Raw genomic sequence first — 65,837 nt, 5'->3', positions numbered from 1 at the left:
TGGAAACCAGGAAGGCTCCGAGACATCCACCCCAGTGAGCTGAATTCCTGGAGAACAACCACTGGAGCTTTAAAAGGCCCTTGGGATTGTTTGGAGTTAAAAAGGATGGATTGACATTTAAAAACATGTCTGGGGTGTTGCCATTGGGATAAAACCTGTTCCATTCCCCCCAGCACTGGAGGGGGAAGCAGGTCTGAACCCAGGAGGGAGGATGAAGTGGTGGAACTTCTGCCTGGTGCTCTAAAGATCCCTGGAAATCCACCCAGGCATCCCTTGTGTCCCCAGTGCAGCTCGGTGGGAATACTGGGCTGGGATGAGCACAAGGAATGGGATGAGCACAGGGCATGGGATGAGGAGCTGGGCAAACCCTCCCTGCCTTCAGCTGGAGCCAGAGCTGCTCTCTCTGTGTTGCTTTTCCCTGGCAGAGTCCTGGCACTTGGGATCATTCCCTTCCCTTTGCCGTGTGAGAGCCACAAGATTCCACAGAGGAGCCCGGACGGAGCCCTGGGAAGGGAGGGGGAAGCTGGACACGGGCTGTGGGATCAGGGTCTGAGGGAAACAAGCTCGTGTTTGGGATTTGTGCTCTGGAAAGGTGTAACAGGGAAAGTGAGAACAAAACATGACGAGTTTCCCCCTCTGTGAGACGTTCCTGGGATTTTAGGGAGAGGGATGAGCTCCCAGGGAAAGCTTGGAGCCCCTGTGCCCCTGACAGCAGCAAAGTTCAGAAGAGAATCAAAATGATACTCCAACCCCTGTGATTCCAGGGAGAAAAGCTTAAAACTCCCTCCTTCCTCTCTCCCTGGGACTGGAGGAGCTGGATACAACGGGAATGTCGGATCAGCCCAAAGCTCCCGGGCAGAGCTGAGGTGCCCGAGCAGTGCCAGGGAAAGCAGCAGCTGAAGAGCTCTCTCTGCTCCAGAGGGAGAGGGAAAATCCTGCCCAGCACATCTGCTGGGAATGGGAGAGAGGTGCCATTGAAGGAGGGATGTGAGAGCTGAACACTGAAACCTCTCGGGAAGGTCACGGCATTCCCATCCCAGAAAACTTCGGGGAGTGGATCAGCTCCGTCCCTTCAGGGTGATGGAAGCAGAGCTGAGGTTGTCTGGGAGAGGGAAGGGAATGGATGATCCCCTCAGGTCACTCCAGCCCTATTTTCCATGATTACAGAGATTTCCAACACTTGGAATTCTTTGCAATCAAAGCTGCCCTTGAGATGTTTTGTTCTGGTGTCTCAGAGTGGAGCAGAAGGATCCCTTCAGGGACACAGCTGAGCTCTTCCCAGCACATTCCCAAATTCCCGAAGCACCAGTTCCCCCAGCCAGGTGTGGTGTGGAGGAGAGCAGGGCTGGCTCAGAGGGGGGATGGAGCAGCCCCAGCTCTCCTGGGTAACTGGCAGGGAGATAAATCCCACAGCTGGGGGACACCAAAGTGTCCCTGTCCCACCTGGGATCCAGCTGAAGCTCGGGAATGACGTGGGAAGGCAGCAGAGCACAGACAGTGCCAGGAGGGTTGTGCTGCTGTGGCTGGGATGGGCTGAGGCTGGAGCAGAGCAGGGGTTGGATCATCCATTGGGAGAACCCCTGGTTATCCCGGGGGAAGCAGGAGGGGACACGGACACGTGGCCCCTTTCTGAGGGCAGCACTTGTCAGCCCTGCACGTCCCAGGGCTGGAGGGGCACAGGGAGGTTCAGCACCGAGACATCCATCCCTGGGAATCACACCCCCCCTGCCTTCGGAACCAAATTCCTCCTATCTTGGGGTTTTTTTGTCTGAAATCAGAAACTGGGGAGCTCCTGCTCGGGGTGGAGCTGCTGCCCCAGCACGAGCAGCTGCCCTGGCACAGCCACAGCTGCAAACCCCAGGTCAGCATTTAATGCTGCTGGGTATTTATTTCACCCTGTTGACTTTCCACCCGACAGAGGCACTTAATGAGAGGCAAACAAACGGGCTGCACTCTGGAGAAACCAGATACGGGGGTTGGCTGGGAGGGAAGGACCCAGAATACATATAATAAAGATACCAGGATAATCCATTTTATTGATTAGCAATTGTGCCAGGAGTGCAAATTGGTCACTTGTAGCTGTTCCAGGGCACCATTTATTGCAGGCACGACGTTCCTGCCTGGATGAAAAGCTTTTGCAGCCCCTGGCTCGTGTCTGGTGGCTGAAGGACTAAGCCACGGGTTAAGTAGTTGCTGTGAAAGTAGTAATTACTCCCTAATAGCTCTGGACTCTTAATCTACACTAATAACATCCCTCTGAGCCTTTATCTGGGTGCAATATTGGTGCAAGAGTTTTGCTGGAGAGGCTGGGGGCTGTGTCACTGTGGAGCAGGGAGAGCTGGGCTCTGCCAGTGCTGGGATCAGTCCCAGCTCTCCTGGGGCAGGAATACAGTGCTTGAAACCAGTCTCTGTCTGATATTCTGTCCCAAAAGAGATAAAACCCTCACTTTTTAGAAGGAAAGTGGAAAATGGGTAGAGTTTATGTGGAGACATGAACCTCATCCCGTTGGATTTCGGGACAAGATCCACCGGGGTTGTGTCTCCACAAAACCCTCTCCCACACCAAAGCCACCAACGTTTGTGTTGCCACCATTACTGCAATTCCACTGAGGAATTGCCTCTTGCTCAGCCCTGTCAGCAGGAACCCTTCTTCTTTCCCACCCAAATCCCTGATGCAGCTGAGCCAGCACAAACCTGGGAGGATCCACACATCCCTCCTCCTCCTCCTCCTCTGGGTGCGCGGGGTGAACGCTCCGAGCAGCTCCACAAAAACAAGGCTGGCAGACCCGAGGGGAAGGTTGTAACTTGGATAACCTCCTCCAAAAGTTTAGGCTGCCCCAGGAGCAGGGCTGGGGCTGGGGATGTGCTCTGGAGCCAGCACAGGCAGCCACGGGCACCGCTCGCTGCGGGAGCGACGGGAGCAGAGCTGGGATGGGGGGTCAGGCCGGAGCAAACCCGAGGAATTCTGCCCTGCTCCTTCACCAGCAGGACGGGATGGGATCCCACAGCAGCAGGAACACGCCTGGTGGCAATCCCAAACCGGGACTCACGTGCTAAAATGGGTCCAGCCCTCCCAGAGAGCTTCAGGGGGAGCGAGGCAGGTCTGACCCCGGGATGTCTCCTCAGCTCTGACCCCGGGATAACGTTTCCCTGGGCACGGAATCCCAGCAGAGCTGCTGGAAGTGGATTTCCCCCCCCGGCACAACCCACATCTGCAGAGCAGCTGCTCCCCTGGATCCAGCTGTGCAGGGGCAGGGTGAGGTGATGGCCCTGCTGACCCGTGTCCCCAACAGCTGCAGATCCCCTGGGAGGCTCCATCCCTAACTCCGGGCAGAAAAACCCCCCGGGGGCTCAGCTGCTCCCCCTCACCCACCACCCTCCACCCCATCACCCAGGGCTGCCTCACCATTTCCTACTGCTCTCCTCTCTGCCGCCCTCCATCCCAAGTTTTCCCCTCTTGGAGCTCACATTTTGGGGAGCAGATGTTGGATTTGGGGAGTTTCAGACCCCTGGGCTTGATGGTGACAAAACTAACAATGGTGGGACCCAATGATTTTAGCCAAGTCCTCCCTCCTGTAAGAAAAAGAAGGAGCAGGTTGGATTTCTCTTGGCAAAAGATGGAAATTAAGGGAGGTTTTACCAGGGAAGGAGTTACTACGTGGAATTAAGATTTAAAGCAGTACATTATGCTCCCAGTGCTGATTTTGTGATATAACTGGGTTGTGATACGTAATGGTTTAATTGCCATTAATGCAAACATATTTTAAAAGGTTATTTCCCTGCTCTGGAGGTCAATGGACCCAATGAAGCAGCTCTAAGTGGGTCGGAATTGCTCTGATTAGGGGCTGGATTTCCTGTTTACCCCCTGGAAGTGGGTTTGGTCCTGCACAGCTGAGGGTATATAAACACCCCAAAGGTTCTCCTCGGCACCTGGAATCCTCTGGGAGCTCCACGGAGGGAGAAAGGTAAGGAATTCCGTGTCTGCCTCTCTTTGGATGCGTTGGGCTGCAAAGGGAAATGGTTCTTTCGGAGGAGAAAATGGCAAATAACAGGTTGGGGTTTGTGCCTGAGCAGGGAAACAGGGAGGAAGAATCACTTTGGGGTCTCTTTGGGGGGCTCTCAGCTCTGGATAAATCAGGGATAACGCTTTTCCCACAGCAGGTGGTCTCAAACAGGGGACTGGAAGACCTGGGTGTTGTAAAGATCCCCCTCTTTTCTGGGGAGAAATGAAATCCTGGGATCAAACCAGGGCAGGGATCCCGGGGAACTGGCACCAGGCAGGGCAGGCAGAGCTCGGCTGCTCCAACTGGGTGTCCACAGGCAAAAGGCTCCTGGATTAACCCCAAATGGTTTTCCAACAGTTTATGGAAATCTTTGGGTAAATCCTGCAGGGAAGGAGTTCTGCCCTTCCCTAAAATCAGGGCTACCCCACGTTCCCTCTCCTGGTTCCATAAATAACTGCCCTGTTCTGGCACAACTTCAATATTTCAGGTCCATCGTTGCACCCACAGTTGTATCACCAAGATGTAAAAGGAAAAGAAAAATAAGAGGGGAAACATCAGTTATTTAATCATGAATTTTTTTCCCCTGCTCTTATAAAAATACCCCTCAGCTTTTTGTGTAACCGAATTCACTTCTGCTCTCGGTCAGTGTTTGTTACTCAGTAACTACTTGTCTTCTGTTTCTTTAGCTCTAAGAAATCAGGGGCTTTGCCAGTGTTTAGAGTGTTACACCTCGCTTTTGAGAGGAACTCGATGTATCTAAGATAATGTAACTCCTTTAGTGTTTTTCTCACTTAATAGGAAGGGCTGAAAACATTTGTAAAAATGTCCCGATTTTTCTAGAGATAAAAAAAAAAACCCAAACGCCGAAATTACAAAAACAACATCCAAACTTGCAAATTCTTGTTCTCTCCAAAACTGTAATTGGGCTGTTGGAAGAGAACAAATAATTACTCAGAGGAATAAAGTTCTGTCGTGTGTGAATGAATTACTGAGGGGTGGGAGAGGTGAGTTCTGCTCCGGACCCTTCCCGGTGTCGTTATCCCCGTTAACAGCAGCTCCTCCTTTCCATAAATAAATATAACAAAGGTGAGGTGAGGGACGACCAAAACATCCCTGAGCCAGGACCAAACCAAACCCGTTTTTGTGTGGGATTGGCAGTGCTGGAATAGCAATTAAAGGAGCTCAGGTGTCCAAGGGCTGTGGGACTGTGGACAGGAGGACAAGGAACAGCTTGAAACCAATAAATCTTGGAATCTGCTCCTGTCGCTGCCCGGGGGGGATTTTTCATAACTGATGCTCGGTCCCTACACGAGGCATTATCCACCCCAACAGAAAAGTCCCCCAGGGATTAGATCAGGCTCCCAGACCCCGTGGAAGGGGGGGGTGGGATGAGCAGGGTGGGAAGAGCGGGGTGGGACGAGCAAGGTGGGACGAGTGGGGTGGGATGAGCAGGGTGGGATGAGCAGGGTGGGACGAGCAGGGTGGGACGAGTGGGGTGGGAAGAGCAGGGTGGGAAGAGCAGGGTGGGACGAGCAGGGTGGGACGAGCAGGGCGTCGTTGCTGCCGAATTCCCTGATCCAAGGGACGTTCCCACTGACGGGCTCGAGGCTGAGCCGACCCCGGGAGCACAGTGAGGTACCCAGGGGGTCAGCCTGTAAACACGGGGCAGGACAAAGCCCTTCCCCCCGGGAATGTGCGACCCACCGGGAATTTGATGGGCACAATAAAAGTTTAGGGGACCGACGCTCAAAGGCACCGCGGCGGGAAGGAGCGGCCGCAGGGAAAGAGGGGTTGGGCTGGGAAGGGCAGGAGAGGGGTTGGGAGGCTGGAGGAGGCTGGAGAAGGCTGCTGGAAGCTCGAGGGCTGAGGGGGGACACGTTTACAAGCACAGGCACGTGCCCAGTCACCCCCCATCCCTGTCCCTGGTGTGTGTTCCAGGGGCTGGACACCGGGATTTCCCTCTGCTCTGGGACAGAGAAACCCGCCAGGAAAATGTCCTTCAAGTCCTTCAAGGTTCTCTCTCTGCTCGTCGCCTCCCTGGGCTTTGTTTTGATGGAAGAGAACGTCTCGGGGTGAGTAACACTCTCCAAGGGTTTTGGAAAGCTCCTGGTGTGTTTTGAGCCTTTTCCAGCTCCTCTGGAGGCAAATGGACTCTTTCCATTGGCACCTTGGTGAGTAGGTGAGAACACGAGTCCTGGATCTGGGATCAGAGACATCCCTGGTACAGAGATGAGCAAGAGATAAGGGGGAGATCAAACTAAAGCCCTGAGCCTTTGAGCCAGAGCCAGGAACTCCCATGTTTTCCCTACAAACTTCATGGCTGTGGGTTGGGAGGAACAAGCTGGAAGTCAACCAGGGAGAGAAAGGTTGTCTGAGAACAAGAACAAGATGTAATCACCTCCCATGAGTGGGGCCAGAGGGCACCCAGTTCTTGGAAGCTTCTGAAGTTGTGACCAGGTACATAAAGCAGGCAGACAACAAAGACTTTCCCTCCCTTTCCCTGACTGCTGATAGAAAATTTCCAACTATCACCCAAAAAGATCTAAAAAACCTCCTTGTTAGACCTAAAAAACTCCTTATTAGAGCAGCAGGAATTGCTGCAATCCCGGAGAACAGCTCCAAAACGGATCAGCCCTGAAACCCTTTACTAACTTGCTGGCCAGCAGCTCTGCCCGTGCTGCTCTCGAGGTCATCCCTGTCTCCTGCCACTCCCTCGGAGCCTCTCGAGGGTACGGGGGAACTTTCCCGCTGGAGGAGGGATCCCGAGCACAGCCGGTGCCTCAGCTCAGAGGGGAATGAATCGGGAAATCCACCCTGACTCCAGAGCAGCAGCAGCAAATGCCCAGAGCTCGTGTTCTCCTGAGCTGTCAAATCCGAGCTGGAATTGGATGAAAAATGGATGAGGGGCGTCCCAGCCCTTCCCCGGGGCGGGAACGGCCACCTGGACCGGGGGAGAGGGTAAAAGTGCCCCCCAAACCCTCGGGGATCGCGGGGAGCGTGTGACCCACCCCCGAGACCGCCCCGGGAGCCCTCCCGCTCGGAGCAGGACTCACTGTGTGCCCAGAGCAGAACTCACTGTGCCCAGAGCAGAACTCTGTGTGCCCAGAGCAGGACTCACTGTGTGCCCGGAGCAGAACTCACTGTGCCCAGAGCAGAACTCTGTGTGCCCAGAGCAGGACTCACTGTGTGCCCGGAGCAGAACTCACTGTGCCCAGAGCAGAACTCTGTGTGCCCAGAGCAGGACTCACTGTGGTCCCCGAGCAGGACTCACTGTGCCCAGAGCAGGACTCACTGTGTGCCCAGAGTGGGACTCACTGTGTGCCCAGAGTGGGACTCACTGTGTGCCCAGAGCAGGACTCGCTGTGCTCAGAGCAGGACTCACTGTGCCCCCTGAGCAGGACTCACTCACTGTGTGCCCAGAGCAGGACTCACTGTGCCCCCTGAGCAGGACTCACTGTGTGCCCAGAGCAGGACTCACTCACTGTGTGCCCAGAGTGGGACTCACTCACTGTGTGCCCGGAGTGGGACTCACTGTGTGCCCAGAGCAGGACTCACTCACTGTGTGCCCGGAGTGGGACTCACTGTGTGCCCAGAGCAGGATTCACTCACTGTGTGCCCGGAGTGGGACTCACTGTGTGGCCAGAGCAGGACTCACTCACTGTGTGCCCAGAGTGGGACTCACTCACTGTGTGCCCAGAGTGGGACTCACTGTGTGCCCAGAGTGGGACTCACTGTGCCCCCTGAGCAGGACTCACTGTGTGCCCAGAGCAGGACTCACTCACTCTGTGCCCAGAGTGGGACTCACTGTGCCCAGAGCAGGACTCACTCACTGTGTGCCCGGAGTGGGACTCACTGTGTGGCCAGAGCAGGATTCACTCACTGTGCCCCCGGTCTCTCCTCCCAGTGCCAGCCTGAGGGTTCCCGCTGCCCGCCCACTGCAGAGACGCTACTCCGAGGCCACCCTGGCGAGCGACTACAGCCGCACCATGGACAACATGCTCAAGAAGAACTTCGTGGAGTGGCTGCTGGCCAGGAGGGAGAAGAAAAGCGAGTAAGTGCCCGGACTTCCAGTGCTCCCGCATCCCACATTCCAGCGGGAGAGCGCAGGGCCGAGGATGTTTTCCTGGGATTCTCCTGGCGGTTGGTTTTCTTTTCGTCTCTCCGAAGCGGCGGGAACGTTTCTGATCTGTCGGTGTCTCCCTCCCTGTCCAAACCCGCCTGGCAGACGGGGTGGGAGGGAGCTGGGATTTGCGGGAAAGCGACGTTTTGGCACCCTCTCGTGGCACTTCGGGCTGATTTCTTCCCGTTTGGACTCCGCAGCAACATCGTGGAGCAGTACAAGAGGGAAGCCGAGCCCCAGGTACCAGCTGCGAGTGGGCAAAGGATGGACCTGGGCACCCACGAAGCCAAAGATTTCCTCGCCTGGATTCTGAAAGCCAAGGGAAACCAGAGGTGAGGGCGGGGAGCAGAGAGGGAAAGTCGGGATGCAGGGGGGGATGAGCTCTCCAGGTGTTTGGTGGTTTGGGAATGACGGTGACACGCAGGAAAAGGGGAGGATTTGGGTTTGGAAAGGAAATTCCATATTTTACATCTCCATCTCCTGAGGAAAAGAGTAGAGCAAAAAAAAAAGAAAGGAAAAAAAAAAAGCCCGATTTTGAAATTTCTCACAAAATACAAAAGGAAAAACGTTGTGTGGAGGATTGGGGTTGTCTTGCTTTGCAAATGTCAGAGGTCAGAGCAGGGATTTTTGGCAGGGCTGGGGCAAAAATCCACCCCTCGAACATCCCAACCCCGAGGGGGTGGAGAAGCCAAAGTGAAGAGCTTTGACCTGCTCAAAACAAAGCCCTCTGGAAAGCAAATATCTCGATTAAAATGAGGTGAAACTGGTACATTTCTGCCAAATGTTTTGATTTGATCAAATCGCCCCAAAGGAAAAAAACCAAACAAACAAAACCAACCCCACTCGTTCACACTCTCAGAGTGTTGACCAACTTCGTTTAAAAAGAGAAAACAAATTATTTTTGTCCTTCTATTGCTGCTTTCAGAGGGAAAAAAATTTTCCAGCTAAACATGAAACCAGGCAGGAGAGATTCCAGGAGGAATTTCCCAGCTTAGTCCTGATCCGAGTGAACCCATAAAGGACACAGATTTTATTTGGTTTTTTTAAAGATGTAATCATCTTAAAAACTTCCAAGATGTAATCACCTTAATGATTACACGCACACCATCACTATTCCATTATTAACAACGTTTTTATTCATCCTCCAACGTTCTCAAAGATTTAATCACCTTGCAGTGGTGACGATCCCAGTGCAGGACGGGGGGATGAGCTCGCTGCAAACAGGCACCTCTGCAGGGTGAGGGAGCCCAGATGGAGCTCTGGGTGCTCCTGCAGCTCATCCCGTGTTTTCCCAACCCTCTGGATGGGAGCTGGTGGATCCCAGCAGCTCTGGAACATGGATCTGTGTCAGCAGATCCACAGCCTGGCACTGGGCTGGCTCACACCTCTCCCTGAGCCCGGCTCGTGCCACAGATGTTCAAAAAGCAAATTAGACCCGAGCCTGGAGGGGAAAAAAAAATCTGTTCTTGGGCACTTTCTATGTTTAAAAAAAATCCAGCAATAAATGGCCGAGGGGACACCGAATTTCTTCAGCGTGGAGGGGTTGAGGCTGAGGCTGCTGAGTCCTGAAATGGTGGCAAGAAAGGGGGGGGGGGGGGGGGGGGGGGAGAAAGCACTTAAAACACACAGCCTACTTTTTCAGGCACAATCCTGGTGTTTTCTGGGGGAAAAACCGGGATTTTTAACTACAGGGAGTCATGGGACAGTCACCCAGAACAAGAATCTGGGGGTGTTTATTGGGTTTTTTTGCAGCCTTTGCATGAAAACGGTGTCAGAAAAGAGGGTTTGGGGCCGGCAGGGTGGGGGAAAGGAGCAGAGCTGCGGTTCACAGGGGTGTCTGGGGCCAAGCACTCGGAAAATCCGCCCCCCGGAGCTGCCAGCCGTCCTGGAAATCCCGAATCAAAGGAATGAGGGCTTTGAGGGATCTGGGGAGGTCGCTGGGTCTGACCCCTGCTCCCAGGCAGGAGCAAACTGCTCCTGACAGATGTTTGTCCAACCTGTTCCGGGGCAGGGGAGGAGGGGGAAGGAAAAGCTTTGACGCTCGAGATTAATCAGCTTGATTAGTTTCATTTAAAAAAAAATATATAATTTTTGGCGCGTTCCTTAATGTCCTGAATTGCAAACAGAAATGCAGGTTGGGGGGGAAAGTCCCTCTGGAAACAAAGATGTTTTGTTGGGAGCCGGGAGAGCCGCCGCTGCTTTTGTGGGAGGATTTGGGATGCGGGGAGGGGTCAGCGGGTGGTTCCTGCCCCTCCCCTGAGCCCGAGAGACTCTGCTGAGCAGCCAAAACCCTCCAAGATCCAGGGGTGTCCCCGTGTCAACGCGGGGTTAAAGCTTTTTTGGGGGGGGTTTATCCCGGTCGGAGAGATAAGACAATAAAATCTCCCTGTGAACGTGTGGGGATTGGGAGAAAGGGATGCCCAGCACAGGATTTGTTCTTTGGTTTTGCCCCTCATCTGTGGTTTTTATGGATGTTTTTGCAGCTTCACTTCCCTGGAAGACTCGGAGGGGCTGAGGGATGTTTTGAACCGCGAGCTCCTGACGTGGCTGATGGCGACTGATCCCTGCAGGGCGACGTGAGTGGCTGTTCCACACGTTCCCTACGGATCCCTTGTCCCCAAAAACACCTGCTGCAGCGCTCAATCCATGAATTCGGGGTTTCCTTGGATAGCCAGAGTGCTCCCATGGCACAGTTTGGCTGCCCCAGCCCCGGGAGTGCCCAAGGCCGGGCTGGAGGGGGTTTGGAGCAGCCTGGGATGGTGGGAGGTGGAAGAGCTTTAAGGTCCCTCCCAGCCCAAACCGTCCTGGGATTCTGTGATTTGGTGGAGATTTTGCAGCTCTGGCCAGAATTTTGTTCTGCAAAAGCGTCTTCAGGCAACTCCCACAGCAAAACCGGGGGAAGGCAAATTTCCAGCCCTTCCTGCCCAGGGAAAGAGGGATAGAAAAGCCTTTTCCCCGCTTTTTAATGGAAAAAGGGGAGCTGTTCGTCAGGCAACTCATGGGAAATATTTTTCCCGTGCATTTCACGCCCCTGGGAAGGGAATTCTGGGAGAAACACAAGGAACTGGGGTGCAAAAGGTGCAGGGACAAGGAGGCTCGAGGGACTGGGGAGGGATGAGATGGGAGAGAAAAAGGCACCATCCCTGAAAACAGGGTGAGGAAAGAGCTGTTTGTGCCGACGGCCAAAGGTGGCACAGAGACAAAAAGGGCTGAACTGGCCCTGGATAAATGTAGGTTGGGAATAAGGGGCAGCTCTGGGCTGTGGACAATCCCAGAAAACGGGAGCTGAGGGGCAGCAGCTCCCAGGGAAAACAGGGCACTGCTGAGTCCTGCAGGAAAACACTTATTTACACCTCTCTCCCCTGCCCAGTCGCTGATCTCCCCCAAAATTTACTGTTAGATATTAATTTGGACACACATCCTGCAGTCAGAATGGATCTGCAGAGGGGGCTGGTTGGTTCAAAGGGAGTAAATGATGCCTCGTTTCCTACAGGGAGCAAAAGAAATCAGGTGAAGTTCCACAGGAATTTATGCTTTTCTTTCCCATTTCTGCTTTGTTAGAGCTGCATAACTCCAGAGCTCTCCCCAGGAATTCCCTCTTCATCCCATCAGACACACGAGGAGGAGGAGGAGCAGCAGGAGGAGGAGGAAGATTTCTTGTGCTCACCCTGCTCTGTGCACGTGGTTTATTTTTATTTATGCAACAAAGAGTTTTTAATTTGAAGCTGAAATGAGATTTGGAGAAACCTGATGTGGGGATGGGCTACAAAATATCACTGAACTGCTCAATAAATGTCACGGAATCACGGAATGGTTTGGTTGGAAGAGACCTTAAAGCTCATCCACGGGCAGGGACACCTTCCACCAGCCCAGGCTGCTCTGAGCCCCGTCCAACCTGGCCTTGGGCACTCCCAGGGATGGGGCAGCCCCTGGGCAACCTGGGCCAGGGGCTCACCACACATGGCTGAGCCCCTCAGACCCCCCCTGAGCCCCTCAGACCCCCCCTGAGCCCCTCAGACCCCCCCTGAGCCCCTCAGACCCCCCCTGAGCCCCTCAGACTCCCCTGAGCCTCTCAGACCCCCTGAGCCCCTCAGAGCCCCCCATCAGATTCTGGCTGAGCCCCTCAGACCTCACCCAGACCCCTTGGGCCCCTCAGAATGCCCCCAAGTCCTTCAGACCCCTCCCCACCCCCTCTGAGCCCCCTCTGGAGCCCCTCAGAACCTCCTCCTCGCCCTTCAGGTCCTGCCTAGACCCCTTGAGTCCCTCAGATACCCCCGAGCCCCTGAGATCTCCCTTGAGCCCCTCAGATTCCCTCAGAGCCCCACCCCGAGCCTCTCAAACACCCCCCGGACCCCTCAGATTCCCCCTGAGACCCTTCGACCGCCCCATGAGCCCCTCAGACCCCACCTGAGCCCCTCAGACACCCCCTGTGCCCTTCAGACCCCCACACACACTCTGAGCCCCTCCTGGAGCCCCTCAGACCTGCCTTAGACCCCCTGAGCCCCCCAGACCCTCCTTGAGCCCCTCACACCTCTTGAGCTCCTCAGACACTCCCTGTGCCCTTCAGACACCCCCACCCCACTTCGAGCCTCTCCTGGAGCCCCTCAGACCCCACCTGAGACCCCTTGAGCCTCCCAGACCCTCCTTGAGCCCCTCAGACCTGCCTTAGACCCCCTGAGCCCCTCAGACACCCCTCGAGATCCCTGAGACCTTCAGACCCCACTTTAGACCCCTCGAGCCCCTCAGACACCCCCTGAGCCCCTCAGACACCCCTCAGACCCTCCCTGAGCCCCTCAGACACCCCTCAGACACCCCTGAGCCCCTCAGACACCCCTCAGACACCCCCTGAGCCCCTCAGACACCCCTCAGACTCTCCCTGAGCCCCTCAGACCCCTCGAGTCCCCTGAGCCCTCAGACCACTCCTCAGACCCTCCCTGAGCCCCTCAGACACCCCTCAGACACCCCCTGAGCCCCTCAGACACTCCTCAGACCCTCCCTGAGCCCCTCAGACACCCCTCAGACCCTCCCTGAGCCCCTCAGACACCCCTCAGACTCTCCCTGAGCCCCTCAGACCCCTCGAGCCCCCTGAGCCCCTCAGACACTCATCAGACCCTCCCTGAGCCCCTCAGACCCCACCTTAGACTCCCATCGCCCCCCTCACACCCGCTCCGAGCAGCCCCCGGTGCCCCCCAGCCCCTCCGGTTCCCCGGGGGTGTGTCCGGGGGGTGTGTCTGGGGGGGCGTGTCCCGCTCCGTCCCTCCCAGGTGACGTCACGGGCGTCGCGACGGTGACGTCGCTGTCGCGGGGCGATGCCGTCACGGGCGCGGCGGCGGCGGCGGGGCCGCCATGCACCGGCGGGGGGTGGGCGCGGGGGCGATCGCCAAGAGGAAACTCGCCGAGGTCAGGGCGGGACACGGGACGGGGGACACGGGACGGGGGGTACAGCGGTGGCGAGCGGGGTGTCGGGCCCGGGGGCGGCGGGACAGGCACGGAGCGGGAGCGGGCACCGAGACACACCGGGGCCGTGGGAGGGGGGTCAGGGACCCCGGTATGGGGCGGAGCTGTCAGAGCCCCTGGTTCGGGGGAAGGGGAGCTGCCGGGGTCCATTGGTGCCCTGTGAGGGGGGGTAACCCACAGTCTGGGGTAAGGGGAACTGCCAGGGTCAATTCGTGCCGTGGGAGGGGGATCAGGGCCCCCAGTTTTGGGGAGGGGGAGCTGTCAGAGCCCCTAATTTGGGGTAAGGGGAACTGCCAGAGCCCCTAATTTGGGATGGGGGGAACTGCCAGAGCCCCTAATTTGGGATGGGGGGAACTGCCAGAGCCCCTAATTTGGGATGGGGGGAACTGCCAGAGCCCCTAATTTGGGATAGGGGGAACTGCCAGAGCCCCTAATTTGGGATAGGGGGAACTGCCAGAGCCCCTAATTTGGGATGGGGTAAGCTGCCAGGGTCCCTAGTTTGGGATGGGGAGCAGCCAGAGCTCCTAATTTGGGGTAGGGGAAACTGCCAAGGTCCACTGGTGCCCTGTGAGGGGGTCACCCACAGTCTGGGTGGGGTGCCAAAGCCCCTAATTTGGGATGGGGGGAGCAGCCAGAGCTCCTAATTTGGGGTAGGGGGAGCTGCCAGGGTCCATTGGTGCCCCGTGAGGGGGGTCAGGAGCTGCCAGGCTCTTCTGGTGCCGTGGGAGGAGGTTCAGCACCCCCAGTCTCGGGTGGGGGCTCTGCCAGGCTCCACTGGGGCCATGTGAGGGGGTCCAGTCCCCCCCCAGCCCTGTGTGGGGCCGCCCCCATCCCCACATGGCACCCCATCCCTGCTCTAACAGGGTACCCTGAGCCTCCCCTGGGCCCTGGATCCTCCTGGTTCCTCCATCCCTGAGGAACAGCTCCCTCCCCACCCTCAGCACCGTGTCCCTCATCCTGTTCTCCCTCTGCAGGCCAAGTACAAGGAGCGAGGGACGGTCCTGGCCGAAGACCAGCTGGCCCAGGTGGGAGATCCCCCCTGCCCTGGGCTTGTCTCCCCTGTCCCCTTCTCCAGCCGTGCCCAGGGCATTTTCCGTGCCCAGTGCCTCGTCTTATCCCCAGTGCTGTCTGCTCCTGGCTCGTTCTCAGTGCTCTCCTCGTTCCCTTGCAGATGTCCAAGCAGCTGGACATGTTTAAGACCAACCTGGAGGAGTTTGCCAGCAAACACAAGCAGGAGATCCGGAAAAACCCCGAGTTCCGGGTGCAGTTCCAGGACATGTGTGCCACCATCGGGGTGGATCCCTTGGCATGTGAGCAGCGGGCCCTGGGCTGAAGGACAGGATTCATCTCACTCTTCCCAGACTCCAAACAGCTCGTGGTGGAGCTGGGGGAAAGTTGTCCTTGAGGAAAACTGCCAGTGCTTTGATTCCTGGGGCTTGGGAATTGCTGGGATGCACCTTTGGGTGGAGATAACAAAAATCCAAGTCCTCCCAGTGGGGTTTGTGAGCTGCCTGCTTCACACTGAGAAGGATATTTTTCCCAGTGTTCCCAACCCCTTTTCCCTCTCTCCCTTCCCAGCTGGTAAAGGATTCTGGTCGGAGATGTTGGGAGTTGGAGACTTTTACTACGAGCTGGGAGTGCAGATCATTGAAGTTTGTTTGGCTCTGAAACACAGGAATGGAGGTGAGGATCCCACTCTGCTTCCTGGGAGACACCACTACCTGGGAGCACTTTTCCCCGTGGAAAATGGGTTGTGTCTCTCAGATTTCACTAATCACTGGGGTGATAATTTTGTCCTTGTTCTGCTTCTACAACCTGTTGTGGCTCCACCACTCTATTGATCCAGAAATCACCAGCTCTGCTCCTGTCTAGGGAACTAAAATATAACTCAGGAGCATGGAAAGAAGCAGGGATCAGTAAAGGAGCATGAGCCTGCCTGGAGCTTGAGATTGGCTCTGAAGGATCCCAGCAATATCCAGAAGGTTGGAATACCAGATATAAGTGCTTAATTAAAAGACAGTAGGTATTCTTCACTCCAGAAGGGCAATCTGAGGCCAGGGATGGGCTGAAGCAAAGCCAGTGGAACTCCCACATTTTGTGGGAGGAGGAAGCAGCTGCCTGGGAACAAGGCTGGGCCATTGTCTCCCCCAGGGCTTCCCAGTGGGAACAATGAACAGACACTGGGGGGCTCTGGCAAAGCACAAAGGAGCCCTGGCTGCTCTCTCTGCAGTAGTTCTGTTGCCATGAGTGATGTTTTCCTGTCCCCTCTTGTTGTCTCCCAGGGCTGATAACACTGGAAGAACTTCACCAGCAAGTGCTGAAGGGGAGAGGGAAGTTTGCTCAGGATGTCAGCCAGTGAGTGTCTGCATGTCACAGGGAAGGGGGATCGAGCAGGATTTGGGGAAGAAAAGGGGGTGACTGGTTTGGGGACTCCAAATTTGACTTCCATGTGATTCACAGTTAATGACTTAGCACCATGCTGCTGCCTCAGATGGTTTTCTCTGGGAGCCCTGAGGCTTCAAGGACTGTTGCCTTGAGCTGGGGACAATTATTTCCCTGCAAATCCAGCCCCAGGCTGCTGGAGCTGCTGTGGCCTCCTCAGCTGGGAGGAAGGGACTGAGAAACGTCACCACAGCAGCAGATTTCAGGACACAACTCAAAAACTTAATTGGGGCTGAATCTTCAAGTTTAGCACTTGAGGCTGCTGGAGCTACAGTTGTGTCTCTAATTCGAGTCTGCAGGGGGGCCCAAATACCCAAACTCCTTCTCAGTTGCTTTATTGCAGCTGTTGATAACCTGAAACTGCAGCTCCGAGGAGCTCTGGCAGCTCCTGGCTTCTGCTGGAGTCTCCCTCATTTCCAGGTCTGTGGGGCAGTTCCAGGGGCTCTAACTGACCTCTGCTCCTCAGGGACGATCTCCTCCGGGCCATCAAGAAGCTGAAGGTCTTGGGGAATGGCTTTGGGATTATCCCTGTTGGTGGAACGTTTCTGATCCAGTCTGTGCCAGCGGAGCTGAACATGGATCACACGGTTGTCCTGCAGCTGGCAGAGGTACCAGGCCAGCTTTACACACCCCTTGGGGCTTCCCTGGCAGGGGACTGGGGTTAGACCTGCAGGCAAAACTGTCCCCACTCTGCTAACTAAGGATTTAAGTCTTGGCTCGAAGCTGACAGTGTTTTAACTCTTTTTTTTTCCCCCAGAAAAAGGGCTTTGTGACAGTCAGTGAGATCAAGTCCAGCCTGAAGTGGGAGACAGAACGTGCAAAGCAAGTGCTGGTACGTGGGGAGGCCTCGTGTGCCAGGGGAGCTCAGTGCCAGGGGGGCTGTTCCTGCAGCCCTGGGGCACACACTGGGCTGGGAATGCAGCAGCAGGGATGCCCAGGGATCCTGAGCTGCTGGAATTCCAAAGGCAGAGCACACACCAAGTAAACACAGACTGGGGAAAGCAGAATCCCAGAAGCTGCAGATATTCCCGTGGCTTCATTGATTTCATGGCATGGGTTGGGTTGGGAGGGACCTTAAAGCCCATCCAGTGCCACCCCCTGCCATGGGCAGGGACACCTTCCACTACCCCAAGTTGCTCCAGGTTCCATCCAGCCTGGCCTTGGACACTTCCAGGGATTCCAGGGGCAGCCACAGCTTCTCTGGGCAACCTGGGCCAGGGCCTCCCCACCCTGCCAGGGAGGAATTCCTTCCCAGTATCCCACCTAACCCTGCCCTCTGGGAATCTTTGGAGTCAGTTTGAATGTTGTGAGCTCATAAACACAGGAAGATGTCTGGACTACATTTCTCCCGGTCAAGTTGAGTAAAAGTTATCCTGGCCCAAGTTCTACCCCCTCCCTTCCCTGGGATAAACGTGGGGTTGGGCTCTCCTGGGAATTCCCCTGAGCCATTGAAGTGTCACTCACAGTTTCTGCTCTGTTTGCACAGGAACACTTGCTGAAGGAAGGAATGGCCTGGCTGGATGAGCAGGCACCAGAAGAACCTCAGTACTGGCTCCCTGCTCTCTTTACAGAGCTGTACTCTCAGGAAATCACTCCAGAGGAAGCCAAGGAGGCAATTCCTTGACTGCTCCCTGTTCTGTGCCTGTCTAGAATCCTCGGGAGGTTCTTTGCATATCACCTGAAACACAGGGACAGTGGACTTGAAATAAAAGGGTTTTGTAACAAGTGTCTACCTTGAAAATCTTCTGGGATTCACTCCTGCTGGCTTACCTCTGGATTTGCTCCCTGGCTGGGGGTGGAAGTGCCACTTGCTACTGGAAACTAAATGTCACAGCAAGAGGAAAATTATCTGGAGTCTTAAAGGATGCAAATGGGATTCTGGCTAAAGAAGTGGGGAAGCTCTTGTGTGGCTCTCTGCTCTGGGAGGGAGTTGTTGGTTGGTTGGTTGTTGCTCCTCTAAGGAATCACCACAGGCTCCATTCTGCCAAAACAAACTTTATTGCACAAAAAAAAAAAAAAAAAAAATAAAAAAAAATAAAAAAAAAAGAATCTTATGTACAATAGTATATAAACAAGGTATTTTAGAGTGACTCTTGTGCATATATTTTCAACTCAATTAGGTCTAAAAATCTGTTGCTAAAACATCTCTGCCTAGAGCAGTCATTGAGGATTGTCACTTGGAAATGGAGACATTCAGAAATGGCAGGACAGAACATCAGAGCTAGAAAACTAATACTTCTCTTACAGCCACATGCGAGGTGGGTGAGCAGTGTCCACAATAAGGCATTTTCTCCTTCCCTTGGAGGGGTGATGGTCACACCACATGCACCACACGGGGCAGAGCCAGCCCTGCCCCGGGCAGGCAGCAGAGCCACAGCTCCCCCCACCACGTACTGAGGGGACAAACAACGTGACATTTACAGTGGGAGGTGCTGCCAGACCTCTCAGGAGACCCAAAACTCACCCCAGGGTGAACCCCACTCCCTTCCCCCCCCGCTCAGCGAGTCCTATGTCAGCTCAGCTTTCCCTCCAGGGAACATTTTCAGTCTAAATCACGACCCGGGGGAGTTTGCTAAAGGGGGAAAACCAAATTTCTCCGGTTGTTAAACAACACCTGAATTCAGAAACGTTTCCACCTTTCAGCTTTGCAGGGTGCAGGGCTCTGAGGGCCGTGAGAGCTGGGATCAGTCACAAAGGCTGGGAATGATCCCGTGGCACACGGGGCATCGCCTCGCTGTGCTGGTGCTGGAAGTTCTCCCACCACCACCAGGAATCTGCAACGGGGCCAGACTGGTGGGAAGGTGTTTAAGGAAACTGGGAGAGGGCCCAGGACAATGTGCAACTTTGTGCTTAGCTTTCTATCAAAGCTCCCATACAAATAATTAAAAAAAAAAAAAAAGATCATAAGCTCTTTATCAACAAAACTCTGCTCCAATCAATCCTCCCCAGGCTCCACTACCTGGAGAAAGTGGGTTTCTCACCTCCACCCACTGAACACGTTGGAGGGAATGGCACAGCCAGCAGACACCTCCCCAAGAGGAAAAACCTGCTCTCTGAAACACTCACATACACTCAAGTGTCAAAAGTTTTCCAACACTCAGCCAAGTTTGGCAAAGGAATTTGTCCGTAACGAGGCGTCCACCTCCACAAAACTCCAGCCAGGAGTTGCCCCTTATTCCATTGCAGCATTTCCATCTGAGGGACCAAGGGAGCAGCAGGGAGGGAGGTGGCAGGAGGAAGATGGGAGGAAAATAAAACGTGACACCGACTGGAGAGGTGGGAAGCAGAGAACTTCAGGTGAGGAAACACCAATGAAATACTTCCAGAATGCTAAATTCAAATCAACACCTTAAAAAAATAATACACAAACTAGACTGGTTTGTAAGTGCTTCCCCCCCATCTCTGACCAACGAGTTTCTCATCCTCCCTTCCCCCAAAATGCCAGGATGGCCAATCCTGCACTCCACTTACTCATCCCTGCAGCTTCCACTTCCCACCTGCCCCTTTGCACCCGGGGTTTCAAAAGCCACCCAGGGCTTGAGTAAAGCTTTCAGAAAGGAGCCCAAACTCCACCACTGCTCTTTATCTTTGGTCTGCCTAGGAGAAAGACATCAGGTAGCTGGGCTCCACGGAGCAGAGAGGCTCCACTGCCCCAGGTTTCACCTGACTCACACCCTGGACTCACGGGAGCGCTCCCACAGCCACAGCTCCACGCTCAGCCCCAGGGGAAGGGCTCACTGTCTAGGAACAGAGAAGCTGCCAAGGGTTTGCAGTCTAGATCTCATTCTTTAATCAAATGGAGGGGGGAAAAAAAACCAAAACAAAAAATAATAATAATAATAATAAAAAAAAAAAAACCTCAAACAACCAGTGTAGGTGTTTCCAAAAAAAACAAATAACCTGACGCCACATGCTCCGGCTTTTCTAGCGCAGGGAGTACCTTCGGGAGGAGCCTGGCACGAGCTGGGCTTTGTGGGGCCTGCAGTCTCCTCAGTCAGCGTTTCCCACCAGAGCAGTGGGGGAGGCAGGAGGGTCCCCCCCGTGCTCCCTGCTCTGGCAGTGGGTGGGTGGTGGAGTCTGTCAGGGCTGTGGGCAGAGCAGCCCCCGCTCTAAGCTCTGGAGCAGCCCTGCGGGTCCGTCTCTGTCTCGGAGGAGCTGCTCTCAGAGTCCAGCTCCGGGGGCTCCTGCTGGTGCTTCTCCTGCACCTTCTGCCGGATGCCCTGCAAACGCACCAGCAGGGACTGGTAGTCAAAGTGGCCTCGCTTTTCACCGAAGGGATCCTGAAAGAAAAGCAGGGATGAGCCTGTGAATGCAGCCCATCATCCCTCTGGCAAGGGCTGTTCCAGCTGTGTAATAACTGTGCTTAAAGATTGTCCTTTTCACCTAAAGGATCCTGAAAGAAAAGCAGGGATGAGCCTGTGAACGCAGCCCATCGTCCCTCTGATCAGGGCTGTTCCAGCTGTGTAATAACTGTGCTTAAAGATTGTCCTTTTCACCTAAAGGACACTGGAAGAAAAGCAGGGATGAGCCTGTAAACACAGCCCATCGTCCCTCTGGCAAGGGGTATTTGAGCTGTGCAATAACTGTGCATAAAAATTGTCCTTTTCATCAAAGGACACTGAAAGAAAAGCAGGGATGAGCCTGTGAATGCAGCCATCGTCCCTCTGACCAGGAGTATTCCAGCTGTGTAATAAACTGTGCATAAACAGTCCAAGAATTCAGGGTCAAAGCCCATCTCAGGGTCAAATCCCATCCCATCACCTCCCTGTGGTGGCAGAGGTGATGATGTTTTAATATTTTTTTGATTTTTTTAATATTTTTTTTGATATTTTCTGTTTGGGGAGCGTTACAAACCCAAGCAAAACCTCAAAGCAGATGAAAGGCTGAGCAGACACAAGTTGGATTTTGACTGCCAGCCTCAGGGAAGGAGATTGTCTCAAAGATTTGGTCCAGGGAAAACGTTACAAATCTAAGTCTCTCAAATCCAGAGGCCAAAGACTTCACCACATGTCAAATTAGTGCTACAGAGCCCATCCAAATGAAAGGCATCACCATTCCCACCGAAATCAAGGCCCCAGTTGAGCTGTAGCCAAGTCAGAGGCACAAAGTCTTTGAAGGTTATTTAACATTTGCTGCTTTATGCCCATCCCAGGCCAAAGACACGCTGCCAGGGTTAGATGAGGTGCTGGTGGGGTTTGTGCTGTCCTATCTGATGGGCATCTTTGGTACAAGCCCACATGTGGCCCAGAATTAACAAAACAGCACATCTGGCAAGGACTCAACTGATACTGAGCCTGGGGTGACTTCATTTCAAATACTAATGAAAACAATGATATCATCTCTCCAGCACCTTGTTTTCAGGCTTCCTGTGCTACTGTTTACAAGTGAGCAGAAAACCAGGCATGGCACCATCCCCTCTGGGAACTGAGCACAACTCAGGGATCCTCACAAAGCCTGGGGAGAGCACTGAGCTCCTGCAAGGAGAAACCAGAGGGGGCCACACCAGACAATCCCCATGTCACCAAACTGCACCACACCCTCAGTTCACTCCTCCCTGCAGCTCTAAGTCAGGCACAGGCACTCCTCAGGGGAATTCTCACTCCAAACATAACTCTCCTGCTTCGGGGAGTGCTTCCAATTTATGAATTACACAGCACTGAGAGGGAAAAAAAAGGGCTCAGAGACACAAGATCATTAAATCAACCACCTCCATCTTTTCTTAGCAGTGGGATTTCTCAATGAGTCAGAGGAGAGGTGGTGGATGAGGGAGGAAGACACATCTGTTCATATGCAAACAGCCTGGCAATGTGGTCTGTAAAGTCTCCTTCCCTGCAGAAAGGAGCTCCAGGATTCCACCTGTCTGGATGTGTCTGTTGTATCATCCCTGTTCCTCCCTCAGCCACTCTGCACCTCCTCTGACAGAACAAGGAGTGGCACAGAGAAGGTCTCATCTGCTGTCTGAGCAAAGGAGCCTCAGAAAAAGAGAAATTCTACCAGTGACCCAGCAGGAAAAGGCTGCACTGGAGTTCAGCTGCCACCAGCACTGGATAACCTGGATGTGAAAGCAAACTGCACCAGGGGAGAGCAAACTGTGCCACTGCCAGGGCTGAAAGCAGCACCTGCTTGCCTGGAGAGTGTCTCAGGCCCAGCCCTCAGAAATCTGACAGCCTGGGAGATATTTTGTGTGTGCCCTCTGCATTTGGGGATGGCAGTGCTGCACCCACAGGAACCCCTCAGGTCTCAGTTCCGTGGTTGGCTCAAAGCTGGAGTGCAGATCTCCCAGATCCACCCCTGGTGCTGCACACTGTGGTCTGTCACCAACCACAGGCCCCTGTCACCAGGGGAACTGGCTGGCACCCACCTGCATCGTTTGTCCTTGGAGGTACAGCCTCTCTTTACACACCCCTTCGTAGAAGTCGTAGTATTCCATGAAGGACTTCTCCATGACACCCCTGCACACAAGGAGAGGGCAAACAATCAACACAACAACAGCCACATCACCCAGGGTCACCCCATCCCACTAATTCCAGTTCCTGGAGTTGTCTGGGACACCCTGTGTGCGTCCCTCAGAGGGCACAGACAGGCAGGACAGAGCCAAGGAACTGCAGAGCCCTGCAGCTGAAGGGATGCTGCACGTGTTTCCACAACAGCTGTGCCCTCCTCCCTCCAGGATTTTTTTTCCCAGAGGACAAGGCCCATTTATTCCCAAACCCAAGCCAGAGGATGCAGCCATTGTGCTCAGTAACAGGCCTTTGTCCTGGCACAGCTCCTGGGCACCACCCGGACCAGCCACCCACTGCAGGGGGGCACAACCTTGGCTGGGCCAGGCAGAGCAGCTCCCAGGATCTCAGGAACAGTTTATCCTGCTTCCCCCCACCCACTTCTGCTCTTTTCCATACCTTAAAGGCTCGGGACAGGGACACTTCCCTTCCAGCATGTCACACACTGCCACCCGGATGGTCTCGTGCCGAATGCCTCGTTGTAGTTCTTGCTGTCCCCAGGGTGCCTCTCCTGCCAACACAATTCGGGCCAGTGAGTCCAAACCTCTGCAGGGGCTCTTCATCTCTCCCTCCTGGGCCTGCCAAGCTGCACTGGTGTGTGCTGAGCTGATTCACACAGCACAGGAAGAGCTGGCAGGGTCTGATGTGCCCCCAGAGCCCTGGCCTTGCATGGTGTGGAGACAAGTGCAGTGAAAAGGTTGGTACAGAAAGCTGCCCCCTCCAGGAGACCAGGAAAAACCTGAGCAGTTTGGTTCCTGCAGGACAATATGTCCAGGGAAGCCATTCCAGCAGTGGTGTAGCAGGGGAAAGGAAGAGCCATCCCATCTCCCCAGCAACCCCTGTTCTTCCCTTCCCTCACACTCAGGTGAGCTCAGCAGCCTCTGGTTCAGAGCTGGCTTGTACTCACCCCTCCAGCTCCAGCTGGGAAAGAGCCAAGCCACATCACCACCTCTTGATCCCGTTCCAGCATGGGATTTGCCTCCAGGAGCGAGGTGTGGAGGGAAGCTCCAGCTCCAAGTCTCACCTGCTCGAAGCCGGCTCGTTGTGGTAAGGGTTCTCAGTCATCAGGGACTGGATGGAGAGGAGGACTGAGGAGATACTCTGAGCTGGGCTCCAGGCAGGGCCCGGTCCAGGTGCTGGGGCAGCAAAACAGAAAAGCAGCAATTAATGAACCCAGCAGGAGTGGTTCAGGGAGCACATCCCTGCACCAGCAACGCTCACAGACCACACCTGGACCCCACAGAAAGGCACAGGAGGAGAAAGAGCTGCCACAGGTAGAACAGCACTGGACACTGAGGGAGTTTTCAGGGACAAAGTAGCTTATTCCTCTCGCTAAATGAGTATTTTGCTTGAGCACCACAAGGCTGACAAACCTCACTCCACTAACAGACACAGGAATCACAGGGGAGCAACAGGAATTCTGAAGCTCTGGCTGTCACCCCACTCAGCAGCCTGGAGCAACCCAAGCTGCTAGCACTGTCTGAGGTCAGGAATAACAACTCCTAAGAACTGAAATCTGATTTTCCAGGCTCAAACAGGCCCCATCACTCCTGCAGCCCCCCAGCACAAGCACTGCCCCAAAAGCACGAGCTCCTGGGAACGAGGTGCTCACCTCACACATGGGGCAGCAAAACCCTTTGCACTGAACAGCATTAGCAGAAAAAGCTGTTCTGCTGCCTGCCCTTAATATCCCAGCTCCAGCTCCAGACCTGCCTCCCTGTGAGCTCAGGGAGGATGTGCTGACCCACATATCCTCCTCCTAAATCCTTTTATTCTCGGTTCCCTCTGCGCTTCCCATCCCTGCTCAGGCCCAGGCTCTTTGTTCACTCTTCAATAATTCACCTTTCCTGCTGCAGCTCCGATTGCAGAAGCCACAGGGTAGCTGCTCTGGGAGCTGCTCTGGGAGCTGCTGGGCATTCAGGCCCCTCAAACAGGGGCATGCCCTGCATGTCCTGGCCACTGGCAGGTGTTGGCATCCAGCTCGTGGATCCAGAAGGTGTTTCCCAGCAGAATCCATCTCCCTGCCAGGATCTATCAGCTCCTGGGACTAGCTCTGTGGCACTGCTGGAACCATCCCAGGGAAGGCAGCTTTTCAGCCACACCAGGACTCAGATTCCTGGTGGGTGATCACATTCCCATGGCAATTCCAGCTGCTGCTGCCCCTTCTCTTGGAATGGCTTGGGTGGGAAGAGACTTCAGGCTCCACCGCATTCCACCCCCTGCCACGGCAGGGACACCTTCCACCAGCCCAGGTTGCTCCAAGTTCCACCCAACCCGGCCCTGGACACTTCCAGGGATGGGGCAGCCACAGCTTCTCTGGGAAACTCTTCGTTCAACCAGGGCTTTCCCGTGTTTAGAACTCCAGCAGGTGAGGAACGAGGACTGGCAGCAGTGGAGCCTGTTGGAACAGGCAGCACAGGAGCTGTGCTTTTAACTCATCCCACCCACAGCTCAGCCCCCACAGCCTCAGTGGAGGTGGAAGCCCAGAGCAGTCAAATGGCTCTCAAGGAACTTCTTAGCAGCTTTTTATTTTCCACTTTCTTTTATTTATTTATTTTTAAGCCCATATGGAGAGAGGAAATTAAAACCACAAAAACCTACATTTAAACAACATTAAGGACCAGGCTGGAAAGTGCAAAAGCAGAGGAAGTGCAGTGCTTGGTCTGAGGGTTTGCAAGGGGAAGCAGGAGAAAAAGCAGCAAAATCCCCCGAATTTTGTGCTTCGCTCTCTCCGTTCTCAGGTGCTTTTAAAGGTAAGTGAAACCCCTGTTTCAGGAGAGGGATTTGTGCTGCTTTATGACTCTGACTCTGCACATGACTCCACAGAAGCATAAAGATGCACCCAAGCACAAGTCTGGGGGCAAGACCGGGGCCCGACGGGCAGAGAGGGAGCACGAGGGCAGAACGGGGCCCGCAGCCACCTCCTGATTCCCAGGAAAAGAGCCAAAGTCTCCTCTTACCCCAGAATACTCAGGCAGACTTTCCCATTGCGGTAAGAAGTTGGGGTTAAACCTCACTGTGTTATTTCCCGTTGTCATCAGTTTGACCCGGGGTGGGTGGATGGGATAATCTGGAGGACAGCGAAACAGGAACAAGAAGAAACCCCCTTCATAAGGCGTGTCAAAGGGGCCTGTGATCAATGCATGAATCTGCAAAACAAAAGCCCGGCTTGCGCTCCACGTCCGCTGCCAACCGCGGCCCAAAAACCGCTGCCACCCGCGGCCCAACCGTCTCCATGGTGTCCCAACCATCTCCATGGTGTCCCAACCATCTCCATGGTGTCCCAACCATCTCCATGGTGTCCCAACCACTGCCATGGTGTCCCAACCATCTCCATGGTGTCCCAACCATCTCCTTGGTGTCCCAACCATCTCCATGGTGTCCCCAACCATCTCCATGGTGTCCCAACCACTGCCATGGTGTCCCAACCATCTCCATGGTGTCCCAACCATCTCCTTGGTGTCCCAACCATCTCCATGGTGTCCCAACCATCTCCATGGTGTCCCAACCATCTCCATGGTGTCCCAACCATCTCCATGGTGTCCCAAACACTGCCACAGCATCCCAAACACTGCCACATGTCCCAGCCACTGCCACATGTCCCAGCCACTGCCACATGTCCCAGCCACTGCCACGGCATCCCAACCACTGCCACGGCATCCCAACCACTTCCATGGCGTCCCAAACACTGCCACGGCGTCCCACCACTTCCACGTGTCCCAACCACTTCCATGGTGTCCCAACCACTTCCATGGTGCCCCAACCACTTCCATGGTGTCCCAACCACTTCCATGGTGCCCCAACCACTTCCATGGTGTCCCAACCACTTCCATGGCGTCCCAATCTCTGCCATGGCATCCCAACCACTTCCACATGTCCCAAACACTGCCACGGTGTCCCAACCACTGCCACAGCATCCCAACCATTTCCATGGTGTCCCAACCTCTGCCACAGCATCCCAACCACTTCCACACTGTCCCAACCACTCCCACACTGTCCCACCCCCCCTTCCATGAGACCCACCCACACCTTCCACTAGCCCAGGTTGCTCCAAGCCCCATCCAACCCAGCCTTGGACACTTCCAGGGATGGGGCAGCGACAGCTTCTCTGGGAAACCTGGGACAGCCCCTCTCCACCCTCCTGGAGGAGAATTCCTTCCCAATATCCCATCTAAACCAATTTTCTCTCAGTTTAAACCCATTCCCCCTTGTCCTGTCCCTCCATCCCTTTGTCCCCAGTCCCTCTCCAGCTCTCCTGGAGCTGCTTTAGGCCCTGGAAGGGGCTCTCAGGTCTCCCCAGAGCCTTCTCTTCTCCAGACTGAACACCCCCAGCTCCCCCAGCCCTGCTCCAGAGCAGGGGGGCTCCAGCCCTGGGATCCTCTGGACTTGCTCCAACAGGTCCGAGTCGTTTGCTGTGTTGGGGGCCCAGAGCTGGGTGCAGAACTCCAGGTGGGGCCTCAGCAGAGCAGCAGGCAGAAGGGTGGAATCCCCCCCTCACCCTGCTGCCCACACTGGGAGGATGAGCCCAGGCCTCTCCACCTCAAACCACACAGAACCACAGCTCAGGTGCTAAGCTGGGCTTAAAAAAAAACCACCAGAAATATTTCAAATACGAAAAAAAATAATCTAATTTTAGAAAGAAAAAAAATCATTCAGAATTTCTGCACAAAACTAGAGCATTCCTCAGCTCTCTGTTCTCCTGCTGATTTGGTCTGTTAAACCAATCACTCGACTTCCTCTGCCAGGAGCTGAAATTAAGACCCTATTCTGCCTCTGCTAATTACCCTCCAAGATCCCAGATTGTATACCAGGAATCTATTCCCCTTGGGCTATTGAGGAAGCTTTACTCCCCCAGTGATCCAAGTTAATGATCCTCTTCCCTCCCCAGGATTTCAGTCCAAGGCCCCGAGGCTGGAAGTTCTACAAACCCACCTTTCTGTGCCAGGGCATTTTGGCACTCCCTGCAGGGAAGTGCCCCCCAGGTGGGAGCTGCCTGTGCCCAGACACTCCCTCTGTGCTCCCTCCAAAATCCCAGGGGCTCCAATTCTCCCGTGGGGGGGAATTTGGGGATGCCACATTGCCAGGGGGGGTGGGAGAAGTGCAGGACAGGGCAAACCAAAGGAGCCTCTCCCAGCACTCAGAGCCCAGCCCAGGGAACACTGGCTGGAGAAGGGGCAGCACCACCAAAACCACGCTAGATCAAGAGGTTTGAGCACCTTCTGCCTCCCAGCTGACTGGGAAATTCCAGGGATTTCCCAGTTCTGGAAAACCCTGAGGAGCCTGGAGGGGAAGAATGAGGGCAGGAGAGGGAGGCTGTGGCCAGGCCTGTCCCCAGAGGAGCCTGTGGGATCCTGGCAGGCAGCTCCAGTCCATCCCAGCAACCCACATTTCCCTGCCAGCTCCCAGCAATTCCCATTTCCAGGCTCCAGAGGCAGATTAGAGCCACTCCAGCCCTTCCTGTCCCAATGGACACCCTGATTTCCAGCTGCTCTGAGAAGCCCCCCCACAGCCACCGGTTTTCCACAGAGCTCTCCCTTCTTTGGGATGTTCCACTCATTGTTTTCAAGCATCAGTGGGATGAAACAAGCTGGATCAGCACCCCCAGCGTCCACCAAACCAGAGCTGGGTTATCCATGGAATCTCCTCAGCCCACCAGGATGGCACCTCTGCACAGAACCACTTTCCTTGGGAGCCTCCTCCCATTTTAATGCATCCCATCCCAGTGCCACCAGGAAAACTGGAGCCCTGTGCTCTTGCAAGGCTCACCCCGACTCCTCTCAGAACACCAAGGGAATATTCCATTTGGGAAACCCTCCCAGCAGCCATGGACACAACACACAGAGCAGCAGGGAGCTGAACCAGCTCCAAACCTCTCACCTTGGTCATGTCGTGGGGATCAGGCACAACGAACATTCCTGGGGGTGGTTCCTTGTAGATGGACATGATATCCCTGAGGAGAGGAAAGAGGAATTAGTCTGGGTGTCCCTTGGTGGGTCTGGGTGACAAATCCCTGCACAGGTGTCAAGGGACAGACTCTGAAGGTGGAAACTTGTCATTTGTAAGGAGACAGACGGTTTTCCCTTGGCTCTCACAGTTTTCTGGATGAGTTCCTTCAATTTATCCCCAAAAATCGCTGAGGCATTTCAGGAGCAGCAGTCAATGAACCAGCACACCTTGATTAACTTGTGTTTCACCCCAGATCACCTCCAGCACGTCAAACTCCAGCCAGAAATCCCCCCCAGGGAGCTGTTTTCAAGTCCTGTGAGGTGAGGTTTGTTATTTAAGGGATAACCTCTCCCTCCTGAGGTTTTCCCTCTTCACACCCAGACCATTCACAGGATCCCTTTCTGTGCTCACTCATTTGTTTTCCCAAGCCATGACTCAACCACTTCTGGGAATGTTTTGCTCTGAGCCATTTGGGGTTAATGGATCAGGCAGAAGGTCCCAGAGCAGTCAGGGTGCAACACACCCCCCAACCTGACCCCAACAGCCTCCCTTCTCCAAGAACTCAGCCCAAAATGAACCAAAACCCAACAAATCACCTACAACCCCGTGCAGCTGACAGACAAACTGCTGAATTCCGTCACCCAAACCCTCTCTCCTGTAATCAGAGCTGTGCTGAGCTTCAGGACAAGCTCCCACTCGACCTTCCTTCCCATTTGGGAAGGGACCAGAGCTCGGGGAGGTTTCGAGGTGAGGAGGGTGAGAGCAGCAGGAGAAGCCTCTCCCCTCCCTGCCTGCTCTGGGTTGGAAACTGCCCAAAAATCTGGAGCCATCTTTGGGAGACATTATCCAAGCTCCAGAACAAGGATGAGCAAGAGCCTGGCAGGCAGCAATTCCTGCTCTGAGGGAAGAGGAAGGACTTGTTGAATCAGCGCCAGCGTTTCCAACAACACCAGACCTTCCTGCTCCTTCTGGCAAAGGGATCCACAGGCTGATCCAGGGGATCCCTGGAAGGGTCAGGGCAGCCCCACGGGTGGCCACTGGCAGGAAGGAGGAGAGTGAAGGGCAGGTTTGCTGTGAATATTTTAACTTGGCCACCAGGGAACCAAAAAATCTGTTCCCCTCCCAGATGTAACGGCACCTCCCAGGAGCTGCCAGGGATCCCGAGGGCAGGGTTAGGAGCTCTGCTGCCAACCCCCCAGGGCAGCTGACAGAGACCCCGGGGGGTGGCACAGAGGGACCCCCGGGCTGGCAGGGGTGAGACCCACGGAATCCCAAACACCTGGGAGAGGAGATTCCAGGCCAGGAATTCCGGGAGGTCCAAGGCCAAGTTGGACAGGGCTTGGAGCAACTCGGGAGAGCGGAAGGTGTCCCTGCCCATGGCAGGGGGTGGCACTGGATGGGCTTTAGGGTCCCTTCCAACCCAAACCCGTGTGGGATTCCGTGATTCCAGGGCACGATGGGGACTGGAGTGCGTGCCCTGGAGAGCCCCGGGACACAGGGACGGGGTCTGTTCCCAGGGAAACCTTGGGACACAAGGAGGGACCGGGACTTGTCCTCAGGATAGCCCTGGGACACAGGGAAAGAACCACGGCTTGTCTCCAGGAGAGCCCCGGGACACAGGGAGGGACCGGGACCTGTTCCCAGGGAAGCCCGGGGACACCGGGAGCCGATCCCGGCTCTCCAGGCCGGCCGGTGACGGTCCGGTGCGGCCCCAGGGGACCGTTACCACCCCGAGGGGACGAGCCGAACGTCTCCTGCACACGCGAGCCTCGCTCCGTGCCCGGCGGGTCCGGGCCCCGGAGCCCCCCCGGTGCCGGGCCCCGCTCACCGTTTGATCCGCAGCAGGCAGGCCGGGCTGGGCCTCTCGCTGTCCCAGTCCCCGCTGACCGTGGGGTCCCAGAAGGCCGAGTGCGTGAGGAGCGCGGCCCCCGCCGCCGCCGCCGCCGCCATCGGGGCCCCGCCGCTCGCGGGGGCCACGCCGGTGCCGGGCGCGGCGGCGGCGGCGGCGCCGAAACCCGCGGCCGCCCAGAGCTCGGCGGGGATGAAGACGCCGGGGGTGCCCGCGGAGCCGGCGGCGCTCGGCGAGGCGCTGCCGCCGCCGCCGCCCGCCCCCAGCACCGCGGCCGGGGGCCGGGGCCGCGTCCTCGGCCGCCGGGCTCTCCGCCATTGCGGCCTCGGCCCGCGCCGCTTCCGGGACTCCGCACCACCGAGGCGCGCGGCCAGAGCGGCCCCGCACCGCCCACGCCCCACGCCCCCGGCGGACCATAGAGAGCGAGACAGAGCGGCTCTCCCGCAGGGCCGCCTCGTTGCGAGCCTTGGTATTTCCTTGACATGGCGCCCCTGGTGTGGCGGAGGTCTCAAGGGGTGGAGGGGAGAAAGGAGGGTTTGGGGGGGGGTTTGGGGTGGGAAAGGGGGGATTTATGGAATCGTGGAGTCATGGAAACAGTCAGGTTGGAAAAGACCTCTAAGGTCTCCTCTCCCCAGGGCAGTGCTCGCGGCCACAAGGCTGCCAGAGCTCAAGGAATGCTTGCACAGGGTGGGATTTTGGGGGGTTCTGGGCAGGACCAGGAGCTGGACGGGATGATCCCTGTGGGTCCCTCCCAACACGGGATATTCCATGACTCTAAGATCACTGTGTCCAGCCATTCCCCCAGCACTGCCAAGTTCACTAACCCACGTTCCCAAAGTGCCCCATCCACAGGTTTTTTAAATCCCTCCAGCGATGGTGATTCCACCACTTGGTTCCAAAGCCTGGACACCCTTTCCACGAAGAATTTTTTTCCAATATCCAATTCCCTGGCTGTTTCCTCTCATCCTGTTACTCAGGAGAAGAGGCTGAGACCCTTTAGGGAAGCGGCTGCTGTGACAGACAGGCTGGGAAAACACTCCAGGAAAGGGTCTGAGCTCGGAGCAGCTGTGGGATCAGGCAGCTCCCAGGGGTTCAGATCCCCAACACAGCAGCCTGAGGGCTGGAAATCAGCTGGATCAAAGGGCTAGGAGAGGGGGAAAAGCTGTTTTTCCAGCTCACAGGAACCCTGCAGCTGTGCCCGTGGTCCCTGTAGGACCATCCCACTCCTCCAACCCCCCCCAGAGCTGCCCAGAACCCCCCGGGTACGAACAGCAAGGATGTGCTGGGGGAGCAATCCCAGCTCCAAGGTCACTTTTCGCTTTACAGGGATCCAAGGAGCTGTTTATCCAGTTCCATACGTGTAAGGAGTTTAAATGTAACTAAGGCAGCCCCAGCAACAGTGTTGTTTTCCCAGGGCAGCAAGTTTTGGGTGCCAGCTACAACCTATGGACACCCTGGGAGGATTCCCAAGGCACGGGATCCCTGCTTTAGGGTTGCACATTTATTCCCAGGATCCAGAGGATTTTTCCTCTCTAATTCAGCCGAGTTTCCCTCGAGTTCTTTCTGGTTTCAGAGCCACGTTTCTCCAAGTCTTGGAGATTTTTGGCTCAAATTCTCCTCACCCCTCACAGGGAATTCCTCCCAGCAGCAATTCCAAACAGAATTTCATATTCCTGTACCCCATTCCTGTGCCCAGGGAGGTGTTCCCGTGCCCGGGGAGGTCACCACCCCTCTGCAGAGGCTTTAAGGACAAGGAGTAGCTGCATTAATTCAATTACTTAAAGCAGATAAGAGACAAGCTTCCTCCAGGCTCCCCTTCCTTAAAGGCACAGCTGCCTCACCCCCAGGCCCAGATTTTGGGGTGGATTTGGGCATTTCTCCTCCCTCATATACTCCAGTCTCTAAAACAGCTGGAGCACGGAGCTGTTGGGAGGGGGAAAAAAACCCACCAAACCCTCAGCTCTTTATTTTATCAGTTTATTTTTATTTTAATAGAATAATGGCTTATTCTACCAGTTTGGTGCATTGTTTTAACGGAGCAACGGATTTTTTTTTTTAATTGATTAGTGGATTATCACAATCAGCTGTGATTCCTTGGGTAAACTTTGCCTTGAGGAGGCAGTGAACAGTGAACAGTGTGACCTTGAAACCAGCTCTTCCTGGAAAAGGAAGGAAATTCCCACGATGTGGGCACTTCCTGGGAATTCAGCCCTGCAAACACCATTAACACATCCGTGAGCACCCTCACCTTGCACCCAGCACCTTTTCCAGGTGCTCTCAGCTGAAAGAAAGGGAGCATTTCCAACAACAGACTGGTGAAGATATGGAATCATGGAATGGTTTGGGTTGGAAGGACCTTAAAGCTCACCCAGGGACACCTCCCAGTACCCCAGGGTGCTCCCAGCCCCGTCCAGCCTGGCCTTGGGCACTTCCAGGGATGGGGCAGCCACAGCTTCTCTGGGAAATCCATTCCAGCCCCTCACAGAATTTCTCCCGAATATCCAACCCCAACCTACTCTCATCAAGACTTGCTTTAAAAGGGCAACACTTTTGGGGATTTTGAATAGATCTGAGCTGTTTTAGTCGACTTCACCTCAGTTTTTGTCCCCTCCCACGCCCTTCCACGCTCCCTGTTTGCTTCATCCCACACCTGGGACATGGCACCCTTCAACCAAGCCCCAAAAACTCCCCCGCCACCAGACCAGAACACTAAAAAATAAAGAAAAAAAAAAAAAAAAAAAAAAAAAAAAACCAAACCAAAAACCAAGCCACCAGTTTATTTAGAGAAATCCTTTCTTTAATGGTCAGTCTGGAACGCTGCGATGGGAAGAGGCTCCAGTGGCCGGGCCGGAGCGCCGGGAGCCGCGGGCGGAGCCGTCACATGGCGAAGAGGATCAGGAATGCCACCATCAGACAGAAGAGCCCCATGGCCTCGGACAGGGCAAAGCCCAGGATGGCATAGGAGAACAGCTGCTGCTTGAGGGAGGGATTCCTGCGGGAGAAACCACAGTGAGGGAAAGCGGCGGCGAGAAGGAAACGGGCAAAGCGGAGCCCGGAATTCCCGGGATCGTGTCCCGCAGGCAGAGCACGGAGCAGGGGGTGGCGGGCAGGCAGCAGCTGGAATGACACAGCCAGCAGCTGGAATGACACAGCCAGCATTCTCCCCTGCTTTCAGGGATGTTGAACCCCGAGGGTGACTCTCAGCTGGTGGCACCGAGCTACAATTCCCGCTCACAGTCAGTGCCCTGCTCACAATCAGTGCCCCGCTCACAATCAGTGCCCCGCTCACAGTCAGTGCTCCCCTCACAATCAGTGCCCAGCTCACAATTAGTGCTCCCCTCACAGTCAGTGCTCCCCTCACAATCAGTGCCCAGCTCACAATTAGTGCTCCCCTCACAATCAGTGCCCAGCTCACAATTAGTGCTCCCCTCAACAGTCAGTGCTCCCCTCACAATCAGTGCTCCCCTCACAGTCAGTGCTCCCCTCACAATCAGTGCTCCCCTCACAGTCAGTGCTCCCCTCACAATCAGTGCTCCCTTTCTTCCAGAGGCAGCAGGACCCTTCGGAATTAATTACAGGGTGGATTCAAACAACTGAGGAACTTCGTTATTTAAGAGAACAACGGGTAACTTTAAGAGAATAATGGATCCTTGTTTTAACATTATTTTAATAAAATGACGAGGGGGTTTAATAAATTAGTGGATCTTATTTAATAGATTCATGGGGGTTTTTTTCAATAAATTCATGGAAATTTCTTATTAGATTCATGGAAATTTCTTAATAGATTCATGGAAATTTCTTAATAGATTCATGGAAATTTCTTAACAGATTCATGGAAATTTCTTAACAGATTCATGGAAATTTCTTAATAGGTTCATGGAAATTTCTTAATAGATTCATGGAAATTTCTTAATAGATTCATGGATCTCTTTAAATAGATTCATGGGCTTCTTTAATAGACTCATGGACTTTTTAATAGATTCATGGATTCTTTAATACACTCATGGATTTCTTTAACAGATTCGTGGATTTCATAGATTCCTGGATTTCTTTAATAGATTCCTGGATTTCTTTAATAGATTCCTGGATTTCTTTAATAGATTCCTGGATTTCTTTAATAGATTCCTGGATTTCTTTAATAGATTCCTGGATTTCTTTAATAGATTCCTGGATTTCTTTAATAGACCCACAGATTTCTTTAATAGACCCACAGATTTCTTTAATAGACCCACAGATTTCTTTAATAGACCCACAGATTTCTTTAATAGATTCCTGGATTTCTTTAATAGATTCCTGGATTTCTTTAATAGATTCCTGGATTTCATAAATTCCTGGATTTTTTTAACAGACTCACAGATTTCTTTAATAGATTCCTGGATTTCATAAATTCCTGGATTTCTTTAACAGACTCACAGATTTCTTTAATAGATTCCTGGATGTCATAAATTCCTGGATTTTTTTAATAGATCCATGGATTTCTTTAATAGATTCACGGACTTGACAGACCATGGAATTCTTTTATAGGTGCATGGGTTATGACAACCGTTTTACACTCCAGGGTTGTTTCAGTCAAACCCAAGTCCCCCACACTGCCCCTCCCAGAGCCAAGCCCCTGTCCCCGGGGCTGTGCCCGGGCCGCTCACCTGGCGTAGCCGATGATGAGGCTGCCGAAGACGGTGCCGATGCCCGCTCCCGACCCCGCCACCCCCACCGTGGCAGCCCCGGCCCCGATGAACTTGGCGGCCGTGTCGATGTCCCGGGACGCGGCGCTGCTCCGCAATTCCCGCCGCGGCAGCTGTGGGGGGGAGGCAGCGGCTCCCTGCGGGCACAGGGCAAGGAATCGGGAATGAGAGGAGCTCGGGGTTCGGCGGGGGAGGGCTGGGAGCGGAGCCACGGCCCCGCGTTTGCCGGCCCCTGGACGGTCGGGAGGAGTCATCGGGCAGAGCAAAGACAGCAAGAGGCGCTTTCCCATTCGAGTCTCACCTGTGCAGTCTGAGCCTCGGGCCTGCTGAAAACAGACACTGAAACGGGCCTGGCCAGAGCCCTGGAGCAGCATCGGAACTGCAGGGAACACAGACAGTGAACAGTCAGAGTTCTGGGATCTCCTGAGCTGGGAGGGACTCACCGGGATCATCCGGCCCAACCCCTGGCCCTGCACGGGCACCCCAACAATCCCACCCCGTCCCTCAGAGCTGTCCAAACGCTCCCTGAGCTCTGGCAGCCCTGGGGCCGTGACCAGACCCTGGGGAGCCTGGTCAGTGCCAACCACCCTCGGGGGGAAAAACCTTTCCCAAAATCCAGCCCAAACCTCCCTGACACAGCTCCAGCCGTTCCCTGGCTCCTGTCACTGGTCACAGAGAGCAGAGATCACTGCTCCCATAATTTGATGTATCTGCACTAACCCTCAGAAGAACACTTTATGAAGAAAGGTATGAAGATTTTCTGAAAACATCAACTATGACACAAGACTAAAAAATAAAGGCATATGATATTCCCATTGCAGCCAGTTGGATTAAACAATTCCACACACCACAGGCTGCAGCACAGTGTCACATCTGCCACAGCAATTTAATTACTGCCACATTTCCACACCTTTCCTTTCTAATTCACCCCTTCAAAGAGAGGGGTGATCGAGTATCTCTGTGGAAATCAGTTTAGTTTATCTTGGGAGAAGGCCCTGGCAGCTCACCCCCATCTATTTACATGGTGTCACCAGAGGTCACCTTGTTTCCCTTCCTCCTTAAATCCCAAACAGACCCACATGATCCCACCTCAGCTGAGGGTGTCCAGGGCAGCACTTTGGAGCAATCCCTCCCCATCCTGTATCCCCACCGAGAATTATCATCCCCCTGCAAGGAAAGGCGACTCACCAGTGCCGGGGAGCTGAGAAGTGCCACGGGAGCCTGCATTTTGTTAATCTAAGGCAAATAAACAAAATAAACATAAGGAATTGGGACTCCTGGCACTGTTGTCACGTGCCAACCCTCTGTGGGCTCAGACCCACATCTGACCTCGGGTTCACCTGCTGCCCTGTCCCTGAGGCTCTGCCCCCACTTCCACGTCCCCAAGGTTGTGTCCCCACTACACCTCTGTGTCCCCAAGGTTGTGTCCCCACTGTACCTCTGTGTCCCCAAGGTTGTGTCCCCACCACAGCTCTGTGTCCCCAAGGTTGTGTCCCCAGAACGGCTCCGTGTCCCCCCTGCTGTCACCCAGACTTTGCCCCCCTGACCCCCGTGTCCCCTGGCTGTCACCAAAGCTTTGTCCCCACCACCGCTACGTGTCCCCGAGGCTTTGTCCCCTCGGCCCTTGTGTGTCCCCCGGCTGTCCCCGAGGCTTTGTGTCCCCCCTCTGTCCCCTCGGCCCTGCCCCCCCCAGCTCCCCGTTAATCCCCGCTCGGTGCCCTCCCCGGGCCGGCTCAGAGCTGCTCATCGCGCCCTCCTCGCCACACCCGAACCCCCCGAACCCCTCATGAGGGCAAGGGCAGCGAAGGGCACGACCCCAGCGAGCACCGGCCGCGCCCCGAGCTGCCCCAGAACCCTCCGAGGCCGCGGCGGTGGCGGCGGGGCCAGGGTCGGGCCCGGGAGCGGGTCCCACCTGCGCGGGGTCCGCTCGGGGCGGCGGCGGCGGCGGCTCTGAGGGGGGAGCGTCACCTTGGCCGTGTCCCCCCGGGCGTCCTCCGCGCCCATTGGCTGCCGCCGCGCGCGCGCGCCCGCGCCCGCGCCCCTCATTGGCCGGGCCCCAGGCGGGCCCCGCCCTCCCCGCCCCGCTTCCCGCCGTGCCCGGATGCGGGAGGGCGGGGGCGGCCGCGCGGGAGGCGATTGGTTGGCTCAGTCGGCGGCGCGCTCGCTGATTGGGCGGCGCGGGTGTCAATCACGCTGGGGGTCGGGAGGGGAAGGGATGGGGAGCGATCCCGGGAAAAGGAGCCGAGCCTTCCAAATATTGGGGAGTTTGACACACACCTCCCCCCCGAACATCTTTACATCACAGAACCTAAAGAAACAGTCCCGTTTGCAGGGAGTTTCTCCCCGCGAGAGCAAATTTGCCCCCCTTCGACCTATTGGTTACCCATCAACGCTAAAGGAAAAAAAAAATAGAGGTTTTTCCTTATTTTTTTTAGTGTTATTCAGTTACTCTTCGCGGTGTAATTGCGTTTCTAACAAACCCCTCCACACATTGATACTGAAGACACAGCTGGTCGCTGTAACAAGTAAGCGAACCTCCCAGGCACGAGGCGCCAAACAAAATAAAAAATAATCATCAGAATCATAAAATATTGTCTGGGGACAATATCGTCTGGGGGACAAGGTAGGGATCGGGCACAGGGTGGCCTCGATGATCTCAGAGGGCTTTTCCAACCTCGGTGATTCTGTGATTCCATGAGCCAGCTCAGCCCAGAGACCAACTGAATCCTGGGCTGCATCCAAAGGAGCGTGGCCAGCAGGTCCAAGGAGGGGATTCTCCCCCTCTACTCTGCTCTGGTGGGACGAGATTGTCTTTAAGGTCCTTCCAACGCCTTAACATTCTATGATTCTGCCTCCGGGTTGCCCTGATCACCAGGATGTCCCAGTCCCAGGGGTGTCCCGTTACCGGGATGTCTTGGTCTCTGGGGTGTCTCGGTTCCAGGGATGTCCTGCTCACCAGAGCATCCCGGCCCCCCGGTTTTTCCCATCCTTGGGGGGTCCCGGTCCCGGGGGTGTCCCAGTCCCCAGGATATCCCGGTCCCCGTGTTGTCCCGGTCCCAGGGATGTCCTGGTCACCGGAGCATCCCTGCCCCGAGGTGTCCTGGTTCCCGGGATGTCCCGGTCCCTCGCTCCGAACTACGAGTCCCAGCAGCGCGGCGGGACCGCCCAGGGGTGGTACCGGCCCGGGTATCCCGGGCGGGGTATCCCGGGGGCTCCACCTATTCCCGATCTTCCGCCTGGTGCTCGCAGACCCGCTCGGTTCCCGTTTTCCAGCCGCGCCGCCGGTGAGTGGGACGGGGGGAGGAGGCGTCGGGGTCCCGTGTCCCCATCCCGGGATGTCCCTCGGGATGTCGGGGCTGCCCCGCGGCGAGGGGACAGCGACACTTTCGCTTTCGTTTCCCGGGAGGGTCCGGGCCGGGGGCGGGGGGAACATCCCCGGTTCGCTCCCCCCCCATCCAGCGGGACCCCCTCGGCGATGTCACCGGGGACCGGAGCCGCAGTCCCGGTGCCCAAGCGCGGCTGGAAGTCGGTCCCGTTGAGAAGGGGAAATCCCCTGGTTTTCCACGTCCTGGGGACGCTGCAGGATAATAAAACCAGGGAAAGAGAAGGAGAACGCCCGGGGAGCCCCCGGGGAGAGGCTGGACCGGGGAACGCGGCGTTTTTCCTCCCCGCTGAGATGCGGCGGTGCCTCGTCCCCGGGGTGGGATCGGCGCTGTCCCCGAGCTGTGTCCCGGTCCCTCGGGGCGTCTCCTGCCACTCCCGATAACTCCCGAGCTGTTCCGTAACAACAGCGGCAGCGATGATTAAAAGCCCTCCCTGCTCCGTTTCCTGCTCATTCCCGGGCTTTTCCTGGGAATGAGCTGCCAGCAGCACATTCCGCGCGGCCTCTGCCTTTGTTTCCTTCAGGATCACAACTATTTTCACCAAAACCAACTTTTTTTTTTTCGCATTAGAACCGTTTTGCTGCATCCAAACAGCGACTCTTCATTTTCTTTGCGAGTTGCTTTTGGCAGCGAGGGCTCCCGTGCCGTCCCAGAGCGATGCAATAACATGGTTAAGGTGCTGTTCTGACACTTATTTTCGGTTTTATTTTTGGGGTTTTTTTCTCTGGCGGCTCGCAGGAAGTTCGAGGTGCTCAGGAACTGCAGATCACAAGGCACAGCAGGGCAGGGAAGGTTGACATCAGCCGGATAAAGCCGAGGCTTGGACAAATCACAAGCCCTGTCCTACCCTTTCCTGAGGTAACTCAAAGTGAAAGTGCAGCCCCTGATGGCCCGGGGGATCCTGCCACGTCCCTGGCCAGGATCTGCCCTACCCTCTGCTCCCAGCAGGAGGAATTCCCCATCCTTAGGGCAGCCTGTGTCAGTGCAGTGTTTGCTGCTCCTTCCAGCTGTGGGTACATTTTCTTTTCCAAGCACATCCCTGCAAGCCCAACCTAAACTTCGGCCTGTTTTTCAGGGTGTTTGGCACAGAGTGCAGACAGTCTCCTGGGTGATGCCATAAAAAACCCAGCAGGGTTCCAGGGAGTTCGTTTCCATGGGAAATTTCTGAATTGGAGGTGACCTGAAACCCAGCTGGAGCTGTGCCAGGGCAGGGTCAGGTTGGATCTCAGGCAAAGGTTCTTCCCCCACAGGGTGGTTGGGCACTGCCCAGGCTCCCCAGGGCAGTGGGCACGGCCCCAAGGCTGCCAGAGCTCAGGGAGGGTTTGGACAATGCTCTGAGGGACAGGGTGGGATTGTTGGGATGTCCTGGGCAGGGCTGGGAGTTGGGCTGGATGATCCCGGTGGGTCCCTCCCAACTCAGGATATTTTTTTCCGTGTGCTGCAGTGGGATGACCGTCCCTGACCGGTGGGGTGGTTGCTCACAATGAACTTTCCCTCTGTTCTGAGGTCATTCCTTATCCCTGAGATCAGCTGAGGAGCTCCTGCTTCGGATTCCTGGGATGGCATTTTCCGGGATTGGCGGCAGGGTTTTCCCGGCCCCTTGAGGGGCTGCCAGGGCAGCAAGGAGGGTGATTTAGTGCCTGCTCCCAGCCCTGGCAGCTCGGATCCCCCTTGGATCGATGCCCCCACGTCACATTTGCATCGGGGGGTTCGTCGGGTCAGGACAGGCCGGGAAATTTTCCATGTGGGGAACTCCAGGAGCTCTCCTGCTGTTCTGTTTGCTGCCCCTGCTGTCACACAGCGGGTCCCTCTCGGTGCTGGAGTCATCTTGCAGCTCCAGCTCTGCTGTCACGTGTAGGGAGGCTATAACAGCCCTGGGGACACGGGCTGGGCACACGCAGCCCTGGGACACGGGCTGGGCACACACAGCCCTGGGACACAGGCTGGGGACACGCAGCCCTGGGACACAGGCTGGGGACACACAGCCCTGGGACACACAGCCCTGGGGACACAGAGCCCCAGACCTGCCCAGCCAGCACCTTCTCCCATGGGAGCAGAGCTCAGCCAGGTACCTTTTTCCAGCCAGGTACCTCTTTCCCCTCGGAGCCAGGACGCTGAAGGTGGAAGGTGGAAGGTGGGGTGTTGGGAGGTCGAGTCGTCCGGTTGGAGGGCATCCAAAGGAGGGACACGAGGATGGGGAAGGGTCTGGAGCATCCAAAGGAGGGACACGAGGATGGGGAAGGGTCTGGAGCATCCAAAGGAGGGACATGAGGATGGGGAGGGGTCTGGAGGGGAAGCTGAGGCTGAGGGCACTTGGTTTGTGCAGCTGGAGAAGAGACTGAGGGGAGGCTCCTCGGGGTCTGCAGCTTCCTCAGGGAGGGCAGCTCTGACCTCTGCTCTGTGTGAGCAGGGACAGCACCCAGGGAACAGCTGGAGCTGTGCCAGGGGAGGGTTAGGCTGGATTTTGGGAAAGGTTCTTCCCCCAGAGGGTGGTTGGCACTGCCCAGGCTCCCCAGGGCAGTGGGCACAGCACCAAGGCTGCCAGAGCTCCAGGAGGGTTTGGACAATGCTCTGAGGGACAGGGGGGGTTGTTGGGGTGTCTGTGCAGGGCCAGGGGTTGGACTGGATGATCCTGGTGGGTCCCTCCCCACTCAGAATATTTTATTCTATGATTCTATGGATTTGAGTGCAGAAGATGGGGAGGCTGCTTAGTGGAGGTGGAGTGTGGTGGGGCTGGGACTGCATGAGGATGAAATATTGTGATCTGTAGGAAGCTCAGGGGGTCTGTAGGACAGTCAAGGGTTCTGTAGGACACTCTGTGGGTTTGTAGGACAGTCTGTGGATCCGTAAGATGGTCAGAGGTCTGTAGGACACTCTGTGGGTCTGTAGGACACTCAGTGGTTCTTTAGGGTGGTTGGGGGGTCTGTAGGACACTCAGTGGGTCTGTGGGACACTCAGGGGGTCTGTGGGACACTCAGGGTGTCTGTAGGACAGTCAGAAGGTCTGTGGGACACTCAGTGTGTCTGTAAGACAGTCAGTGTGTCTGTAGGGCAGTAAGGGGGTCTGTGGGACACTCAGGGGGTCTGTAGGACAGTCAGGGGGTCTGTAGGACAGTCAGGGGGGCTGTGGGACACTCAGGAGGTCTGTGGGACAGTCAGGGGGGCTGTGGGACACTCAGGGGGTCTGTGGGACAGTCAAGGGGTTTGTGGGACACTCAGGGTGTCTGTAGGATGCTCAGGGGGTCTGTGGCACACTCAGGGTGTTTGTGGGACAGTCAGGGGGTCTGTAGGACAGTCAGGGGGTCTGTAGGACAGTCAGGGGGTCTGTGGGACACTCAGGGTGTCTGTAGGACAGTCAGAAGGTCTGTAGGACACTCAGGGGTTCTGTGAGACACTCAGGGGGTCTGTGGGACACTCAGGATGTCTGTAGGACAGTCAGAAGGTCTGTAGGACACTCCTGGGCTCTGATCCCTGGGCTCCCACACAGCAGAGGGGCTGCTGTGCCACTCTGGCAGCCTGGGAGCAGTGAGCAGGAGAAAGAGTCCTCCCCATGTCTGCTGAGGGACCTGCCAGCTGCCCTGGGTGTCCCCAGGGTGGCAGGGACACCACTGAGCTCGTGTGCCTTGCTGAGCAACCTCGGTGTGTGCTCAGGGGGTTGTGGAGCTCAGCTGGGTCATTCCCATCCCACACCTCCTCACTGCCTCCATGGGCACAGCCAGAGGGGTGAAATAACCCCCCCATCCCTCCCTCTCCCAGACTCCCACCATGGACGATTCCTGTGAGGACCCTCCCACCTCTGCCGTGCTCCTGGACAGCTGCCACTTCTCCCACGTGCTTTTCAACGACGTGGAGAAGTTTTATGTCCCTGGAGGAGACGTGACCTGTCACTACACCCTCACCCAGCACATCTCTGCCCGGGGCAAGGACTGGGTGGGCATCTTCAGGGTGAGTGAGTGCTGGGACAAGGGGTGTGCTGGGAGAAGGGGTGTGCTGGGAGAAGGGGTGTGCTGGGAGAAGGGATGTGCTGGGAGAAGGGATGTGCTGGGACAAGGGGTGTGCTGGGACAAGGGGTGTGTTGGGACAAGGGGTGTGCTGGGAGAAGGGGTGTGCTGGGAGAAGGGATGTGCTGGGACAAGGGGTGTGCTGGGACAAGGGGTGTGTTGGGACAAGGGGTGTGCTGGGAGAAGGGCTGTGCTGGGAGAAGGGCTGTGCTGGGAGAAGGGCTGTGCTGGGCATGGGGTGTGCTGGGAGAAGGGATGTGCTGAGACAAGGGATGTGCTGGTACAAGGGGTGTGCTGGGCACGGGGAAGGAGCAGGAGGCAGGAACAGAGAGCTTGGACTTTGTCACGACAAGGGTGGGGAATTTTTTTCATTAATAACTTTGTGTAATGGGGACTTTGTCACGACAAGGGTGGGGGATTTTTTTCATTAATACCTTTGTGTAATGGGGACTTTGTCACGACAAGGGTGGGGGATTTTTTTCGGTAATAACTCTGTGTAATGGAATGTCTTTGTCGTGCCAAGGGACAAAGTGTGGCCTGAATGGGTTCAGGGCTAATCAACCACTCAGATCAAGTGTCCAAGGCCAGGTTGGACGGGGCTTGGAGCACCCTGGGACAGTGGGAGGTGTCCCTGCCCACGGAATTCATTCCTGTTTGGAATGAGATGATCTTTAAGGTCCTTCCAACCCAAACCATTCTGTGATTCCATGATTGTCCTTTCATACACAGACCACAACCCTTAAAAATCAGGATATCCAGGCAAAACACCTCCCAGTAACTGATCCACGTGGAAGTGAAGCCCCGTTTCCGTGGGATAAACCCGAGTGATGCCGAGTGACAATTTTCCTGTTGCAGGTGGGGTGGAAAACAACCCGGGAATATTACACCTTCATGTGGGCCCCCCTGCCTGCTGCTGGCCACGGGGACACTGCTGTGCAGCAGAAGATCCAGTTCAAAGGTGAGCTGGGAGCTTGGATCCCGCTGGGAATGTGTGTGTGCACTTTGATGCCACCAATAAACACAGCACTTGGAATTCCAGGATAGCTGGGGGGGCATGGTTTGGGAACCTTTCAAATCCCCTCATAAATCATAAAACCTTGAATCTGCTGAATTCCACCCTCCTGGCTGAGTGATGTTTGTGCTGTTGCCCCTGGCACAAGGAATTGCTGACAGTGCAGGAATTACTGAGCTGGGATGTGGGAGCTTCCCGAGCTTCTCACTGTCTGTGCTGTAAGTAAGAGGCCTGAACAATTAAAAGCTGTGTGTGACGAGGCTGTTGTGTTTGTCTGAAGCTTACTACCTGCCCAAAGATGATGAGTACTACCAGTTCTGCTACGTGGACCAGGATGGGATGGTCAGGGGGGCCAGTGTCCCTTTCCAGTTCCGGGCAGAGGCTGAGGATGACATCCTGGTGGTCACCACACAGGTCTGTGTCCTCTCCTCCCCTGCTTTTCACTGCCTCAGCTTTTATTGACCCATGCTTAACATCCCATGTCCCCCATGCCAAGCTGCAGCTCAGCACACTTGGATTCTATTCTTGGCTTTGCTGCTCAGCAGTCACACAAATTGGAGCCTTTGTTTCTCCTCCTGCCGTTTGCCACCAGAATCCTGAGCTCCAGGGACTCAGTACTGAGCATTTTGGGGGCATTTTGGGTGTTTTGAAATGAAAATGGGGTTTGCATGGGACCAGCCTGCCATTAGAGGGGAGTAAAGGGCGTGCACATGGACAAGGATGGGATGTGGACAGGCAGGAATGGCTTCAAACTGTCAGAGAGGGGTTTTGGATGAGTCAGGAGGGAGAAATTCTTTGCTGTGAGGGGGCACTGGCACAGCCTGCCCAGAGCAGCTCTGGCTGCCCCAGCCCTGGAAGTGTCCAAGGCCAGGTTGGACAGGGCTTGGAGCAACCAGGGGGTGGGACTGGGTGGGCTTTAAGGTCCTTCCAGCCCAGCTCCTCCTGATTCCATGATTCTGACGACTGAGGGGCTGTGAAGCCAGTCACTCTTGGTTTTTAATGTCTTGTGTGCAGCCCTTTGGCTCCTGACTACACTGCACACAGAGCCCTGATCCAGCCAAAAAGCCCCAAAGCTCTGCCCTCTGCACACACAGAAGGCTTTGAGCATCCCCAGAGCTCAGGGTGTGCTCAGTGTCCAGGAGTGGGGTCGTGGTCAGCTCTGGACACCGGCTGGGGGGTGAGGAGTGCTCAGGTCAGAGCAGCACACACTGTTCCCTCTGCCCAGCTCAGCTTTCCCTGCTTTCCACTCCCTGCTGTGCCCTCTGGAACGTGTGGCTTTTCTGGTGTGACCAAACAGCTCTGTCTCCTGCCAGGGGGAGGTGGAAGAGATCGAGCTGCAGAACAAAAACCTGTGTCAGGAAAACGAGGAGCTGAAGGCGAGTTGTGCAAACCTCCAGCAGCAGAACCTGGAGCTGCAGGAGGAGCTCAAGAAGACACAGGTGAACCAAAAACTTAATGTATTAGGGCAGAAGCTTTAAGTCTGAAAGAGGACGAGGAACTGAGTGAAGTCTTGTCCCACTGAGTGCTTCCAGGAGAAAATTGGGAGGGTTTTCTCCCCGTATTATCTGTTTAATCCTTTACCAAATCATACAACTGTGATAAAAACAATGATGGTGAAAAGAGGCATCTGCACACCCAGGAGCTGGGAACATATGGGAAGGGGAGTGTTCAAAAATGCTTTATAGGCTGAAAAATCACGTGGCAATTATCTTTTCCTCCTTCGGTTTTGCTCAGGGCTTAATAGAAATGAAAAGGGTCTGAAAGAGGATGCAAAGGAGGGAGTTTCCTCCTTTCATGAGCTGCCTGGCACTGCTGCATTGGAGGGGCTTTGCAGGGCCAGTGCAGAGCAGGATTATTGCTTGGGTCCCCTTTCCCTCCTGTCAACCTCCCTGGGATTTTCAGGAGCTGCAGAAAAGTTTGGAGTCTTTCAGGAGCAGCACAGAGAAACTGGAGCTGGAGCTGAACTCCCTGAAAATGGAGAATAAGCAGCTGAAGGAGCAGGGGGACTGCACAGGGGCAGAGCTGCAGCAGTAAGTGCATTTACAGCTCATTCCCAGGCAGGATTTCCCACCTGAATTCCCTCCTGAGAAAGCCTGTGGTGTGTTTTGCTCTGTCCTGGGCAGGCTCAAGGAGCAGCTCCAGAACGTGACCTCGGAGAAGGAGCGCCTGGAAAACAGGCTGAGAACTGCCCTGGATCACATGGACCAGCTGCAGGTACCAACCCCTCCTCTGCTCCTCTGGGCTGTTCCTGCTGGAATCCCTTCCCTCCTGCCACAGCTGAGGGCTCCTGAGCCAGGGCAGGACTTTCCTTTTTGCTGACACGAGTTCCTGAGGAAAACGTCGACCCTTGATGTGACTGAACCTCCAGAAATCTGTTCTAAGGGAGGGTGGAGGGGGCTGTGCTGAGAGAAACTGTAAGGATTTTATTCCCTAAAAACACCCCCTTTCTGTGTTCATCAAGGGACCAAACCCAGAGTGTTGTTTCCCTCCTGCCAGCCGAGGATCCAGGCAGAAAACACTCCTGTTTGGAAAAACAGCCTGAAATTGTGTTCAGTTCTTGGGAGAAAACAAGACTGGGAGAATGTATTCTAAAAATAGTTTGGACTGGGGCATGGGAGACCCAGAACAATGGGATAAACCCTCTGGCTGTGGAGTCTCTGGTTTTAATTTGTCCCCCGACTTCCCAAACTAAAAATGTCGTGTCAAAGCTTAGAAAGCTCCTCAGAGATCAGGTGAGCAAACAAATCTTCTTTTTTCCTCAGTCCCAGGTGTTGAACTACGAGAAAGAAGTGGAAAACTTGTCTCACCTGGACCAGGACAAGACAGAGCAGCTGGAAACCTTAAAGGAGGAGAATCAGCAGCTACGCTTGAGCACGGCCCAGCAGGTAAAGCCCAGCTCAAAGGTAAAGCCCAGCCCAGCAGGTAAAGCCTTTCCTGACCATCTCAGTGCTCCAGGGAGCACAGGTGGAGGGGCTGTGGCAGGGAGCAGGTGTCAATATTGCTCAGTCTGAGGAATTCCAGGATTAAAAATGCCCGTGGGCGTGTGTTCTGTGCACAGACAATCCCTCAGATCCTCACAGTCCACAGGTGCTTTGATGATACATGAGAATACCACCCACACAGGGTTTAGTTTGGGCAGAAACCTCTTCTCTAAGCAGGCACTGTGATTCTGGTTCTCTGCCTTGGTCCATTTGGAGGCAGCTCCAGGGGTGAAGGGAGTCCGTGGGACTTTGGGGTTGATATTTGCTGGACAGACTGTTGCAGAATTGTTGCATCTCAGCAAAATTGTTTCAGGACTCGGATTTAGGGGTAAATAAAAGAAGTTACCCTAAATCTGCCCCAGACTCTGTGCCTTTTGCCTCCCACAGGATGGCCAGTAATTGGTGTGAGTCGACAGCCCTGCTGGTCTCCCCTTCTCTCTCCTTCTCTCCCCTTCCCCTTCCCTTCCCTTCCCTTTCCCCTTCTCTTTTTGTCTCTTTCTCACCTCTAACATCCCAAAATTGCCATTTAATAGTCACCAAAACAGATGCCACGTGCTCAGAGGGCACCAAAATAAGCCACAAAGAACACAAAGTTCCTGTTGTGCAGTTTGAGGCTCTGCCCCCTCCAGCCTCCCCTGACATTCCTGGAAGGAATGGGAAGGATCCAAAGGCAAAGGGCAGCGTCCTGTGGCATTTCTTTCCCAAAGAAAAACCCATGTCTGGCATTTCTTTCCCAAAAAAACCCACCTTTGCAGTGCCTGAGGCCACCACATCCCCTCCAGCCTGGTGTCCTGAGTGACCTTCCCGAGGTGCTTCTCTCTCTCTCTCCCTGTGCTCCTCAGGAAGTTTTGGAGGCTCCCCTCTAATTTTGGCACTGAGAACCAGATGCCTAAAATAGGTGATGTGATTACCTCTGCTGGGATGCCAAATGCCTGGGATTCTCACAGGGATGCTTTGGGAGTGACTGCAGAATTCCTAAATACTGGTTTACTGGTTTAATTCATGAGTCAGCTGAACAGAATTCCTCAGGATGTCCTGGCTGTCCATGGAAATCTCACAGCTCCAGGAATCCTGCAGGCTGGGATAGCTCCTGCCTGCCAGGGTGGATTTCTCAGCAGTTTGGGTACCTTTTCCTCATCCTCCCCTCTCTCTCTAACCTGTTTGCTTCCCCTCTGAGGTCCTGTGTTGTCATGAGAACAAGTGAGTGGTGACATGGAGATATCCCACAGACTCTGGGATGGAAACACTCCCACTGAAAGGGGGAGGTTATTTGTGGGTAATAAATGCAGCCTGAGGCAGCAAGTGTGTGACAGCTCCAGCTTGGGGCTGCCACCCTTGGATTTGCCATTTCCCCCTGATTTACCAACCCCTTCCCTTCCACAGCAACACGACCTGATCAAAGAGCTGGAGGAGCAGAAGCATTTGTTTCAGGTCCTGAAGGCAGAGAAGGATGAAGCTGATGAGGAAAGTCAGGTGAGACCTTGGCACAGCTCCCTCCCCTTCCTCCTGAGGGGAAGGTGACACTGCTCTGCCAGTCTGGTGTCCAGTTCCATTAACCCTCCCTCAAACACTGTGACCATCACCCCCAGCCAGGCTGCTGCAGGCACCCCCAGATGCCTGTGTGCCCACACTCTTCCTCCCCACCCCATAGGCTGCTTTAGCCCCAATAACGTGGGATTTTTAAAATCTCCTGATGTTTGTTCAATTCTGACACCTCTGGAATGAGTGGAGTTGCTCCTTTAAAGGGACATGGTCTTTAGTCCAGGCTAAGCAAGCACTGCCCAGTTTTGTTCCTCGTTCTGAGTGACTTCAGGACAGTCTTCTGTCTTTTAAAGTGTGTTGCTCTGTTGTGATCATCCCATCTGCCTTTCTGAGGCCACAGAATAGGTGGAATTATGGAATGGTTTGGGTTGGAAGGGACTTTAAACTCACCCAGTCTGCCTTGGGCAGGGACACCTTCCACTCTCCCAGGGTGCTCCAAGCCCTGTCCAACCTGGCCTTGGACACTTCCAGGGATCCAGGGGCAACCACAGCTTCCCTGGGAAATCCATTCCAGCCCCTCCCCACCCTCCCAGGGGGGAATTTCCCCCCAGTATCCCAGCTGACCCTGCCCTCAGTCGGTGTGGAGCCGTTCCCTGTGTCCTGTCCCTGGTGACCCTTCCCTTCCTCACCTCCTTTGCTCAGCAGGACCAACACTGAGCTCCCTCACACCTCAGAGCACTGAGGCTCTGATGTCAGAGGGGCTGTGCTGGGGCAGAACAGGGCTTTTTTTCCTGAGAACTAACAGTGTCCTCGTGTCCCTGTGCAGAAGCTGCGGGCTGAGAACAGCGCTCTCCTCAGGCACCTCTCGCAGGAGCTCTCCCCCCTCTCTGCCCTTCCCCGAGCTCCAGCTGCAACTCCAGCCCCTGGAGCAGGAGACCTTCTGTTTGGAAATCCATACAGTGGTGAGATTGCTTGGCATTCTGGCTGAAACCACGAATTCGTGGCAGTTAAACCCCAGCAAAGTGCCCTCCCTGTCCAGCTGAGGGCTGCAGAAAAGCCATTTCCAGCAGCACCTCTGCTGTGTGCAGAGGACTTGGCAGCTGTAAAATGCTGCCAGGTGTTAAAAGTGGGCTTAAGTGATCAGGCTGTGCCTTTTCTGCCAAGACAGGCAGCTATTAGCTGGTTTATTCAGCTGGGAGACAGCCAGTCTGTGGCTTCTCTCCAGATTCCAGAGTCCTAAATATCGAGGTTTAGATCCAGAGCCACATCCTCGTGCTTCAGGAATTACTGGTTACCAGCACATTACATTGGTAATCGTTTTGCTGTGGCTTAAATGGGCTTTTTCTTTTTTTCCAGCTGCAGGAGGAAACCTGGGGGCAGGAGTTGAAGTAAGTAAAGTGGACGTGGCCAGGCAGGAATTAGTGGTTTGTGGACAGGAATCCGTGGTTGGGAATGAAGAGCTCCAAGCTCAGCTCTGTGGCCAATTATCTACTCAGTGGTTTGGTCCTGGGAAGGCAGGAGACAACAAAATGGAGAATTAGTAATATGAGAAGAATATAAATACGTGTAATATGACGTCAGAATAATGAGATTTCTGTGTCTGACGGAAGAGAAAAGAAACTCCCTTGACCTTAATCTTTAAGGGCTGGCTCTTGGCAGCACCCAAGGTCAGAATGAGCAGCTTGCAGCTGCTAAATACCTGATTTCACATTGAGACAGGGCCATGTGCTCTGTGGGATGGAAAGTTAGAGCACCTCTCAGGGGCTCTTGACTTTTAAGTGCTATTTAGAGAAGGAGACATTTGAAAACCCGAGAGCGTCACAGGCCGGGAAAACCACTCGTCCCAAAGTGATGGTACCTGTCTGCTGAACCCTCCTACTCCTTCCCTTTGGATATAACTTTTAAACTGAGTTTATTTGGGTTTTTTCCCCCTTCAGGCCTCTCTGAGGGTGTGCCCCATGTGTGGGGAGCTGTTCCCTGGGGATGTGGAGAGCAGCCAGTTCGAGGCCCACGTGCGGAGTCACCTCCTGGACTGCCCCATGTGCACAGAGAGCTTCGAGAACCAGCAGGTCTTTGAGGACCATCTGCTCTGCCACAGGCTGGAATAAATCTGAGTTCCTGCCTCTCTGTAGAATAGGTGAGAACAGCCCAAAATCCCTGTGCAGGCTCCACTCCTGCTGAGCTCCCCCGGGACTGTCACTCTGAGCCTCCTGGTCCAGCCAGCACATGAATCAGGGCAAACACCCACGTCCTGCAGCTGAATCACCCTCAGCAAACTCAAACCCTGCCTTGGACAAAGTCTATCTGCTTGTTAAACAACTTACAACTCCTAAAATTAGTTATTTAGTTGACTAAGTAACGGGGATCCAGGTGATGGGACATAGAACTGCAGTTTTCTGTGCTTGGCTGATGCACCTCCCATGTAATTGTTCTTTATTTTAGCACTGTGATGGGTAACCAAAGACCAGAAACATTTTATAGAACCTCTCAGGATCACACTTCCAGCTTCTGGAATGCAGAATTAACAAGGGAAAACCTAAATAAAAATGCATCTTCTTTCACCGTGCAAAGCAGGTGAGAGATATTTACAAAGAGGTGGAATTTCTGTTTGCACTCGAAGTCTGGGGCTGCTCTTCCAGCAGAGGGGACAGAATGACTTGTTGGAGGGTGAGAATCCTGCCCTCCCCATTCCAGGATGAGGAGACCTTGGAATTTCTGAGCAGGGAGGGTCAGTGTGGCGTGGAACCCACGGGAGAGCAGTGGCTGGGGATAAATGATCTCTCAGCAGAACCTCATTGATTCTGGATGAGTTTTATACATTTCTGAGCCTTCTGGATTCACCCAGAAGAGCCTGTTCTTAAACCAAAACGTTGGGAATCACAGCTAAGTGCCTTGGGACGTTCCAATGCTTTGTGCACACCTTACCCAGTGACTATTTTTTATTTCTGCTTCAGCATTTTCAGTTTATGATTAACAGCCCTTTTTTTCCATGCAAACACAGATGGGTAAAGGTTTATTATCCAGCTGTATCACACTGTGCTTCCTGCTGGGTATCTGAAGCAATAGAAAAATCCTAAGGAGTTTACATAGAGGCTTTAAAAAATATTTAGAGTATCATGGCTGAGCTTCGCGAACGAAGATTTGGGAAGGCTTTATCCACATTTGTTACAGAAATATTTAGAGTAACAATAATGTTTTCCTGCTTCAGTTCTACACAACCTTTTTATCAGGCTGGATATAAACAGAGTATTTCTGCCTCGAGATGTCTGATACTGGGGAGCTTTCTTTATTCAACAACCTGTAACAGGAAATAACCACGAAGAAAAATAAAAGCTGTGTGAAAAAACAACCTTTGAAAAAGATCTCGGTGTCTGTTCATCCTTAAAGGAATAAATTAAATTGGAGGAATTGCTGGGCTCTTCAGGGAGCTCTTTGCAGCCTTTCAATTACTTGCTGAAGCTTCTGGATAACAAAGTACTTTAAAAGCACTTGTGAATAACTTCGTGGTGTCCCCTGGGGGCACTGGTTGATCCTCACAACCTGGGAACGTATCAGGAAGGCCAAGGAAGGGTGTGGGATAACAAACCAGGAAAGTGAAAGGAGCTCTTTGGGATCTGTTTATTTATATCCTTTCCAGTGGTGCTGATCTAAAAACCTGGAGCTGGATGAACTCCTCCCTCACAGAATCAGGGAATTGTTAAGGTTGGAAAAGACCTTTAAGGTCATCGAGTCCAACCATCACAGGAATGTCCAGCATGTCAACACCTCTTTCCCTAGACCAGGAGGAAAAAGCTGAAAACCTCCTTGGGAGGATAAAATATTATTTTAAAAATACTTGCTACTGTGCATGTATTATTATTATTATTATTATTATTATTATTATTATTATTACTATATTAAATCTCAATATTCCTGGCATAGGTCTGTCCCAATTTTGACAACTAAATCATCAAAATGAGGGTCATTTATCCCATATTTTTCCAAGAGAACACTTCTCCCCCCCCAACATTTTCCTGCACATCCTCATCCTAAATTACATTTTCCTTCTTTCACTGCTTTGCATCGGGACAGGTCGAACCTGGAGAGACACAAAAGCAGTTTTTCTAAACCCTGCTGGTTCAGCCCAGTTATGAGCCCTCTTCCCTCCCTTCCCTGCTCTCCGTGTCCTTGAGCCACCGGTGCCACTGTCCCTGCCCTGGAATTGCCTCCCCGCCCCTTTCCCACCGCTCCCCGTGGTTTTCCAGCTGCCTTTTCCCGTCGTTCGGGTGGATTTCGGTGCCTGCGTTGCGCTGCCGGCCCTGGGACAGAGGCAGGTGACCGGCAGAGGGGGTCAGACCGCAATAAATCTCACAGAGACGCCGCTTTTTCGAACCATTTTGAGCTCTACCGTTCATTTTTCTGCAATAATGACCCAGATTTCCCAGTCCCAGCCATCCCCTCTGGCCTGAGCCGGGTCACACCTTCCCCGGCCCGGGCAGCCAGGGACCAATTTACCCCCGAGCACAAATGACATCATATATTTCCTGAGCGAGTTTTCATTTTGCCTGTAATTTACGGCGTTATTTATGTTACCACTGCATTTAGCCTCTGGAATCAGGAGGGGTTTCAATCCTCTCTCGGTTTTATGGTTTAATGCAGAAGCAGCTGGAATGGCTGATGATTAGATATAGTTACATTTTGGATGAGATCCAGGATTGCAGTGGTATGTGCTGGGCAAGGACCTGGAGATAAATTCTCAGGAGGGGCAGTGGGGGTTTGGCACCATTTGTGCCCCAAACCAGGGAACATCTGAACGGGTTAAGGAATGTGAATCCATCAGGAATGGATCTCAAAGGAGGATCTCACACTCTGTGGGCAAAATCCCTGGGAATACACATCATTTTCATGGAATATCCTGGGTTGGAAGGGACTTGGAGCAACCTGGGCTGGTGGAAGGTGTCCCTGCCCGTGGCAGGGGGTGGAACTGGATGATTTTAAAGCCCCTTCCAACCCAAACCATTCCATGATTCAGGGATTTTATGATCCAGGAAAAAACACTGGGCCTCCCTCCTTTTCCAAGAAGTTGGTTCTTCTCTCGGGTTTTCTCTCCCAGTCACCCAGAGGATATTTTAAATCCATCTGTCCCTGTCCAGGGCACGTCATTCCCAATTAATCCATTTCTGTGGGTGTAAAACACAAACTGTTTCAGCCCTGACAGTCAGAGGGTCTGAAGGGATGCTGGAATAGCTCTGTGGTGGCTCAGCTTCCTTCAGGAGTGATTCCCAGGGAATAAACCACCCTCAGGTGAACAAAGGAGGGAAAGGAGAACACAAATGGGGTGATTGTCCTCAACACTCAACGGGTCAGTCGGATTTTAGGACAGAGCAGAATCAATAACCCCACAGAGCAGCACAACTCACATCTGGGGTTTAAAATCATCCAAATCCTCACTTTGGGGATCAGTCCTGTGTTTACCAAGTGGAGGGGCTCCTGTGTTTCTTTGGCAGGGGAATGATGGGAGGGGGAGAGAGCAGAGAATGGTGGAAAAAACGCTCCAAAACTGCAGTTGGGCAGAATTCCAGCCTGGTTTGGGTGGGGCAGCTCAGGAAAACCCGGGGAAGGATGTGCTGACAGGAAACCTAAAAATGGGGATATTCCAGTTGTGCAGGGGGGAGGTTTGGTCTGAAAATGCAGATATTGCACTCATGCACGAGGGGAGGTTTGGTCTTTTGGATTATTTTATGAGCACACACTGTTTATGGAGATCCAGCCCGACCCATCCCTGCCCGCCCAGGAGTCCGGGAGTGCCTTTATCTCCCTGCCCTTGTGCAACCAGAGGGTGCTTGGCGGGTGTACAACACCACGGAACCCGATCGCTGCCGTTTATCACCCTCTTAGCGCTGAATTAAACCCCAGCTCAGAACCGAAGCGTTGTTGTTCTGGCGGTGGCAGGATCGGGGCCCAGAATTACGGCGGTTGTTTTCTCTAAACAGCCATTACCCCCCTCCATTATCCTAACAGGGCTGGTTTCCATCCTCTGCCTCATTTATTCCGCGCCGGCATTATTGGAGTGAAAGGGATCCGGGCCCTGGATATTAGAGGAGCTGTCGGGCCGCTCGTAAATAAGGAGTTGTCAAGGATTTTAATGGAAACCCTGGGAGTGCCGTAAATCTGCGCGGCTCTCCCCGCGTCCCCTCCCTCATTTCCATCACAATATCGCTCCGGCGGGACCGGGGCTGGCAGCATGTGCCAGGCAGCCGAGATTGGTGGGACGCGGGGGAAGGAGGGGGAGAAGAAAGCCGGGGATGGACCGGGGGGGGGCTCGGAACAGTTGGTGCTGCGGAAGCATCTGCCGGGTGGTGGGATTTGGGAATCACCCGCTCTGCTCATCCAGGGGGGGAGAACAGAGCCGGGGATGCCCGTGGAATAAAGAGGGGGTGCTGCGGGTGCCATCCCGGGCTGGGCAGCCGTAAATCTCGCCAAGTGGAGGGGCTTCCTTAGCTTTGGATCACGTTTAACTGGTGGAGCGGCGCTGCACAGGGAAGGGGGCTTTCCTTTGCAAGCTGGATTTTTTTAATCTTCCCAGCCAATCCAAACCACCCCCGGGGAAAATTTGACCCCGATGCGAACAGCAGCGATTCTGTTCTCCATCGGATCTGGCCAGAAATTGGGTCATTACAAAGCACACTCCTTAGTCATCTCCCAGATATCTGCTGGGATCCGGCTGCCAACAGCACTAAAGCCTTCCAGGAATGAGCTGGAGCTCTCTCACCATCAGTTCTCCATCAGCTAAGTGATATTTTGGGATATGGGATGATTGGCACAGCCCAGCTTGTGCCCACCCCACTCCCAAAGCAGATGGGGCTGTGTCAGAGGCCGTGTGGACCCTCTGCCTTCTGAGGCACCAGAGCTCGTTAAAATCTGTGTGCAGAGTCGGTTTAGGCTTAAACACAGGCTTGTACCCTGGCTTAGCATATGTATTTGTGTATTTTTATGTATGTCAATATGAATTAAAAATTACATCGGTGACAAAGCTTCTCCTTGCTGCAGAGTGCCCGGGGCTCAGAGTTTTATGTAATTACCAGCCTGGCACTGAGAGTCTGAAATACAGCAAAGCCATCAGCCACACAGATCCCAAATTAATGACATTAAATACAGGTCCCTTCACTCTGCAGCCACACAGATCCCAAATTGATGACATTAAATACAGCTCCTTTCACTCTACAGCCACACAGATCCCAAATAATTGACATTAAATATAGCTGCCTTCACTCCACAGCCACACAGATCCCAAACTGATGACATTAAATGTAGCTCCCTTCACACTACAGACACACAGATCCCAAATTATTGACATTAAATGTAGCTCCCTTCACACCACAGCCTCACATGAGGCTCTGAAGAACTCGGCCTCGTGAGGCTTCTGCCCTAATTAAATATTGCAGGGAAACACCTATGAACAGACATGGAGGAATTCAGCCAAAGCCACTCAGGAAATCTGTGCTGTGATCTAATCCCCCCTGGCCGGGTTTAACCTGCATTTTGGGAAAAGCCCGAGAGCCGGGCTGGAGAGCCAAGGGCCGGGGCTGCCAGAAGGGATTGATGCCCTCGGGCCCCCGGGGGAGTTTTTAACCCTTCCCAGAGGTTTTCCCAGCCTGCAGAGGCTGAGGGGGGTTCATCGGGCTGTGCCTGTCCTGTGCTGAGCCAGGAGGGATGGGCCAGGGGGAGCAGCTGCTCCGGGAGGGAGCTGATAACTCTGAGAACTCGGATCACTCAGGCCCTGAGGCTCCTGCATCTGCACCTCCCGTCCCCTGGTCCCTTCCCTGCTTCCCTCGGCCCGGGCTGAGCCTGGAATATTGCCTGGGCTCTCAGAAGGGCTATTCCTCAGGGGCCCTGACCTGATTGGCATCCAAATGCAACCTGAAACAAGCACTGACAACGGGGCAGACAAAGGACGTGGAGATTTGGAGGGGGTTTTACACTAAATTTAATAACAATTTGCTGATTTCTAAGCCGTGCAGGGATCCTAATTTCTTTTTTGATGACAGTTACCGTGTTTTTGAGAGCAGCTGCTGCACAGGTTCTGCTGTACAGCTGAGAGGGCCATATGGATTTTTAATTCCTGGGAGTTATTGCTTGGTTGGAGCCGCGTGTATGAACCCAAGCCTGCCTTAATGGAGTCATTAGACTTGACAATCCTTCCCTAAAGAGGGCCATTGTTAGGAGAGATCTGATCCCAAACCCAGGGAAGGGCTGGGAAACGGGCTGGACACTTCATTATATGAAACAGAGAATCCATGTTCTAATTTTTAAATTTTTTTTTAGGCAGCTCAGGGGGGTTTTACACCTTCAGGAAGCTCATTCTCTGCTAGTACAAGTTAATTTTAATGACCTGTTTTCTGTCCTTTCAGAACTATAATGAGAAAGTGTGTTTTGAGATGTTACTGTTGCTTCACACCAATGGGTTTTTTAACAAATCAGACAAAATGGGGACACAAACTTTCCCCCTGCTCTTAAATGAAGAAATCCCATAAAAATACTCAGAGTCACAATCCTAACACACATTTGGGAAGAGACAATAACTCTGAAAGAGATATTAAATCATATTTCTCAGTGAATTCTTCTAAGACAACCCCTAAACATGAGATTCTTGAGCTTTATCCTAAAACAAGGAGAGACAAAATTCATCCCTGCAGGGTCCTGGATGGAAATTTCTTTAGTCCCAGAAAAGGCTCCAATCCCTGTATTTACAAGCAGCAGGAAAGGAAAACATTGTGGTTCAATATAAAATTTGTATATGCTTATAGATCACTCGAATGCATCGTGCTACAGATAAATCCGAGCAGTTCTCTGGATCTTTAATTTAATTCCACAGAAAACGTTGGAAAAGTCTCAACCTTACGGCACACATCGGGATTGTAAAGCTGGAAATGAATTCTGTGAAATCTGGTGCTGCTGCCATGGAAATGGAGAGGGGTGGGGGGAAGGAAAATGGAGCAGGGTGGGTTGGAGGAAAAGGGAGCAGGTTGGGCTGGAGGAAAATGGAGCAGGGTGGGTTGGAGGAAAAGGGAGCAGGTTGGGTTGGAGGAAAATGAAGCAGGATGGGTTGGAGGAAAAGGGAGCAGGGTGGGTTGGAGGAAAATGAAGCAGGATGGGTTGGAGGAAAAGGGAGCAGGTTGGGTTGGAGGAAAATGGAGCAGGATGGGTTGGAGGAAAAGGGAGCAGGATGGGTTGGAGGAAAATGAAGCAGGGTGGGTTGGAGGAAAATGGAGCAGGATGGGTTGGAGGAAAATGGAGCAGGGTGGGTTGGAGGAAAATGGAGCAGGATGGGTTGGAGGAAAATGGAGCAGGGTGGGTTGGAGGAAAATGAAGCAGGTTGGGTTGGAGGAAAATGGAGCAGGTTGGGTTGGAGGAAAATGGAGCAGGGTGGGTTGGAGGAAAAGGGAGCAGGTTGGGTTGGAGGAAAATGAAGCAGGTTGGGTTGGAGGAAAATGGAGCAGGGTGGGTTGGAGGAAAATGGAGCAGGATGGGTTGGAGGAAAATGGAGCAGGGTGGGTTGGAGGAAAATGGAGCAGGGTGGGTTGGAGGAAAATGAAGCAGGGTGGGTTGGAGGAAAATGGAGCAGGATGGGTTGGAGGAAAATGGAGCAGGATGGGTTGGAGGAAAATGGAGCAGGATGGGTTGGAGGAAAATGGAGCAGGATGGGTTGGAGGAAAATGAAGCAGGGTGGGTTGGAGGAAAATGGAGCAGGTTGGGTTGGAGGAAAATGGAGCAGGGTGGGTTGGAGGAAAAGGGAGCAGGTTGGGTTGGAGGAAAATGAAGCAGGTTGGGTTGGAGGAACCATCCCCACACCCAGGGACTCCGAAGCTTTGCTGTGTCCGTGTGGAACAATCAGCTCACAACAACCTGCTCCGTTTTCAGCCATCCCGGGCTGTTTCCATGGCAGCAGGATCTGAATTCCCACAACTGTTGCAAACCCTGGATGTGGACGGTGCTGCCCGTTGTGTCAGCAGCACCCACAGCCTCGGAGCCCAGTTTCAGAGTATCTAATCTGGGAGTTTTGGTGCACTATTATTTAATTGGGATGAATTTTGTGCCTTTTTAACAATTTAAATCAAGGTCACTCTGGGACCTGTGCACTGACATGACCCAGAGTTAGGCAGTGTGGACAGATCCAGTGCAGATCAACCTGCAAACTTTGGGATGGTTAAAAGTTATTAAAACCAAGTCCAGAAATCCCATCCAAGTAGGTGTGTGGGGTCTCACAAACAACGAAGGAATATATATAATATATATAATATATATAATATATATAATATATATAATATATATAATATATATAATATATATAATATATATAATACATATTATTCACTCTCAAGGAAAAAAAGGCAAAAGGCAAAAAAAAAAGGCAATATTATACATATTGCATATATAATATATAATATATTATGTATAATATATAATATACAATATATGATATATATTGTATAATATATTATGTATAATATATAATACATATTATATATAATATATTATATATTATATATATTTTATATATTATATATTATGTATAATATATAATATATATATAATATATATATATAACATATATAGTAATGTGAGGGGAAGTGAAGGGGCAGGCACTGATCTCTCCTCCTCGGTGCCAGGAGCCAGGGCACGGCTGGAGCTGTGCCAGGGCAGGTTTAGGCGGGATTTTGGGAAAGGTTCCTGCGGACACAGAACCCGATCGGAACCCCCGGGGAGCTCCTCATGAATATTCAAATTTCCGCTCTGTGGTTGGCTGCGGCGTTCAAATGAGGCCACGCCTCCCCGGGCTAAGGGTGGTCCTGCGTGACGTCAGAGCATCCTCTGGTTGCCATGACAACACATCCCCGCCCTGCTCGCCGTCCAATGAGGCCGCGGGATGTTAATGAGGGGGCGGGGCTGTGGGGGTGGAGGTCGCTGGTCCAGCGGTTTTGGGGTCGATGGCGAGTCCCGGGGTGGGGATGAAGAGCGGGGATGAAACCTTGGGAAAAGCGCCTTGGGAGCTGCAGCTCCAGGGGGGGCTGGGGGGGTGTGGGATCTGCTCCTGGCACAGGGATGGAGCGCTGGGAAGGAGTTTCTGTTCCCTCTTGGATGGGGAAGGCAAAAGGATTGGGGTGTGGATGAATTTATGGCATCCCAGACTGGGCTGGGTTGGAAGGGACCTTAAAGATCAATCAGTGCCACCCCTGCCGGGGGCAGGGACACCTCCCACCAGCCCAGGGTGCTCCAAGCCCCGTCCAACCTGGCCTTGGGCACTCCAAGGGATCCAGGGGCAGCCACAGCTTCTCTGGGCAACCTGTGCCAGCACCCTGAGAGCCAGGAATTCCTCCTTGGCACCCACCCCAGAACCACTGAACTCCCATTTGCATGGAGGGGTCACAGCATTATTTTAACCCATCGCTTGGAGAACAAAAGCTTTGGTGTCCGTGGGGCTCCTTCTGCAGAATTTGGCAGCTGCTCCTGGAGTCCCCCCATGGATCCTGGTCCTGGAATTCCCCCACGGATCCCGTGGAGCTGGGATGTACCACCAGCCATCAGTCAGAGCCTTTATTGGCCCCAGAGTGTCCCCTGTTGTTCTAACACTTGCTCCTTGAGAGTCTCCACTCTCCCTGAAGTTCAGTCTCGCTGAAGCCCCGACTCGTGCCCATTACACACATTTCTCTCATAATGACTGAAGTCGGGCAAGAAGTCAAAATTTAATGCCTGTGAGCTCTTGCCAGTGTTTTCTGGAGCCGTGCCTTGAGAGGAGAACATGCAGAACCACTGTGAGTGGCTCTGTTCCCAACCCAAACAAAGCATTAGTCAGAGCTGTATTCCAGGAATCCTCGTTCTTCGGAAACATGGACGGGACTGTTTGTGCTGCAGAGCTCCCGGAGCAGAGAGGGGCTGGGGCTGTGCTTGCCCAGATGACCATGGAAAGCAGATTGCAAATCACAGAATCCCGGGATCGTTTGTGTTGGAAAAGCCCTCCAGGATCTGGGATCCACCCTGTGCCCGACGCCCCCCTTGTGCCCCAGCCCAGAGCTCTGAGTGCCACAGCCAGGCCTTCCTGGGACACCCCCAGGGATGTGACTCCCCCACCTCCCTGGGCAGCCCCTTCCAGTGCCTGACAGCCCTTTCCATGGAGAAATCCCTCCTGCTGTCCAACCTGACCCAGCTCTAAGTTATAATTCTATATATTGAGGGGTAAAACCTTAATTTACTTTGATTTCTTGTTGGACACGCTGTATTTTATGGGCTAAATTTGTTTGCACTGAGATGGAAAGGATCTTAAAGCCCATCCAGTGCCACCCCCTGCCATGGGCAGGGACACCTCCCACTAGCCCAGGTTGCTCCAGCCTGGCCTTGGACACTTCCAGGGATGAGGCAGCCACAGCTTCTCTGGGAAATCCATTCCAACCCCTTGCCACCCTCACAGGGGAGAATTTTTTCCCCACCATATATATATATATATACACACACACTTAACTAAATCTCTATTTTATTCTGGTTCTGTTTTTCACGAAGCATTATCGTGAAATACACACAGACAGTTATAAGAAAAAGAAATTTTGGAAGGGGGGAAAAAAAAAAAAAGGTCCTAAACGCTAGGATAATTTGTTTTACTTCTTTATGAAGAGCAGTTGTGGCTCAGCTGATGGCTGGGAAAGGTTCTGGATCATTCCAGCACAGAATTAAGTCTCCTAATAAGTGGTGGGAGAATGGGACCCGACTTGGAAAGAGGGTTATCTTCCATTGAAAGTGCTGATTCCTCTGAAGTGATGGAATTGGAATGCTGATGAGATTGCAGCCCAGTGAGATTGAAACTGTTGAGCCTCATTTATTGGGTTCTTTAGAGTAATGGGATCAGCACAGGGCTGATCATATTTAGTGCCATTAAATCTCCTGTGCTTAATTAAGATGCTCTGTACATGGTGCAGCGTGACCGGGGTGGGGGAGGCAGGAGGGGAGGGGGGTGACACCTTCCCAACTCTGCAGCTTGTTCCTTCATTTGCAGGGTAATGTGTTCGTGCAGCTGACAAATTATTCCATTAACGAGGACCAGAGTTAATTCTGCCAGGCAAAAAGACTCCGGGAGGGGAGAGGGAAAACAGAAAGAACATCCCTGAGGTGCTCCCAGAGGGGGTGGTGTTTGCCTGTCCCTGGGCATCTTCATTTGCTTCGCTAAGTTCTCAAACATCTCTCCGTGGTTCCACAATTCCCTGGGTGTTTTGCTGTTGGAAAAATCAAGGGAAGGGACCCAGGTGAGTAACAGACACCAAACTGGGAAGAAAACTCCAGAGAGGGGAGTTTGTTCTCCAGTTTGACAGCTGGATTTTTCTTTGACATTGTATTTGTTTCACTTTCTGTCTTGGGATGAAAACCTTGCCTGCTTTTCCCAGGTACAATTTTGTCTGATAAGATGCTCCCATTCTCCAAATTTTCCTTGTAACCTTATACAATCTTGACAGAACAACTCTCCACCTTCCCAGTGTTTGTTATCCCCTGGCACAGGCAGCTTTATTTCAGCTCACTTTGGATATTTTCTCTCCTTTCCAAGCGTTTCTCCTGCCCTTTTTCCTTGAGTGTGTCCTGTCCTTGGGAATAAATCAGCTGCAGTGCTGGGATTGTGCAGCACAACCCTGACAAGATCCAGGAGTTAAACTGGAAAGGGCTGCCCAGGGGAGCAGTGGAGTCCCACCCCTGGAGGGGTTTAAAAGCCACGTGGATGTGGCACTTGGGGACAGGGGTGGCCTTGGCAGTGCCGGGGGAATGAGGGACTCGGTGGCCTAAAAGATCTTTTCCAGCCTCAATCATTCCACAGTTCTGTAATTTTCTGCCTTTACATTTTGCTTCCTAAACCCTCTCCTACGGATCTGGAACAGTTTGAGCAGTAGAAGTCTCCAGGCACGAACACAACAATGATGTAAAGAAATAGTGCACAAACACACCTGCTCAGCCCATGTGTGTCACCAAAATCTCCAATATTCCACCCTTTCCCCTTTTAATGACAGCCTGGAGAAAGGCAGCTCTGGCAGCAGCCAGATGTGGCTGCATAAATCAGATGTTGCTGTTAAAATAGGGATAACATCCCACGTTATTATCCAACATAACCACCAGCTCTGCTCCCCCGTCACACCAGGGAGTGCTCTCCTTAAAATACAGGGATTTTATGTTATCTTGACTCACAAATCCAAGCCCCAGCTGCTTGAGGACCCTGATAAAAGTCTCTCCTTGATCCTGCCACGTGGTCACGTATTAACTGGGGGGTTTGTAAGGATTGTTGTTATTATTATTATTACAATTATAATCATTACCATTATGATTATCGATACCATTAATACTATTGTATTAATATCCTACTGAATGTTTAATTTTTTAATTATTTATTTTCTTTGATTTTCAGCCTGTCGGCTGCCGTCCCCCTCTCTCTCCCCACCCACGGTGAGTTTTTTCCCGGTGTTCCCGGAGCCGGAGGCGGGCGGGCGGCCGGCAGAGGGGGATAGAACCACACGGAATCGGTGGGAAAACGGGAATGCTGCTCCTGGCACCGCCTGCTCGCAGGAACCCTCACCCCTGCGGCCACTTCCCAGACGTTTCAGGCTCATCCCTTACGCCCCGGGGGAGGTTTTGGTTGGTTCTCAGAGCGCAAATTCCGCTTCTTTCCCTCCTCCCAGCACATCCAAGGTTGGGTTTGACTCCGTGTTCAGCCTCAGGCTGTGATTCCAGACTGTGTTATCTATTTGTTTCTTTATTTACAACAAACATAAAAGCCATCTGGCATCGCTTCACCAAGAACAGGCTGGCTAAGAAGGTGTTTTTTCCAGCTTGAGGGACTCGCTCACAGATCCCTGTGGGAAGCAGCAGCAAAACTCCAGGTTTCCCTTTCCCTCTGACCTCAGGTGCTGGGATCAAGCTCAGTGCATCCCCTGACCCGGCTCCACACACCTCTGCCTCCTGCAAGAGGGATTCAACATCCTGATAAACGATTCACACCGTTCTGGGCAGCCAAATTGCCCAGAAATTCCGTTTATGAGCAGTTTAAGGCAAACAGGAGAGGGATCTCTCAGGAGGGGCTACAACTCTAATCCAGGAGATCGTGAGCACTTGGTCACCCCCTGCAGCAGCTCAGCAAGTAAAAAACACTCAGAGGACTGTATTTGTGGTATTTTATTTTCCTGTTTCCTAATTCCAGTCCTCCAAAACCTCGATCTCCTCGTGAAAGTACAAACTGGTTGGTGGCAGCAGTGGCTGAGTGTCAAACACAAAGAGCAGCCCAGCGTGGCCTCGGCCACAAACAGCTGAAGCTGCAAATAAATCTGCAGACAAAGTAAGAGGAGGAGGCAAAACATGAGGAAATATCCATCTGCCCAAGAACTCTCACCTTCCACAATTCTCCTGTAAACAGTGGACTGCATTCCATGAAAAATGGGGCACTGCCAGGGTTGACTCCACCCCGCAGGAAGGAGGGATGGGAGTTACTCAGCAGCTGATTTTCTGACTCAGCACTGTGGGCTGGTCACAGATGTGAAGGAAAGGCATCAAAATGCTCCTCATTTGCACTCTGAGGTGATTTAGGAGCGAAGGATTGAAGGCTGCCCAGAGGGGAATGGATTTGCTGGCGGGTGAGATGATCCATCAGCAACATTGAGCATATGAAATCTGCCTCCCGGGTGATTTATGGGCTGAAGAAGAGCCACGTTTGTCAGGAGAGCCTTGGCAAGGAGGGACCTGCCTTGGGCTGCCTTTGCTGTGACCATCATGTCCTTACCTGGGGGCACTGCAGGACAAATCTCCTGCCAGGCAGAGGATGGTCAGGATGTTTTGGGAGCCGTTCCGTGGTCCCAGCACAGGTTTGGTGGGAGGAGAGTCCCAGGGAAGGTCCTGCTTTCCTTCATCCCGTGGTTTCAGCCTCTTCCAAAGAGTCTGTTCTGCAGCCTCAGGGTGGTGGAAGAAGCAGCTGCTCTCAAACAGAACCAACAGAACCCAGGGCCTCGTCCTGCCAGACTCCACCCTCGGGTTTGGGTGCTGGTTGTGCCAGCTGGGAGCCCAGCACCTGGAATTGCCCCTGGGGAATCACAGTTTAAAAACGCTGCTTTTATAACAAATATATATTATAGATGTTATTAATAGTAATAACATAATAAAAATAATAGATGCATATAGCTCCTCCTGGCTCTGCATCAAGGGGGACATCCCAGAATATTTGTTTCTCCAGCCTTTCCCTGCTTATCCCAGCGGGGATGGGGAACCTCTGGGGTGCTGTGGGGGTGAATCCATCACCTCTCACCTCTCCATTATTTCATTATTTTCCTGAGTCGTTTGTTCCAAGAGCAGAACCTCGATAAAGGAGGATCTGTGTCTGCAAAGGGAAACCTCAATAAAGGAGGATCTGTGTCTGGAAAGGGAAACCTCGATGAAGGAGGACCTATGCAAAGGGAAACCTCAATAAAGGAGGATCTGTGTCTGCAAAGAGAAACCTCAGGAAAGGAGGATCTGTGTCTGCAAAGGGAAACCTCAATAAAGGAGGATCTGTGTCTGCAAAGGGAAACCTCAGGAAAGGAGGATCTGTGTCTGGAAAGGGAAACCTCAGGAAAGGAGGATCTGTGTCTGCAAAGGGAAGTTGCTGAGCTGGGCAGTTCTCCCTTGTCCTGTGTCACTGTGGGATAAGGGAAAGGATATTAAACTGATGGATTGATGTATTTGGTTGTTGAACAGCGAGATCAGAGCAGGTGTTAAAATGGTTGGGTTTGTAAATGTGGGCAGGAAACAGCAAATCAGAGCATCTGCTTTCCAAATAACTTTGGATTTTTGGAAGTTCTTCAGTGTGGCCTGTGCAGCCCTGACCGGTGAGTGAGGACAGGAGGGGAATCCCTGGGAGTAACTGCACTGGGAATTCACTTTTATTTAACATCTTAAAACACAGCTGGACATTTCTGACTGCTACAAAATTACTGAACGCTTAAAAATCCCCCCTGAGCTGTTCCAAAAGTTTAGCTCTTCCAAAGCCCCTAAAACATAATCCTACAGATTGTTAACACCTCTGAAAAAGCAGATTAATGCCATGAAGTGCCCGGGCGAGAATCAGACTCCTGAAAAAGCTGCGAAAAAAATGATTAGAGCGACCTCACCTTCTTCTTTGAGCCGAGGGGAAGCAGCCAAGCTTAGATTAAATTAATAAAAAAAAAGCTGCTGTCCCCTTGGCCTGGCTGCAAAGCCCTTTTTCAATAAGTTTCTGCTCTAACAAGCTGGATCAGCCTCGTCTCAGTGGCTGTGCTGGTCGCTGAGCAGCGTGAGGGTTCTGGAGGGTGCCAGGCACGGAATTGTTTTTACAACACCGTAAAATGAATCAGACTGAAATTAGTGTCACTCAGCAGAACCACTCGCCTTCCCTTCTTAAATTGCTTCATCTGGGAGTTAATCAAAGAGAAAATGAAGTTTGGACGCTGCCCTTCAGCCGAGGGCAGGCACAGGGTCGTGTGTCCTCCCTTCCCTCATCCAGGCAGGAATGTTTGACAGGATCTGCTCTTGTCCCTGCTGCTCATCCCGGGGGGCAGAGCAGGGGGGGGGCCACTTTTCCAGCCCTTCCCACTTCAAAATCCGACTGGCAGAAGGAGCCTGAACCCCTTTTTTCGTTGTGAAATTGGAGATGGGAAAGAGGAGCTGCAGGAAAACGAGGGGAAAGGGTGTTTCCATGGGGGAGGTCCTGAAGAACAGGACATTCGATCATTCATTATTACTAATTATCGTATTAATTCGTCTGTTATAAAGCACTGAGACATCCTCCCCCACCTCGGTGCTGCTCAAGCCCGGGAGCTGAGGAGCTGCAAACAGCTCAGAGGCACCTTTGTGTCCAAACACCAAACACCATCACCCTGATTCCTCTGATTATCTCCCAAATTATCTCCTTGAGGAGAAAACCCCAAACCTCCTTTGTGTCCAAACACCAAAACCCTGATTCCTCTGATCATC

At 53.6% G+C, this 65,837-nt stretch overlaps 5 protein-coding genes across 10 annotated transcripts; 3 read left to right on the top strand and 2 right to left on the bottom strand.

Moving 5' to 3' along the window:
- Positions 1-3,940: 3,940 nt before the first annotated feature.
- Positions 3,941-11,930, top strand: GIP (gastric inhibitory polypeptide). Of its 2 annotated transcripts, none has more exons than XM_032711365.1 (6): positions 3,941-3,965; positions 5,943-6,076; positions 7,915-8,055; positions 8,325-8,456; positions 10,608-10,700; positions 11,686-11,930. In XM_032711365.1, the coding sequence occupies exons 2-6, from the start codon at positions 5,997-5,999 to the stop codon at positions 11,693-11,695; spliced, it is 456 nt and encodes a 151-aa protein (XP_032567256.1). In that variant the 5' UTR covers positions 3,941-3,965; positions 5,943-5,996; the 3' UTR covers positions 11,696-11,930. The 2 variants fall into 2 exon arrangements, with proteins under 2 accessions (XP_032567256.1, XP_032567255.1); XM_032711364.1 differs by having other exon boundaries at positions 7,909-8,055.
- A 1,503-nt stretch (positions 11,931-13,433) lies between these two features.
- SNF8 (SNF8 subunit of ESCRT-II) lies at positions 13,434-17,764 on the top strand. Its single transcript, XM_032711363.1, has 8 exons — positions 13,434-13,524; positions 14,556-14,606; positions 14,753-14,891; positions 15,160-15,264; positions 15,864-15,936; positions 16,490-16,631; positions 16,781-16,855; positions 17,510-17,764. Exons 1-8 carry the CDS (start codon positions 13,471-13,473, stop codon positions 17,645-17,647), a joined length of 777 nt encoding a protein of 258 aa, XP_032567254.1. The 5' UTR covers positions 13,434-13,470; the 3' UTR covers positions 17,648-17,764.
- Positions 17,765-18,908: 1,144 nt separating this feature from the next.
- UBE2Z (ubiquitin conjugating enzyme E2 Z) lies at positions 18,909-30,636 on the bottom strand. The gene is given in 12 exon segments (XM_032711366.1): positions 18,909-20,303; positions 22,385-22,475; positions 22,923-22,998; positions 23,001-23,034; positions 23,548-23,558; positions 23,561-23,650; positions 24,669-24,676; positions 25,484-25,518; positions 25,520-25,672; positions 28,401-28,473; positions 30,298-30,596; positions 30,598-30,636. Coding segments are annotated over 12 exon segments (1,080 nt in total). The 3' UTR covers positions 18,909-20,132.
- A 2,438-nt stretch (positions 30,637-33,074) lies between these two features.
- ATP5MC1 (ATP synthase membrane subunit c locus 1) lies at positions 33,075-37,000 on the bottom strand. The gene is made up of 5 exons (XM_032711532.1): positions 36,913-37,000; positions 36,189-36,236; positions 35,302-35,379; positions 34,962-35,137; positions 33,075-33,310 (listed from the first exon to the last, which is right to left on the bottom strand). The coding sequence occupies exons 2-5, from the start codon at positions 36,225-36,227 to the stop codon at positions 33,196-33,198; spliced, it is 408 nt and encodes a 135-aa protein (XP_032567423.1). The 5' UTR covers positions 36,228-36,236; positions 36,913-37,000; the 3' UTR covers positions 33,075-33,195.
- A 1,179-nt stretch (positions 37,001-38,179) lies between these two features.
- CALCOCO2 (calcium binding and coiled-coil domain 2) lies at positions 38,180-50,954 on the top strand. 5 transcript variants are annotated; one of them, XM_032711418.1, is made up of 13 exons: positions 38,180-38,284; positions 39,122-39,241; positions 42,139-42,327; positions 43,239-43,341; positions 43,676-43,809; positions 44,709-44,834; positions 45,298-45,425; positions 45,519-45,609; positions 46,158-46,280; positions 47,760-47,849; positions 48,685-48,820; positions 49,215-49,246; positions 49,796-50,954. In XM_032711418.1, exons 3-13 carry the CDS (start codon positions 42,148-42,150, stop codon positions 49,964-49,966), a joined length of 1,314 nt encoding a protein of 437 aa, XP_032567309.1. In that variant the 5' UTR covers positions 38,180-38,284; positions 39,122-39,241; positions 42,139-42,147; the 3' UTR covers positions 49,967-50,954. The 5 variants fall into 5 exon arrangements, with proteins under 5 accessions (XP_032567309.1, XP_032567308.1, XP_032567307.1 ...); XM_032711417.1 differs by lacking the exons at positions 38,180-38,284; positions 39,122-39,241 and adding an exon at positions 40,364-40,451 and having other exon boundaries at positions 49,221-49,246; XM_032711416.1 differs by lacking the exons at positions 38,180-38,284; positions 39,122-39,241 and adding an exon at positions 40,364-40,451.
- Positions 50,955-65,837: the final 14,883 nt, after the last annotated feature.

This window comes from Chiroxiphia lanceolata, chromosome 26 (genome assembly GCF_009829145.1).
Source record: "Chiroxiphia lanceolata isolate bChiLan1 chromosome 26, bChiLan1.pri, whole genome shotgun sequence".
Classification (NCBI taxonomy): Eukaryota; Metazoa; Chordata; class Aves; order Passeriformes; family Pipridae; genus Chiroxiphia; species Chiroxiphia lanceolata.
The sequence above is the reverse complement of the archived record's forward strand: the minus strand, read 5'-3'. Positions and strand labels throughout refer to the sequence as shown.

Coding starts and splice junctions, on each gene's coding strand:
- CALCOCO2 (XM_032711416.1), top strand. CDS start 40,431: ATGGGAGCAGAGCTCAGCCAG. Junction 44,835..45,297: donor AGGAGCTCAAGAAGACACAG/GTGAACCAAAAA, acceptor TGGGATTTTCAG/GAGCTGCAGAAAAGTTTGGA. Junction 48,821..49,214: donor GTTTGGAAATCCATACAGTG/GTGAGATTGCTT, acceptor CTTTTTTTCCAG/CTGCAGGAGGAAACCTGGGG.
- GIP (XM_032711364.1), top strand. CDS start 5,997: ATGTCCTTCAAGTCCTTCAAGGTTCTCTCTCTGCTCGTCGCCTCCCTG. Junction 6,077..7,908: donor ATGGAAGAGAACGTCTCGGG/GTGAGTAACACT, acceptor CTCTCCTCCCAG/TGCCAGCCTGAGGGTTCCCG. Junction 8,457..10,607: donor AAAGCCAAGGGAAACCAGAG/GTGAGGGCGGGG, acceptor ATGTTTTTGCAG/CTTCACTTCCCTGGAAGACT.
- SNF8 (XM_032711363.1), top strand. CDS start 13,471: ATGCACCGGCGGGGGGTGGGCGCGGGGGCGATCGCCAAGAGGAAACTC. Junction 14,607..14,752: donor CCGAAGACCAGCTGGCCCAG/GTGGGAGATCCC, acceptor GTTCCCTTGCAG/ATGTCCAAGCAGCTGGACAT. Junction 15,265..15,863: donor TCTGAAACACAGGAATGGAG/GTGAGGATCCCA, acceptor GTTGTCTCCCAG/GGCTGATAACACTGGAAGAA.
- ATP5MC1 (XM_032711532.1), bottom strand. CDS start 36,227: ATGCAGGCTCCCGTGGCACTTCTCAGCTCCCCGGCACTG. Junction 35,138..35,301: donor CCGAGGCTCAGACTGCACAG/GTGAGACTCGAA, acceptor CTGTGCCCGCAG/GGAGCCGCTGCCTCCCCCCC. Junction 33,311..34,961: donor CTCATCATCGGCTACGCCAG/GTGAGCGGCCCG, acceptor TTTCTCCCGCAG/GAATCCCTCCCTCAAGCAGC.